Here is a 53,544-nt window from a genome sequence, read left to right on the forward strand (position 1 = left end):
GGTTTTGGTGGTTGTCGTCCTTATGGTGGCTGTGTCGTCCTCTGAATAGATGGTGTCGGGGGTGGAGGCTGGGTTCCTGGCCTCCATGGCGTCCATCCGGGTCGCCAGTCTATCAATCGTCTTCGCTATGCTGTCCAGTAGCTTTGTTTCGGCGCTTGCGGTGGGCGGCGTTGGCGACGCCGGCCTAGTCGTTGGGACTACCTGTGGTTCTCTTGGCTTGGTGAGTCGTTCTGCAATGGTTTCAGCGTGTTCGGTGACTGTGCTCGTGTACTCAGCGTGGATGGACATCTCCTTCAGTAACTCTGCTGCACGTCCTAGCGCCTCCTCTAGGAGTATCATTTTGCGCATGTTTTCGTCTCCCTTGTTCTTGTTCGGGCTGAACAGGTCTTCGATGTCCTCATTCATTCTCATGTCTGTGTTCTTTCTGGACGGCTTTGGGGTCGGCGACTCCATACTCGCCTTGTCTACCTCCGTCTCGTTTTCCTCACAATTTTCGGACTCGTAGGTCTGTTCTATGCCTATCATGGCAGCTGTTGGTGGTTTAGGGGATCTTCTGATGGACTTAGCAAGCTTGTCGAGGACTGTGCGTCCTCGACTCGGCGTCGTCGGTATTAGCGCCGGGATCTCGGGCTTCCCTCGCGTTTTCCCCTCGACCTGGTGGCCTTGGCTCTTTGGATCTCCCTCGTGCGTACGTGTAGGATAGGGCTGGTGCCTATGGTCTCCACCGACCCCCTCGTGGGTCTCTTTAGCTCTACTCATCTACCGTTTTTTCTCTATTTTCCGAGCGTGGGAAAATTCGAGATGGTTGTGGTATGGGGAAGAGGAGCGTCCCGCGACATGGCTGGGGACAAGCACCCTTGACAAGAAGTACTGCATTGGCTGTGATCGTGGCTGACACTTTGCAGTGCAAGAGCCAGCGGATCGAACGACCAGAGTCAACTGCGGTTGTCAATTTCAGATCCGTGTCTTTGATGACAGTCGACCATCGACTATTGGCCGAACCCACAGAGAGCAGATACCCTGTTTGTTTAGGATCAGTGTTTCGGGGCCAAGATCGCATTTGACAACGTACGCATTCAGGAAGCCAAGCGCCTTGGAAGTTTGACGGACCTCATATGGTACCCGTTGGCACAATCGACCACAGCTTTCGAGCCGAGAATGGTCCGTTCGTGAGACAGGAGAGATTCATAAAGGACAACCACTGCTGAGTACAGGCGACGCAAACAAAATCGTAGACTCCAGTCGTTCAACTCCAGGCAATTTGCTTGTGCACTCGGGACGTCGAGCTCGGGAGTGTCGTGTTACTTGTTATCTGAGGATCTGCTGCACTGGCGAGCCGAGCCATCGGTGGCAGCGTCCGAAGGCCGCCGCATCCACCTGGGCAATCACGCTGTACGCAGCGTCTGCACGATCACCGGACGAGCCTTCTCACGAGAACGCATGTACAATGGTCTCAAAGGTCGTGAAGGTAACCATGTTGACAGGAATAGCCCTATGAAGACCAGCACCACCCATTCGAGGGTGCGTCAATTATAAGTAGCTCGTCTCAGAATAACCAGGCTGGCGCACGGACCTGATCAGCGTCGGCGCGAGCCCGCGGAAGAACACCGGGAAACCCTCCGTGCGGTAGGATGCGACGATCGTGGTCCGCATATTCCGGTAGGGGTTTTCGGCTGATCTGCTGAAAGTGCTTTGCACGCGCGTCTTGACGACGTCGAACGGGAAGGTGACGACCCAGCCTGCGATGCCCGCCAGACCACCTGCCGCGAGAGTTGCTAGCCATGGAGTCACGTTGGATGCCCGCTGTGAGGGCGATCGTGGCCAGTAGCGGACGGTAGCTTCGTAGGCGTAGAAGTAGGTGCCGTAGCCGATGTCGCGCAGCGCTGTCGAGGTGATACCGCGATACAGACCTTTGACACCGTGCTGCTTGAAGATACGTTGGGTAACGTCATACGCGCTGAGAGAGCCGGCGGGCGACGTGGCGTTAGCTGCTGCGGCCTGCATAAGTTGTTGCTGGGTCTTGATCAACTCTGCGGGCGAGGTGACGAGCCTTCGGATGGGTATGCAGATAACAGAGTTAGTGAGCGAAGGTCATAGACATGTCGGCATGACGAGATGACACAACGTACGAGCATATAATACCAGTGCCTGCGCCAGCAAGAGTGACTTGGGTGAGCGTGGGGATGGATCGCTCGGTCTCAAGCTGAACCTTCGTGAGCCAGCCATACGAAGAGAAGACTAGGCCATTCAGAGGCGCAGCACCAATCTAAACACTGTCAAAGCTTATCAATCCACAAGCGTAGAAGTGTACTCACGATGGGAGCGAAAACACCTCGGTAAAGTCCACTCAAGCGCTCTTCTCGTAGGATAGTAAGGAGCGCGTGGAAAGTCGAGCGGTAAGCCCGGTTAGCAACGGCGGCCTGGAATCGTACTTTGACTGTGGGCCATCAATGCTATGAACTGCAATCGCTCGACATCATGGTTCACCTGTGTCGAACGGGAAACCAACGACAACCGCGGCCACACCTGCAGGGCAGTCGGTTGAGCCCTTTTCGTGATGATCATCAAAACGATCCTGCTCACCAGCTACGGTTCCAGCCAGGAAGTTGAGTTTAGGGTTGATTGTAGCTATAAGCATACAGTCAGTACAGATCTCAAAGGCCGCGACGAAGGCCCACCTTGTCCATCGGCGACTCGGATGTCTTTGTCCATTCCATGCGAGTTGGTTCTATGATAACAATAGACTGATGCCTCAGGAAATGCCTTGGGCGTCGTATAGACGAGTCTCGTCCACGAGTATTCCCCGAGCAAGCACAGTGAGAGAAGGGAGAGCGAACATCGGCGCGGTGTATTCGGAGGTGGCTGTCGGGCGTAGCGCCGGGTGAAGTCACCGAGATGAGCGTGGGAACTCCTCGACCGTGCCCGCGTCCCCGTCATCGCCGCCCGCAGCGCACAACGACCAGTCCAAAGCGCGCGCGTCCCGCACTGTGCATCTTCCAATCTGCTCTCCTCTTGAATAACACTATTGCTCGCTAGGCTAGGAGAGACGTTACCACATGTCGCACCAGGTAAACCTGTCAGGTAGAGACTTGGCACAGGCGTACCAGGACGTGGTGAACGGGAATGGTATCGACTGGGCCATCTTCAGCTACGACAAAGGCACAAACGATCTGAAAGTCCAGGCGACCGGGGATGGCGGTCTTGAGGAACTCCAGGAAGAGTTCTCTGACGGAAGGTGCGTGATCATCCTAGGTACACTGGGTATGTTGTGCATGTAACAGACCGTATCCAGGATGCAGTACGCGCTCGCGCGCGTCAAGGATCCCAACGTACGCTCTCATCCGTGTTGCTATATTTCGTAGACTGATAGACAAGCTATAGAGCAACCTACCGAAGGTCGTCCAAATCAACTGGTGTGGTGATGGCGTGCCCGTAGCTAGGAAGGGCCTCTTCCATACCCACTCAAGTGCGGTCGCCAACTTCCTCCGCGGCACCCACGTCGTGGTCAACGCTCGCAACGAGGTATGCCAGACTCTATGCGTGCTGCTCTACCCTAACATTCGCGACGAAGTCCGACGTCACTCCGTCCCTGATCATGTCTCGCGTTGAAGCCGCCTCCGGCGCGAAGTACTCCTCCCAAAGGAGGCACCACGTAGATTCGATCCCATCGCACCCGTAGGCACAAACTATACCCCCATTGGCAAGCCAGATATCGCAGGAATGAGGGCATCGGCTGCACCCAGTGCGCCCAAGCCCAGCATGCCCAGTGCACCACGACCGGTACCCGTGGCGCCAAGTCCCGCTGCGGGCATGGGTAGGGCACCCGTCACGAGCAGGGCGCCCGCCGACGCGTGGCCGGAAGAAAGCGCACCTGCACCGCCTCCTGCACTTCCGTCTGCGAGTCGGCCGCCTGTCTGGGGAAGCGCCGCGGCGCATGCAGCTCCTGTACGTACGAACTACTGTAAACCATGTCAGCCTTGGACTCACGATGGGTAGGCCGCACCAAGGGCTGTTCCGCCTGCCCCGGCTCCAGCTCCAGCACCTGCCGCGTCTAAGCCGGTTGAGGATGACAAATCGGCCCGTGGGCACAGCGTACACACCGATCAAGCTGCAGCCTAAGAGACTTGTCAACCCTTTCGCGGCGAGAGAAGCCCAGACGCAAGCGGAGCCCGCCAGCTCAAGCGCAGCCCACGGCGGGCAAGAAGTTGACCTGGAGTGAGCGTCAAGCCCTTGCGAACAGCAAAAGGAAGAGGAGGAACGCGGAGTCGGCCGCGTCGTATCAGCGCCGCCTGCTGCTGCTAAGTCCGCATGGAAGCCACCTGCGGTTGCCGCACCCCCCTCCCTGAGCCTGAAGAAGAGGATTGGGAGGTGAGTATGCGAGATGTAATTTCGAGCGGGATGTTGATCGTTCGGAAGGCACCTGCACCCCCGCCCCGCCGCCAGCTGCGACGCGTCCACCGGTCCCAGCGGCTGGTGTCGACACCTCCCCCTCCACCGCCGCCACCACCGGCTCCGGAGCTGAGTACGAAGAGCCTGCTGCAGAAGAAGCTGCACCCCTCCGCCCGTACGCATCTGTCCCGTCAATCTGCTTCCTCGTTAGCTTAAACATGTTTCCAGCCCCCTCCTCCCCCTCCGCCGCCTCCCCGGTCGTGCAGGCCGCGCCAGAGCCAGAGCCAGTGGCTGCACCGGCGCACTCGCAGGGCGCGGGCTCTGCGCGTCGTGCATTCGACTACGACGCGCAGGAGGACAATGAGATGAACCTCGTTGAAGGCGAGCTCATCGAGGAGATCGAGCAGCTCGACGAGGGCTGGTGGGCCGGCGTGGGCGACGGCGGCACCAAACGAGGACTCTTCCCGGTGAGTGTCCTCGTCTGCATCCGCGGCTGGTCCGTGATCGGAGGATCAGATCTCGCTTCATTTTGCTTCCTTCTCGTTGCTTCCTTGAATCTTCTCATCTTACCTGGTCCGGAATGAATGGAAGAAGGCTGACGAGTTTTGACGATGACGCTTCTTAGCAAACTACGTAGAATTAGTTGAGCTGCAGGAGGTGGAGGCTGCTGAGCCCCCGCCCCCCTCGCCGCCGCCACCACCGCCGCCACCACCACCGCCGGTAAGTCTCATGTAGCCGCGATATGGGAGAGTTGTGGTAGAAGGCTGACTTGTGTCATGCAGCCCCCTGCTGCGGCTCCTGTTGCGGCCGAGCCGGAACCTGAGCCCGAGCCACAGGGCGTTACGGCGGTCGCGCTATATGAGTACGTACACTGGATCCCCATCAGCAAATTGACAGCGGGTATTGATGACGTGGTGTGCAGTTACGACGCTGCCGAGGACAACGAGCTGTCGTTCAGAGAAGGGGACAGGATTGTGGAGATCGAGGCCGCCTCGGAGGACTGGTGGCAAGGGCAGGACCAGCACGGCAATGTGGGGCTGTTCCCTGGTGAGTCGAGACTGCGTGTGATGGTGGCTCGTTATCAGGAAGCTTACTTGGCGGCAGCAAACTATGTTGAAGTACAGGAATAGGTTCGGCGGCAGGAGGGAGGCTAACAGCGCGGTTAAGGATTTGAACGGCGTCTGTCGCCCGAGGCATAGCGGGATGAGGGTGAAAAGAGTAGGCCGACGCTGTGCACTTGTAACGTTGTCAGCCTTTTGTCGCGTGTCGAAACATGGGATGTGATGTCTGGAAGACCATAAGGCGGCTGCCAAAGGCCGCACACGGCTGGCTCAAGTCGGGGACACACGCCGGCCTGGTAAAAGATAGGACATTACGTAATTTCATTTAATGGTAGTGGAACGCCTATTTATAGGGGCCGGGGGGCGATACTAATACGGCGCTTGTGTTTGATTTCGCGTCCTTCCTTTCGCCTCCATTGCCTCTCCCTTCACTGCGGCCATGAAGCTCTTCAACGCCGCCCTCGTCGCAGTCGCGGCCCTCCCCTTCGCCGCCTCCCTCCCCACCATCGCTCGCAAGGGTTCCTTCCTCTTCGACTCCTCGACCGGCGACCGCTTCTACCTCAAGGGTCTCGCGTATGCGGGTGAGAGCTTTTCCCAGGCCGCGCGAAGCCTGCACGCCTCTGACGTGTTTGTCGCGCGCAGCGAACTATGGATCCGGCCAGACACCGCCCTCTGGCCAAGTCAGCGAGGTCGACCCCCTCGCCAACGGCCCTGGCTGCGCCCGTGACATCCCGTACTTCAAGCAGCTCGATGTCAACATTCTTCGCGTCTACCAGGTCAACTCCAGTCTCGACCACAGCAGCTGCATGAGCGCGCTCGAGTCGGCCGGCATCTACGTCCTCGTTGACCTTGCGACGCAGGTCGAGGCGATCTCAGGCTCCTCGCCTGCGTGGAACCTCGAGCTGCTCACGCAGTACATCAACACGATTGAGGTGTTCGGGCAGTACTCCAACGTGTTTGGCTTTAACATTGGTAACGAAGTTGTACGTCGGAATCTATCCTCTGCGCAGTAGGCGTGTCTCACGGCTCACCGCCCGACAGATTAGCTCCCTTGCGGACGACCAGGCTGCTCCATACATCAAGTCTGCCGTGCGCGACGTCAAGGCTTTCATGTCTGCGCACAACTACAGTCAGCTCGTCGGTTACACTGGTACGGATTCGCCCAACTCCCGGGCGACTCTTCCCTACTACCTCGCATGCGGAGAGGACAGCTCGTCCATCTTTGACTACTGGGGTCTTAACATCTACGAGTGGTGCGGCAACAGCGACTTCCAGACTTCTGGATATTCGGCTCGCACGCAGGAGTTGGCCAATCTTGGCATTCCCGCTTTCTTCTCCGAGTATGGCTGCAACGCCGTCGAGCCCCGCGCTTTCCAGGACGTGCCTGTCCTGTACAGCTCGGACATGTCTAACGTCTGGTCGGGAGGTATCATCTACGAGTACATTGAGCAGTCCAACGCCTACGGTCTCGTCAACATCTCGTCGGACGGCTCGTCTGTCTCTACGCTTACAGACTTTAACAACCTGAAGTCGCAGTACGCGACCGCAACTGGCTCCTCGCTCGCGTCGGCGTCGTACTCCCCCTCGATCTCCCTCCCGGATTCATGCCCCATGAGCAATGCCAGCTGGCCCGTGGCCACTTCCCTGCCGCCCACGCCGAACAGCGGTCTTTGCGACTGTATCGCGAGCCAGCTGTCGTGTATCTCGACCTACTCTCTTGACGATGCCGGCCAGATTGGTACGGCCATCGGCACGATCTGCGGTACTTCGTCGCAGGCTTGCAGCGCCATTACCGGCAACGGCACGTCGGGCTCATATGGCGATCTGTCCATGTGCAACCCTCTGCAGCAGCTCAACATCGCGATGGAGATATACTACAACGAGCAGAGCCGCACGTCGTCTGCTTGCCAGTGGGCTTTCGCCACGCTCGCTTCGAGCGCCAGCATCAGCGGAACCGCCCAGTTCTCTAGCGCTACCAGCAGCTGTGTCGCGGCTGACGCGTTTGCGAGCAGCACTGGTATCCCCACCGCGACCACGACGCTCGCTGGTGTCTCGACCCACCCGTTGGTCTCGGCGCGGCGGCCTCTGGCTCGAAGAGCGCAAGCGGGGGCGGCGCTGTCCGGCTGATCGCCTCTGATGCGCCCGCGAGCGCTCTGTTCGCGACCGTGATCCTCGGCGTCGTCGGGGCTTCATGGCCGTCTTCGTATAAACGCCCGTGCGCGCCCTCCCCTTTACGGTTACGATACCTGCCCGGGACTGCTCTATGCTGAGCAGTCCCGTCTGACGTTTCTTACTCACGGCTTGCGCCAGTAAACTTAACCTGTTGTACACTGTCGCAAAATGCATCGGCCTGGAAGGGCCTGGACGATGCGGACGGACTGTTATCAGCCTCAGTGCCTCGCTCGATTTGATGACCCTACTACCCCCACACCACCTACCTATCCCCGACGTACAGAAGGAACCTCCACGGTGTCTCGTCTGGCACGACCTAATCTCCTGACTACACATGCCCGCGCTTGCTGCCTGCGCGCCTGGGACTAGTCACACGGACTTCCCCTCTCGACGGACCACTACCACTCGTATCTGACCCATGTTGCACAAATATACGTCTTGACCGCGCACATACTTTGCTTACTTTATATCTGTCTTTCACAGTCTATCTTTATCCAAACGGAGCCTGTCCTTTTTTCGCACCTGTCGTCCTCTGGTCTGCGATGCGCACAAGATACGCCCGGTAGGCTGGCGCGGCTGTGGTAGGTCTGATTGACTGACGTCGACGGTCGACAGGAACGCATGGCTCGACGGTCTACCGCCAAACTCTGGCGGCCCATGTCAGACTAACGCAGAGTCCGACTCTTGGCCCGGCTCCACACTCGATCACCAGCTTAAGTGCTTGAGGCGGTGCCGTTTGTGCGGACAGGATCAACCCTGCGCGCCCTTCCGTGCATGCAGGTCTTGGGGTGCCCCGAGGTTAGTGCGCAGAACTCTTGCAACAGGCAGCCCGACAGTAGATGGCGGCAATCGACTAGTAAAGGTGAGGTCATTGCTTGGAAGTTCGGTTTCTGATTCCTCGAAGCTGTCAGCTTGGAAGGGTGGACGAACAAGGTCCCGAAACAACATGTTCGTCATACACGTTCCCTTCGATGCGTCCAACTTATCACTGTTGCATGTACCTGAAACTGGTGCGCTCTGTTCCCAATCCCACAGCGCTTGCACTGCTGCGTCGGGGCATGTTGTCTTCCCACCGGATGAAAGTGGACTTAGGGGACACGACGAGGCCGCACCAACTCCAGGACCACTCTGTGCTGCACGCTGCTAGCGCGGACGCTCTCCTTACTTGCACGGCCGCCGATGTTCATCGGCTTGAAGCTCGTTGTGCGGCTACCAGCAGCTGGCGAGCGTCATCGCGTTCGCCAACGCTACGTCCGCTTCCCTCCAGTACGTCGATTGTGAGCCTTCTCGTTCGCCGGGGACTATTCCTCGAGTCTGCGCAGCAAGGTTTAAGCTCCGGGCTTCGTACACGGTACGTCTTGCGGTGCGTCATTTCCCATCGAAACAGGCGTCGCATTGTAGTGTGCCCGGAAGCATGTTACTTCGTCTTCATTTCCGGAGCGGGTCCCGGATCTGCGCCTCGAGGGCCGTCGCATGTGCCCAAGGAAGTCCCGAGATATGTGCGCACGTAGTGGATGAGCGTTGTGGTGGGAATCGAAGGAGGGTGGTAACGTGGCAGGACACTCTGTTTGGGTTCGACCCTTCGTGGCGGACCTGGTATACTGTACACCCAAGCTGCGATGACCGTTCCCGAGGGAAAGTACGACCTATCGCTCGATGTCCAAGATCGGCTCATCAGGGCTGCGTTTGAAGGTAACATACCTATCTGGCTACGTCATGTGTGACGACGAGCTTTCTGATGCGCGCGATCTGACCTCTACTCGGAGTAGGGAGAGACCACGCCTACAGCAGCCCAGGACACCCGCCTTTCCGAGTCGGCGCAGCCTTGCTCACAGCAGACAACCTCGTCATCAAGGGCGCGAGTGTGGATTCCGTGACCTCTGGCGAGTGCCCGTAGATGTCCCGTCGGCGATGTGGTACTGACTGATGCACGACACGGCGAGTCGGTACAGGTGCCATCTGCGCTGAACGAACAGCTATAGTGAAAGCTGTGGTGAGTTGTCGCCTGTACGCGCCAGCCCTCTGACCTCACCTACGCCAGAGCGACGGCTATTCCTCGTTTCTTGCCATCGCCATTGTCAGGCGCGCTCGTTAATTTCTTACCGTATCACCTCCAAGCGGTTGACGATGCCTCACCATTCAAGCGATGTCCCCGTACCCATCTCGCCGTGCGGACTGTGCCGTCAGGTCCTAAAGAGTTCTGCGCGGCGGATATGCCGGTCCTGATGGTACCCGCGGATTACGATGCTCGTCGAGGAAGGGGCGAGGAAGAGGGGGGAGTGAAGCGAGGGACGCTGGGTGAGCTCTGTCCGCTGAGCTCGTTCCCCAGTGCTTGTCCAGAGGTCGTCATCTGAGCTGGCCGATGTATCCCTCAGTTGGCCTCACGATCAGGCATGATGATTTGTCTCTCGAGGGTATCGCGATGACGCGTTGATTTCCTGACGAGGTTATATACTTCTCTGTATCCGAGCCGTGGTCAGTGGTCTACATTGTGGCGCGAAACCGCAGTTTGATGTGAGTGACAGCTTGGTGACAGCGTGCAGAGGGAGGGCCTGGGAGAACACGCTTCTGCGTCTTGTTCGCATCAAAGACTGGTCTGTGAGCTGCCGGCAAGACGTTGAGACTGGAAATGGACAAAGACGGCCCACGCAAATGTGACCAAGACACGCAGTATTATTGTAACACGGCGACACTGATACTACACTTGTGAACACCCAAGTACTCACCTGCACCCACCTCTCCCCGTCTGCTTGCGCGCGACGAACGAAGTGGTGCCGCGGTTATCGTCGTCGCTGCGGCCGACGGCTTCGGTCCCACTACCACGCGGCCATCAGCGAGCCCCCCGAAGGGACAAACCAGACCAAGCCTTTAAAAAAGTTTCCCCCGGCTGCGCCGTTGCCATGCTCTCCTCCCGTCATCCGTGAGCGTGTCGTCCGGTGTTCGTCAACCCCCGCGAAGGTCGTGTGCATGCCGCGACGCCGGCCATGGCTCTCGATCAACATACGATCGTCATCCTGTGAGTGCGCCCCTGGCATGCCTTAATGAGGGTCGCCGCTCATATCGACATCTGATGCCCGCACATAGAGCTGGCCCGAAGGTGCGCAACGTCATCCAGGAACTTGCCGTGCATGTACTGAACGCACGGCGGCTAGCTTCTCGGTTACTTCTTCAATTGGTGCCTCCTCGGCGTGCTTGGGCTCCAAACTTGTACGTCCCCCCTTCCCGGGCGTCCGTCCGATCGAACTCACTCAAGTCCCGGAAGATGTCTATCACGTTAACTTTCCTGACGACCCGCCATTCTTTCAATGCCTAGGTAAAGTCACCGACCCGCGCAGTGCCCTTCAAACGCACGCTCATCCCGCCGTACAGTGTACTTTATATTGGTCTTCGAGATCGTCCAGACGGGACTCGTCACCGGGGTCGCCTTCGAGACCTTCGTCTACAACTACGGCGACCCCATGTCCCTAACGCGCATCTATTATGCGTGGTTCTTCGTCGCCGTAATGTGTGCCATCGTCTCCGTCTCCGTGCAGGCGTTTTTTGCCTGGCGCATCTGGGTGCTCGCGAAGAAACCTTGGAGAGGCTGGATCGCCGGTGGAATTGGTGCTGTGCGTGACACTTTTCAGATTCTGAGCTCGCGCTTGGTGCTTACGAAATTGACCATTGCCCTCACAGTTATCCCTGCTGCAAGGATGTGCGGGAGTAATTCTCGGAGCGTTAGTGCGTTCATGTTCTCGCTAATTTCGCAGCCCTAGTCATTTATAAATACACTTCGATAGCTCCGCGACACGGACTCCACGGCCCATGTTACGACTTCGCACGCCGTTGTAATTGTTCTGAACGTAAGCACTCTTCCTCGAGACTGAAATTCATCCGCCCTCCCACCGAACAGCTTGCTAACACCTGCTGCTGAAGTATGGGTCATCGGTAGCGCCGTGGTAGACGTGCTCATCGCGGTCACCATGACCACACTGGTGCGTGGCATCAATCCAGCCTCTTTCGCTCGCCCGCCGAGCGTACAGGGATAGATGCTCGGGCTGCGTCGCCGGACGTCACATCACCAGACTGAACGGATGATCAATAAGGTCATCCGGATGGTCGTCGAGACCGGGTCGTTGACAGGTACGAACGTCCGCGATCACCCTCGCTCTGCGCGTGCATATGACAGTCGTGGCTTTTCGCAGCGAGCATCGCCGTTACGACACTGGTGTTATGCCTGAGGCTCCCCGGGACACAGTACTACGAGACGACGTACGTACCATTCTGACTTTTCCGAACATTCTTCCCGCACTGAAACACCGTCTCTTCTCGTGGCACACGCAGGATCTACGTCCTCACCAAACTCTACGCCAACACCTTCCTCGCCAATCTCATCTCCCGCGCCTTCTTCGACCCCGCGCGCCGCCGAGGCCGCGGCCGCAGCGGAACCACAGAAGAGACGGACGAAACGGACGACACCGAGTCGGGCGCGGGGCCAGGCAGAGTCACGACGATCGCGCTGAGCACGTACGTGAGCGGCGTACCGGTGTGGACCAATGGCGAGGTGCAAAATAGCACGGTGACCGGACTGAGAACGCCTGGGAGTACTGTGCGGGAGGAGACGGGGAGCGAGAAGGGAACTCTACTGGACGGGGAACATCATGAGGTGAGTATGTGTTTGTTGGGGAGGCTGATGGTCTTACGTCCGACTCGACAGAATGTGGTATCTTGAATAATCAAGGCGGTTTGCTTCGAGATCCCCGTACGACACGTGGGGTGACGCGCGCAGGGTAGGCAGGCTGGGCGCAGCCTTGTCCTACCTGTGCATGGGAACATCGGCCGCCGTCGGCGCGAGGTTCGCTGCAGTCTGCACCTAGCTATGGTACGATGACTCCTAAGCTAGCCTGCGTTTCGCCTTGAGCGACTGGGATGCCGGCAGAGCGAAGGACGATATACTGTATCACCTATGGGCTTGCTCAACGCCTTGCCTTCGCATGCAAGGTCCGCTGTCCACGGGGAGACTCGGGCGTCTTGGATGTGTCACTGCGTGTATCCAACCACGGAATGGGCTCATGCTCCGTTTGACGTTCATTTGCGCTCTTTGTAATGAGTAGCTGGCAGCGGATGAATGTGCATTCCAAGGTATGCACGTACAGGTTGATCATTGCTATCAGTCCATGTCATACCCCGACTGAGACAACGTCACAAACGTCGGATAGTATCCATTTGCACAAGTAATGGGTGACCAAATACTGATAAGTAGGTCATCCGAATGGGATGCGTACAACTGCATAGCCACTCCGGCTGACATGTGTTCCAGTCATCGTCTTAATCAGTGCTTGATATATGTAGCAGGTCCATCACCTCCGAGTGGATGCTCCTCAAGATGCCGTGGGCTTCTGCTTTGTGGCGTCTGCCCAATCGACCCAAACTCAATCAGGCGATTTGAACCCCAGGTGCGCAGGACAATACCCATGATGGCTTCACCGTGCACGCATTAAGCTCTTTTGAGTAGTAGAGGGCGACCATGGATGCCTTTGCATCAGGCTGCTTACTGTGGCCGCGGGCTGTCAATGCGTACAAATAGCGTCTGATCAGGGGAAGAACGGGCGGATCCATCATGGGCATCGGTGCGTCGTACCTCTAGCCTGGACCGGTTGCAGCTATGCCAGTACTGCCGGTAGCAAGTAGATGCTGGTGGCAGGTAGACGGGCTCTCAGGATCTCACAGCGTTAACACCGTGCAGAGAGGCGGTTCTCAGCGGTTCTCACGGTGTACCGGGGTTAGCAAGTTGGCGTTTCCGGAGCCATTAATGACTATTTACAGTTCGTGGTTCTAGCAATGTAGTACCCCAGCATCACTGCCGGGAACCTCCGCGGAGTGCATTTTATTCCAACGCTGGTCGTTGGAATCATGTCCCCTTCTGTCCTCCTATGATAACTACGTTGCAGGAACTATCATCAGGGGCTCTCCACAATCGTAACTAGCGAGCGACTCACTTGCCCTGTCCTCTGTGACGCTCAAGCAGGCAGGTGAAATGGCCCTCAACCAGGAGAAGGTCGTCATTTTGTAGGTCTCACCGCCGACCCGTTATGACGCCTGGGCTTGCTAACAGTCCACGCTGTTTTACAGGGCAGGGCCTAAGGTACCGACCTATCGTCTATACACACGCTCGTCGTTATATGAAGCTCGTTTCAGCTGCTCGGATACTTCTTTAACTGGGCCCTACTTGGCGTACTAACGATTCAAACCTGTAAGGTCTTTGCTCACTCCAATGACCAGCGCCGCATCCATCATGTTCACGGCTTCTACCAGATCTCTACCATGTAAATTTCCCCCACGATCCGCTCGTTCTCCAATGCCTGGGTGAGTACTATTCACCAGATCGTCTGGTATCTCAATGGCCGGCTCATCTCCATGCAAGTGTACGGCATGCTCGCATTCGAATTGGTCCAAACTGGGCTCGTAACCGGCGTAGCATTCGAGATATTCGTCTACAACTACGGAGACACGAACAGCTTGACGAAGATCTACTACGCGTGGTTCTTCGTCGCGGTCATGTGTGCGATCGTGTCTGTCACCGTGCAGCTGTTCTTCGCGTGGCGGATCTACGTACTCGCTAGATCTCGCATTGTCGCAGGGGTCATAGCCCTGGTATGTCGCATGCTCCTGCTCCGCTGGGCCTCCTCAAATCTCCCCTAGCTTTCTCTGCTACAAGCATGCGCCGGCATATCTCTAGGAGTCTTGGTACAAGCATCCATCTTGTCCCATTTTCCATGTCCTGACAGACTCGTAGCTCAAAGACACACCTTCGACGGCGGACGTGACGGCATCTCATCAAGTCGTCATCGTGTTGAACGTGGGTACAAACCGTTCAGGTGTCGTTCTTGTATACTGATATACTGCAGTTATGGGTCGTCGGTAGCGCGGTGGTCGACGCACTGATTGCCGTGACAATGACAATACTGGTGAACGTATTCCACGACTGCGGCTGTTCGTAAGTGTGCTGACTCTGGCTGGGCCGTATATCCAGATGTTGAGACTGCGTCGCGGCACTACGTATAAGCATACAGAGAGAATGATCAACAAGGTCATACGATTAGTGGTAGAAACAGGCACACTCACGGGTACGTGCATTTGACGTGCGGATCGGACGAGTGTACTGAATCGCACAAAGCTGGAGTGGCTATTGTAACGCTGGTTCTGTGCCTACGACTGCCGGTATGTCTTTCGCTCCGTGTTTCCACAACGAGCGTTCCATTCTTTCGACGTTAATACAGGGAACACAATACTATGAGACAACGTCAGTCAATATTCTACCCGAAAACCTCTACACTAACCGCTACGTCCAGCATCTATGTCCTCACAAAGCTGTGAGTCGTTCGCTTTCCCGCTCGCCTTCACGACGTCTAAATGGATGGCAGGTACGCAAACACGTTCCTGGCCAACCTGGTCAGCCGTGCATTCCTCGAATCGCCCGACGCGGGAAGCGTGGCGACCAGGCCCATAAGCTTCGCCTTCCCAGCCGCAAGAGACACCGAAAGCTCAGGAAACATCACGACACTGGAAGCGGGCGCGGGCGATGGTCCGGGAGATCGCTTGCCGGATGCGATGAAAGACCACGAGAAGAAGACCATGCCTGTAGCCTTGGTAAACATGCTCAACCCCTCTCTGCGTGGTACCTCCGGGACTGATTCGGTATGCATGGTAGATTGATACGGAGTCATAGCTCGAGTACGGTGAACGGCTCTCGCTGCGTCTCGACAACCAGTCATGGACGTAGATGTACTACCTCACGGATTGTATAAGTAGGGAGGATACTTATTCTGCGATGTTCTTGCGTCGTCATGCGAGGCATGGCTGCTAATGCTCCAACACTGTACAGTTATCTCCGAAATACGAAGTTGTTTGGTCATAGCTGCGTGATACATCGCACCGCATGTGGTCAACTACACAAGTCGTCCTAGACTTTACGTCGAACACACCTTCGTCACACGCGCACTCGGCAACATATGCGACTGATACAACGTCACCATCACCGCTGTGCGTTCTCCAAACCAACAAGCACGTCACCCGTGCTCGCCACCGCGCCGAAGATGCCTCCCTCGATCTGCACCATGTCCACCGCAGCCCTCTTCAGCCCCTCGTCCACCGACCCCGTCGCGTCCTCAACCAACACACACTCATACGCACGGTCGTCCCCTCCCGCATCGTCGAGTGCACGCACACGTCCGTCGTCACCCCCAGATGACGAGCTTCGTGACCCCCTAACTTCAGCAGGAGCTCGAAATCCGTGTACGCGAACGCGGAGCGGCCCGGCTTGTCGACGACGGGCTCGGCGGGGAGGGGGTAGAGCTCCGGGATGATGTCGTGCCCGGCTCGCCCGGATGAGCAGCCGGCCGAGGGGCCTTGGTCCCGATGCCCAGCCCGGAGGCGTTGTTGCGCGAGCGGAAGTGCTCGCGCGCGGAGAGCGTGGACAGGTCGCGGCGGTGGCCTTCGCGGGTGTGGTAGACGGGGTAGCCGTGCTTCCGGAACGCCTCCAAGAGCTTCGCGATGTTGGGGATGGCGGCGCGCGTGCCGTCGACGGGGTACCCCAGATGAGCGATGTACCCCTTCTCCGAGCAGACTGGAAGAGCAAACGGTGGGCTTCAGTGAGCGTCCGTGCTGATCACGATGATCGCTCGCCGTCTCGCTGGCGAACGGAAGCAAAACAAGGAAGGGACTTGCAGTCATTCTGCATGTCTATGACCACAAGGGCAGTCGTAGCCGGTGACAAGGCTCCGTCATGTGGCCAATCGTACGGCCGAGCAGAGATCGTAGACGGCTTGTTAGGGATCGAATGGTTCGCCATGTCTCGTCCTTGTGTCGAGGTGGTCAGTGTTGGTCAGAGATAGCAGCTGCCCAGGGCCGGACCCAATTCCTGCAGATGCTTGCTCCGTACGCTCCGTCTTCGAGTCCGCCCAAAGGTCCACATGGCCGTCCGGCCTTCCGCATCCCACACTTCTGACATCGTGCTCAGGCCCTGGACCAGAACCGAAGACTCGAAGCACCCGGTCCACATTGGCGCAGAACGTTAACGCAGATAAGCCGTTCAGTCCGTTCATTACTCATGGAATTACGAACGGCGCGACACGTTCGTCCGACCGCAGACATTCCACAGTCAGCAGCATCACCTAAGCGTCGTGCTTCCCTAGGAGACTTGAGCCTGTTTGATATTGACCGGAATCTACGCCCTCCTGTCGGGTCCAGTCAATAACATACACTTGCCGGCGAACGTACCGCTTAGAGTTCTTCGTAGTATACGGCGCGCCGCAAGTCGCTTGCCAGATTGTACTAGTACTGCTGTGCTAACGGTGAGTAACGAGCAAACCAAGTTAGACCGTAGGACTTCCGCACAGGGGAACACCGTCATGATAAGTTTTAGACTTGAACGACACACTCACCGGACAACCCTCACCACGACCAATCACAACAATCAGCTGCCCTCCGAGATGCTCCCCTCCCGCCAGGCAGCCGGCCCCGCCCTTCCATCCCGCTCGAGCTCCGCGCTCGAGACCCCCTCCGAGACCGCGACGCGATCCCGACCGAACGAGACGCCTCCGCGACCCAACTGCGCACGATTTGGCAATTACCTGTCATTACGGCCTGATGGCTATCGATACAGTGCGTGGTCTAGAACTAGCAAGTAGATGCGGTCGGTGTATGCTATGCGGGGTGCATGATGAGCGACGAAAGATGTGCAATGCAAGGGGAGGATGCGGAGGGCGGTCTGCGCAAGGACGAGCCCGGCTCGCGCGCACGTTCGTGTGCGTCGGGTCTGGTAGTAGTGTACAGAGGAGACGGCCATGCAGAACGAGGCGGGTGGTATGTGCGTGCGGAGCAAGGGAGAGCGGTGCGACGACAGAGCAGAGCCGAGAATTGGGTTAGTACGATGCGCTGTGTGCCCGAGATACGCCACGAAAGGCCCAGAGAAAAATAAACATAACGTAGATAAGATGAGACCCGTGAACCCAAGCAAGGAGATAGATTTTGCATGTCGGAGTGGAGGCGGCGATGGTGACAGTGGTAGCAGGACGATGCCGCCGCGAGTCGTAGAGGCTTTCGGGAGTACGCAGCGTCGAGCACAGCCGCTCAGCACAACTCCATAGCGTTCGGGTCCGTGTCTCCGTCTGCATCCCCATCGACCATGAACTCGTCGCCGGCCTCCGCCTGCGCCCTCGAATACAGCTCCTCGCGCTTATTCTCGTCCGGCGTCAGGTTCGCCAGCGTGAACAGCGCCTCCGCCAACAACGGCCGCACGTCCTCCGCCTCCTCTCCCTGCTCGCCCTCCGCACCAGGCGCACCCCCCTTCGCGCGCTCAAAGAAGGCCACCGCCATCGCGAGGCCCTCGCGCGCCTCACTCGCCTCCGCGCCGTCGAGCACGTCCGGCGCCCCGCCTCCAGCGCGGCCTCGAGCTCCTCCGAGTGCGCGGAGCCCATGATCAGCCAGCACCGCCCGCGCGCGGCGGTCAGCGGCGCGCGCCACGCGTCGTGCGCGGCCTCCATCCGCATCTGCGTGAACACGCTGTCCGCCCAGCTCGCCCAGTACGCGCGCTGCGCGCTGTCCGGCAGCCGCTCCGCGACGCCGAGCACCTCGCTCGCGATCGTGAACAGCTCGCGCGGGCGCGAAAAGTGGCCGTGCGCGTCGTGCGTGTTCGCCGGCTGCGGCGGGGAGTGCTGCCGCGCGAGGTCGGCGACGCGGGCGGGTGGACGTGGCTCGCGGTGTTGTGCGAGGGGAGGGAGGTGGCGTGCGGCATGTGGAAGATGCCCCGGCTGAACTGGTCCATCGCGAGGACCATCACGTCGTGCGCGGTCGCGCTGTAGAGCGTGACGCGGCGCGAGACGGGCGGGCGGCAGGCGGCGATGGACGCGAACGGGGAGTCCTTGGGCCATTTCGGCTCTGAGAGGTCGAACGGAGAGGCGGAGGGCAGGACGCAGAAGTCGCCCGTCGCGCGCTCCTTTGCGAGACGCAGCGAGTGCGTCAGCTTCTCATCGGCGAGGCAGACGAGTGTACGTCCCCAGATGACGGCCATCCGCCAATCTTCGGTGAGATCAGCGAAGCCAGACGAGTGGGAGGGGGCGCCGGTGAGCGCGGGGAGGTTTTCGCCCGTCTGGAAGACGTCGAGAGCGGCGAGCCAGTAATCGGATGCGAGTTTAGGCTCGTCGGGCAGGGGAACCGACGCGTCTTGGGCGACGAGGTTGCCAAAGTGGAACAGTGCGCTGCCGAAGAGCGCGTGAAAGGCGGCGGGCCGTTCGGTGGGTCTGTACGAGGTGAGTAGAAGTAAATGCGAGAAGACAATGGACGCACCTTGGGTGGCACTGTAGCGCAGCGGACACGTCGTGGGCCCAGACGTCGGTGGGGGTTACTGTGCCCGGTGACGATCGCGGCGGAGGGCTTGGATCGGCGTAGACGACGGAGGGATCTGGGTGGACAGTGAGAAAGCGGTGGCATTCGCGGGTGACGGCGCGGAGGAGGGCGAGGGCTTGTGGGACGTCGTCGGCTGGAGAAGGCAAGGATGAGCACCACGCGATCGGGGAAATCGCGGATGGCGGGAAGAGGCGGCTCACCATCGTAACGATCTATGGCGCGGGCATACAGCTCCTTGAGATTCTCCCAGTCCTCGTAGTCGGCGGTGGAGGGCTGCTTGCCCTTGCGGTGGGCGGAAGAGAGGGGATCGGGCATGGAGCGGACGACGGCTAGGCGGGAGAGGGTTGGGAGGCGGGGATGGGTGGCATGGTACGGGAGGTCGGCTAATAGGGGCGGGACGGAAGCGGGCCGGGGACGGGGGGAAGGCGGGCGAGAGTCGGTCGAGGCGTCGAATGCGCCGGAACAGCGGCGACGCTTGGAGGAGGCGGAGGAGGCGGAGTAGCGGTCGTCGTCGTCGTAGGCGGTGTCGTCGTCGTCTGCGAGGGTGGTGGAGGAGGAGGAAGGGCGGGGAGAAGACTGGGCCGAGCGGGGTGCGTGGGAGGCGGCGGCCGTATCGGGCGAGTCGCGGCGACCCTTCCAGAGGCCGCGGGGGCGCTTGTGGGACGGCGCGAAGGGTGCGGGCGGGGGCGTCGGCGTCGGGGGGAGCTTGGAGGACGACGCGCGGGGGTAGGGGAGCGGGATACAGGCGAGCATGGCAGGCTGGACGACGGGGGGAGTGGACGGGCGATCTGAGGCGGCATGTCTTTTGAGGAGGGGACGTGCCTAGGCAGCCAATCGCCCGCGTCCAGCCTTCGCAGCGCCGCCCCGGTCGAGGCTCCCCCGCATCCCACACTCCAACCAGCCAATCAGCGTGTCCGCAGGCAAGCCCAGCCGCGCCCGACCTCGATCTCCTCAGCCCCGTATGGAAGGCTGCCTGCCATATCCGGCACCCGCGATCGAGGCCTCTGTGATCGCGTCGTCTCTGGGCCGCGCAGACGATCGTCACTGGTCGCCGTCCAACCTCGCGGCCGTGTCCTCTGCGCCGTGCGGACGGTGAGCGACGGTGGCGGAGGTCCCGGGCACCGGCCAATCGCGAGAGCCGGCCAATGGGAGACGTGGACGGGCCTCGACGCCACCCGCATCGGCGGCCTGGGCGGGTCTGTCATGCAGTGCTCCTTCCCTGTCCCCGGCGCCGACGTTCTCTTCGTCCCACAGACCGTGTCCGTCGCTGGCCCACATGCGTCCAGACATTCCGTAATTCATTGACGACCCATTCCAGCCGCGTATTATGTCAGGCGCCCAATCCACTTCAGGCGTCCCTGCATGCGTCCATTTTCTGCCGGCTCACTTGTTCAGCGCGGGCGACGTCTATTTGCATAACTCTGTTCCGGCTGACAGCGGCGGACGCCCGGCCGTGGCACAGACAACACCCCTTCTGGCCTCCTTCCCGCTCCCTCCGGGGGCTCGCGGACTTGCTTTTGAGTTCGTTTGATCCCGTCGCCTCTTCCGCCACTTCTTGTGGGTGCGTGGGTTGCTCAGTATGGATGGTCGTCCTACCTCTCTCCATGCTCGTGATGATGTTGTGCGTTGACCTATAATCAAACTGTCTGCCAGACGTGCCGAAGCAGAAAACGCTCCCGGGAAATGCAAGTGCGCGGAACAACCAATTCAAACGTGACTGTCAGCAGGCCGTGGATACGCCTATGTACCATCTGCCTACTGTCATATTCGTGCGTCGCCTGCCCTCGGAGCTCGCCCCTCGCTGAGGCATTCCTCCAGCGCCGGAGCAGGTTGGGTACGTTCGCGAACCTTCCCTGTGCCCGAGGCAGGGCCATCTCCATCGCGCTGGTCCTCGCTGGCGCCGACTGCAAATGTGTACGTACCGCACAACCTACAGATCGCGCCCTCAGATACCCCTCTCCCGCTCGTCGCCCTCGTCGATGCCAGCGTACCGCGAGATGTACGGACCCCGGAGCCCGAGTTTGGCGCTGCGAACCAGACGCGGAAGCTGCGAACGTCGTCCTCGCCGTGTCCAGGCGCAACGATTAGCGTTGCAGCCGGCTAAGTCCAGCGTCGATGCGTCTCCGAGGCTGCCGGAACGTTCTCTTCGTCTGCGCCTTCCTTGCCATCCGCGGAGCGTGTCTCGCCACCGACAGCGCACTCGGTCTGCGCATCTTCAAGTGTCCAGATCACATGTGGCTGTCTGCCATCGCCCGCGCATATATGTCATCGCAATGTCATCGCGTGCGCATCCCCCTTCTCCAACGCTCGGCCCACTGCGCTCGTGCCCCTTCTTGCCTAATCCAGCACAGATCGTCTCCTCCCTCCAGCCCACCCAAGTCAGCCTCCTCATGAGGAACCGCGCAACTCGGCACTCCTCGCCAGGCCGGCATTTGTGCGTCCACGCTCTGCGGTCCGTGCGCGGCTCGCTCGTTACGGGGATCTGCCTCTATCACCTGCCAGACGACCGTGCTCGCGTCTGGAAGTCGGCGCCGTCTAACGTCTGCTATTTGCAAAACTCTATTCCTGCTGACGGCGTCTCCCGTCCCACAGCGCGCCCACGCCCATTCAGTGACAGAAGCCACACACAACATCCCCCGGGAGCTCGCGGACGAGAGCGAGGTCGTCTTCTGCCGCCCCCGTTGCATTCTGACAGGTTCCGCGGCTTCTTGCGGGGTGCGTCGGATGCTATCTCCGTCTCACTTGCTCTGACTGACACCGGCGACTCTCCGTGCAGTTACGTACCACAGGCCCTACCCCTCTCCATGCTCGTGACAATGCGTAGTACGACATGCTGTTGCGGGCCTCGCCGGCGGAACTCAAACTCTGTAGCATGCGCGCATGCCGAGTCAGAGTCGGCGTTTAGTAACAGCCTGAGCAATGAAAATGCAGGTGCGTGTTTCATGATAGACACCGCGTGATCAACGTACAGTCCAAGTCCATCAACAAAGAGCGCGCGGTGGAGGGACGGCGGGACGGCGGAGGCCAAAGGGTCGAGCGTGATGTTCTATTGCAAGTTAGAAGTACATTGACGACATTAGAACAAAGGGGGGGCCGTATCGTACATTGAGTCGACTCTTTTGGATGGGAACCCGTAGACAGATTGACTACGAAAGCGCATACTTATTCGAACACAACAAAATACAAAAGCGAAACCAGACGACGAATGAACGCTGGTCTCCCGCCGACGCGATGCCGCTTGCCTTTGATTCTGTTGTTGTCTATCATATTTTCATCGCTCTAGTTGGCGAACTTGAACAGGTCGATAGCTTCGCACAAATCCTTAAATACTGAACACAAGGAAGGAGTAAGTTCAGTTGTCTCGGAGGGCTAGTACGACCTCTGGCTCACGATATGGCAATTTTGTTGGTGCTATATTGCCCGTTCGAGATGATCCAGGCCTTTCGGATCCGTAGAATCTCGATGAAGAGACGGGTGCGGTCGGGGATGCGTTCGTGAGCTGCTGGTGCGATTGAGAACTGTTAGTGAATACGGTCGGAAGCCAGGCGGCCCACGCATCAATCCATCGTATAGTCCTCTGCTGCTCCGAGTTGTTTGTTATTGTCGTCAAGTCGAGAACAAAATGGCCACAACGAGAGCAGACGACGATTGAGCTTTGAGGAGGCCGCGGCAGGCAAACGCGAACGACTCGTCACACGTGCCTACTATTGCCTTTCTCAGAATGCCCGAGCCATGGCCGCTTATACTGAACGCTCCGCATGATCGTGCTCGATCGTGGACCTGAAGTCAATATACATCTTATTCACACAAGTACACATATTTTTCGACTCCACATAGCTCGACTATTCTTCATCGGGAGCAAAAGTATAATCACCAGCAGGGCAGAATGGAATACTAGGGAATGGACACCTGAGTCTCCACTGGGACAATGGTTCAACTCGATTATCCATAGCACGAGTAATGGAAAAGCGACGACAGCAAGAGAAAACAGAAAGCTATAGAGACGGATACAAACTCGAGAACCCCCTCTTTCGGGCACAGATCACAGAGCCCGTGCCAAAGCGGAGGCGATAGTGCGAGACTCGAGTCCTACGTCTCAGGCCAGTTGTCTGGACCTTCGACAAATACAATCATATGAGTACAGTAGCTTATGTTTTCAATCATGAATACTCACCGCTGAGTATGTGCAGAATTTCAACTAACCACGATGGGTATAGGGACAACGCCTCGCGCAGTCGCATCTACCATGCAATGCATTAACATTGAACGACTCGAAGACATCACAACCCGAGCAATGACTTACCCTGCGTCTCCACGCACGGCGCACGCTCCGAGAATACGGATGATGGCGAGGCGAAGGTGTAGAGCTCAACGCCAGGACTTTCGGCATCTGATCACGGTGACTAGAACTGTATGTTGATGGGTGTCGAGTCGTCGCTTTCTCGTTCTGCGAAATCGTCATTTCCGGCGGACATCTTGTACTCGACAGGTTACGGTGGAGTGTCGTAAGTGCATCTTCTAGAGCTGCGTGAGGCAGCCACGAGGCTGAATCTCTTTGCTCTTCTGCGCCGTAATTCGCATCCGTGGATCCTTACATGTAAGGGTACGGCAGTAAACTATCGAAGGAAGGCTTCGAGGGACAATACTCACCGGCTATAGCCGTCGTTTTGGGCGCGGCATGCGAAGAGACATTTGAATATCTGTACGAATAGGCAAACTTGGACTACCGTCACGGCGGCAGCCGAGAGCTTCTGCACCACAGGAACCACTTACAAAGGCAATCGCCTGTGATGCACACCGTGCAGAGCCGCAATACATTGAATGGCCGCAGTTGTTCGCCATGCCTAGAAAATGGTGAGTGTGATTGCCGACACATGCTACACGGAAGGTTAGAGGGGCCGGCTTTCGTCGTCTCGGCCAGATGTTTCCGGCCCAAGGGACGACACCACTGTGACGTGAGAACGCCAACCATTGGCTTAGCAGGCGCAATCGCCCGCTGGAAGGAACATTGCGGACCCCTGAATCCGAGTCATACGCAAATGAGATTGTCAGTAAGATCAGGACGAGTAATACAATTATACTTACAAGTTTACCCCATGTAGATCATGCACGCGCTGGATCGACTCGGACTGCCAAATAATTCCAAAGCTGTCAGTGTAGTTCGCTAGCCTTATCTTTAGGTCATGAGAGGAATGGCACAGGATCTGTCATATATGATGTAAAAAGCATAGGTTCTTCTCGGCTGACCACTGTGGTTGTGACCACCACATGCTCGCCTAGGGTGGCATGCATGCCTCGAGGCAAGTCAACTCCGAGGGGCTCAACAGTTATACTGACCTCACTGCTCCCTTGAAGGCGCATCAATCTCGCACCACTCCATCACATGTGTCCGCTAATACCGTCCGAAGTTGTTGCTGCAGCCTCACTGGTATTGTCAGTGCTATTTCGTACTGAGCCTTAGCAGCGAACACACACTTACAACACATCTCTCATCTCCAGAATCAAATTGGAAGGCGGCGCAGAGCATGTACGCAGCCTCGAGTTCGACAGCAGGGAGGCTCTTCGGCAATTGACATGCCGGCATCTTTCGAGACCCAAGTCCGCCGCTGCCGCCAGAAAATCGAGACGCGATTTGCCTCTGATATCGCCCCGGATTCTTTTCACGGAGAACCAGATTAGCGCAGCCATTTTCCAAAGATTCTTACGTCCCATTGACGCACCGTTCATTCTATGGTCTGTCTGAGCATCCCCCACTAGGTCTTGTACAACACCGCTTACCTTTACGACACCTGATTGCGTGCTTTTGCCCCTGTTGTTGGAGGGTTCTATACACATGCATATTTCTGCCGGCCATGTCCGTACCGGCATGGTCGCACAATCGCGATGGTCGCACGGCCACCTTACGCGAACGCTAAGCAGAACGCGACGCGCAGCGAAGAAGTCGAAAGGCTCGTACTGCGCCGGATAGTTGTTGACTATAGATTGCTTGATTCGGACTCAGCACTTCGGACATGCATCTGCATCCTCCCCGTTTGATAGTGTGTAAGTCCGGATTAGAATAGACATGCAGCGGGACTCACCTAGCACAGATCGGATTGAGCGAGTAAGCAACCGACAGCAATCGGTTGCTTCATTACTTCTTCGGTCGTCCCGAAGGACGGGTCCACCGGTCAGTTCGGATCTGTAGGACCTCGTCTTCGCGGCACCTCACGAAAATGTACAGTGTGACGAGACAATGAGTCTCGTAGGCTGGCTCGTAGATACAGTGCCCTCGCTGAACGTCAGCCCACCACGCATCTGTACAGCACCTTCAATTCCACTCGTCATCGCAGGCCAGCCTATCACTCACCAGCCTCCCCATGCTGGGTGCGACCGTCGGCTTGGGCGTGTTTACATCAAAGCCCAGATGCAGGGACACGTCTCTTGGGGTTGAGACAGTCGAGCGCCATCTCGAGGACCCTCCCAATGCACCACTGGTTGACCTCGTGCACAGAGAACGTGTGTTTCCAGCCCGCGTCAACGTCACACAGGCGAATGCAGACGAAGCGATGCGTCTGGACGAGCGGGCGCGCACCCAGCTGGACTTGGAAACATTGGAGCCGAGTGTAGACTCCGCCGTTTGTCGGTACGCAACATCGCGCGGGGAATGTGCCGTTTATGCAGTCAATTGAATTTCGTAAAGGATTGTTCATCTCAGATCAGGCTTCGCAGCGATGTGAAGTCGGCATATATGCAAACAGCAAATAGGAATGCTACTGACCCAGCGTTCTCGAGAGTGCGCATGACCTGGATACAAAAACAGCTCAGCTGGAATACGTGATCTGCTTCGAAATCCACCTACCTAGGGATGTGATCGCCGTCGAGGGTAAAGATAGCTACCTGCTTCGTGTGACCCTTCGCGACAGCTTCGCAAATACGAGAGGCGAGGCCCGGGTTCCTCGTCTTGCGGATGAAAGGACAGCTAAGCTGGTCCATTTCCTCGAACTGGACCCTCCAGTCGAGCTTGGCGAGCTGCTTGGGGAGGCTGGCTTCGACGAGACGATGTATTGAATGGGTATCGATACCATGAATTCGTTCGGGTAGGCTGACAGGCACTCGTCGGTTGCAGACAACTGTCGGAGGAAGCGTGCTGGAGAAGCGCCGTCAGCTTGAAAGAACGTGCTGTTCGAAGACGAAGGCAGGATTATCTTAAGGGGAACGTTAAACACCCTGGCTAACACGTACAGAGTGGTACTGGCAGCCGACCAGCGCACGTTCAGGGCACGATATACCTGACCACCTCTGCGTGGCGAGGGTTCTCAGACGTCAGATGCGTCGATTGCACATATGGGGATATAATTGTGATTACCTGGAGTCTAATGAGCCGTCCAAAGATCTAAACCACAACCGAGGAAGCAGGGAAATTAAGGGGCGGTACTTGCCGGCGGGCCTGTGCATCATGCCCCCAAACGTTGATTTGACGGCGAGAGGGCGGTAGCGTGAGCGACAGGACAAAGGGCAAGGTGGCGAGAACGGGCCAGCAGCGGGGGACCACAATTCTATTGTTCGTCGTACGTGTCACCTGGCGTAGAAAGTAATGAGACAGTTATTATTGCGTACCTCTGTACATGTCCCGTCGAGACAATCTCCTCGCCTTTTCATTCATCTCGCCTTTCCTCCCCGCCTCGTCGCCTCTCGGCGACTGTCTGTGGCCGTTCTTCAGGTATTCCTGTCACGCCGGATCGTGCGTCGTGCGAGCTCATGCTGGTATGTAGTGGAGACGGCGAGAGAGAGGTAGGGACAGGGAGGTGGCTGATGACGGGAGGTGCTGACGCGAGATGGTTTCGATCATGGCGTCCCGATAAGGAAGGCGGGTCGGCCGGACGAACGCCGCCAATCTCAAGCTTTAACTCATTGCATCCTCCGTCGAACGCATACTTATTCTCTATTCCCACCTATCTCTTCGCCCTACGTGCGATACGCCCTGAGGACACGCTGACTCGCCGCGATGAGCAGCACCCTTCCATTCCAGCCATCTCTCATAGCATCTTCAGTAAGCGTCGTTCTCGGAGCGCAATGGGGCGACGAGGGGAAGGGCAAGCTCGTTGACATCCTCGCCGCCGACGCCGATATCTGCGCCCGTTGCGCAGGAGGGAACAACGCCGGTCATACCATCTTCGTGCCCATGGGCGCGGAGAAGGCATCCACGCACTTTGCTTTCCATCTCCTGTCAAGCGGTGCGTCTCTTTCTTCCTTGGATACAGCCCACGTAGAACAACCACCGGAAGGGCTGGTCAATCCAAATTGCACGGGTGTGATTGGGTTCGGAGTCGTCGTGCATCTGCCGTCATTCTTCGAGGAGCTCGATGCGCTACGGCTCAAGGTGTGCATCGTCGTCCTGCCTGTCCGATGCACTATGTTCAGTGGTGATGCATAGGATTGGATTGCACTGGACGGTCATTGTCTCCGATCGCGCACACCTCGTCTTCGACTTTCACAAGATCGTTAACGAGTTGAAGGAGGTCGAACTGGGAGGCATGAGGTGAGCACGCGCCCGATTCGTTGAGTTCACAGACGAGAGCTTCTGACTGCTTGCTAGCATCGGAATCACTAAGAGGGCATCGGTCCGGCCTATTCCGGCAAGGCATCGCGTTCCGGTCTGCGTGTGCACCACCTCTTCGACCACGAAACTTCGCCATCAAGTTCCGCAAGGTCGTTGGAGGCCGATTCAAGCGCTATGGGCACTTCATGTACGACACGGAGGGCGCGATCGTTCGCTATAAGGTGCGCTGTCTGCCAGCTTTCGTCGTCATGACTCGCGCTCATCCACATTACGTTGAAGGCCCTCGCCGAGCGGTTGCGGCCGTACGTTATCGACGGCGTGACCTACATCCACTGTGCGCTTGCTGAAGGGAAGAGAGTCCTCGTCCAAGGGGCCAATGCGCGACCTCGACTTAGGTACCTACCCGTACGTAACGTCTTCTGCGACCGCCGTCGGTGGCGTGTGCACTGGCCTCGGCATTCCGCCCAAGAAGATGGGCACCGTCATCGGCGTCATGAAGGCATACACGACTCGCGTCAGAGGAGGGCTGTTCCCGACCGAGCAGCTGAACGTGCGTCTCGTTTCGATCATGTCCATGTTGAGCTTACGTACGGTGCATCTAGGATATCGACGTCCACCTGCAAGAAGTCGGTCGCGAGTTTGGCGTGACGACCGGCCGTCGGCGGCGTTGTGGATGGCTCGATCTAGTCGTCATGAAGCATTCCTACTTGATCAACGGGTACGACAGCCTTAACCTGACCAAGCTCGATATCCTGGACGACCTCGAAGAGATCAAGGTGGCCGTCAAGTACGTTGTAGATAGAAAGGAACTCGAGGGCTTCCCAGGTACTTTCACGATCCATACTGTTTGCTTTCATCGCTTACACATAGTACGTGCATGATGTTAGGCAATTCCGCCCCGCGTACTTCTCATACGCGGGGTTGTAACTCGGCAAAGGACCTCTGTCGCGCTTGTAGCAGGTACACATCTAGCTCCACGAACTCTCCGAATACCCGTGAGGCACTTCCTCTTCTCCCTCCACGCCGCAGGTCCTCGCTCGCGCCAAACGTGAACTCAGTTGTATATGCAGTACCTACTGCTCGCATCACAGATCTACCCGTCTCCCACTCGTTCCAGCACCCTCGTCCTCGCCGATGGCGTACGTGCTGCTACTCTCGTCTCGAGGCAGGGCACCACGGGGGTGGGTGGTGTACCGCGAGACCTACAGACTCCGGAGCCGGAGCTTGGCTCTTCGTGGCCGGGTTCGGGCCCCTTGTGCCGCAGCACTTTGGGGTCGAGTACGCCCAAATGATGGAAGCAACCATTGGCGTGCTACGGACGTCATCGGGTCGCTGTTTGTCGACATCGCCCGTATTGTGGGCACTCTACGATTTTGACGGTACTCGACTCTCGAGTTTGCTGGGCCAGCGTGCATGATTGACCAGCCCGTCGTGCCTCGCCTGCTGAGTGCGATTACAGGTTCTTCTGAAGGATAACCGCCTGTATCGTCCGTGGGCTCACATGGCAGGTCGGGACTGGGATGGTAGCGGGTGCGTCCTCATCTACAGCCCATCATACAACATCCACCGGGACTCACGCGTCATTCGTGAACGGCCCGCTCTTTCCCAGTTCAAGTTATCAGAAGACCTGGCTCTCGCTGGCGTCGCACGGGGCATGATTCGAACTCTCTGGATTCTAAACGGTCGGCGTGGAAAGTGCATCGGGCTTGCAGCTTCGCGACCCGTTGTGTTAGAGCTGTTCTGGCAACCTCGCGGCGAAGAATGTACTCCATCCATTGGCAATGGGACATCCCGATGGTCGAACTTACCTTACCTCCTTCGACATGTTCTTCACGGTGCGTACCATAATATATCGAGGTACACTCATTTGCGTGCCACGAGGCTGATGCGATTTCAGATGCTCTGCGAAGGTTGTTTGTTCGCCGCGGCCAAGACCCTATGGCAGAGTGTAGTCTCCAGGCCGCGGAAGTAATTGACCGGTCGTCTAGGTCGTGGCCGACTCGCTAGTTATCGACAACGGCAGTGTGATGTGCGTCGCTGGTCTGCTGGCGGAGACAGCCTGGATCGTCCGCGAGGTCATACATAGATCCAGGGCGGTCTAAGCTCCTAGGTCGCTTATCTGCCCGACTCCGCGCAGAGTCTCTCGTGTCTCGTGTCGACGGGTGTGGCATCCTCCGTGGTTCAAGCTCGCCGGACTGTAGGCGGTCGATGTGGGGTCTGACTAGGCTTATCGAACGCCAATTTCGTAGCGAAGGATATAGGGTTGTTGAACGGGAATGGGTCATCCCGCTGGACGGTCATTACATCACTCAGCGTGCGTGTTGACACAATGAGTGTCAAGGGACTCACTTCACTATATGCAGGCGTTTTGTCCTCCACAATGACGGTGTCTTCTGTTGTGCGAATGTGGTGCCAATTCCCGTGCTCATGACAACAATTGGAGAAGGCACGATCCAAACATAACCGTATGCCTTTGCAGTCTTTGTCCGCCTCTCACGGAAAATGTATGCCTGCATCATGATCCCGTGCTGAGTAGCGGGGCGAAAATATCACGACTGTGAATCGGTCGTGAATGTACGTTCACCGGTTCAATGAAAGCGTTGTTTGACTCCGAATATGTATGCGTTCCTCCATTGCTTACCTCAACTATGCAAGATGCAAGCGTGTTCCTCAGCAAGCTGTGGCCTTTTATGCATACCGGTAGCAGTCTACCGACGTCTAAGCCGCATGTGCTGATACGTCTGCAGACACTAGAAAGGGCTGAGAAGTATTCATCTATTGCCAGCATGTTTCTTCGGCCGAGACGGTTGTATCGTCCGTAGACTGCCCCGCTGAAAGCCATGACTGGCCACTTTGCTCCGAGTGGTCCGGTAACCCCGTTCGCCGGGCACCACCTTTAAACTCACCGCGATTCCATACAGGATCCCCGATGTGTATTTGTTGCTTTTCACAGGATACGCAACGGGCGCTGGCGTGGACGAAACGGGGTTAGCGGTGCGAAGCGGCGTATATCGCACTTTGGAATCTACTTTCAAAGACAACTCGATCGTTTGGTGGTCATTCACCCACTGCGATTGACGGCGGGTCTTTTCTCTGGGGATGTATGAATATGGACTCCTATTTTTTTCGAAAGAGACGGTCGAGGGAATCTCGTCGGTTCTAGTTCGGTTCTTCGGAATGTGTCCACGTCCGATAGTCCGGCAGATACGGGAAGAGGCAGAATGACAGTGGTTGAGATGCTCTGATAGTCGCGCGTGCGGTGTGCCCTGACTAGACGATTTCATGAGTCCGGCGAGTTATTTCATAAATAGCTGCGTACTATCTGCCAGGGATCCTTGAAAGCCACGGTACCACTGGTATTTTCATATATGGGTAGCTTGGTCCGATGTTGGACGCACAGTGCTAAGGGATGTAAGCACGTATGAGGTTCAATGGATGGGCGCAGCGTCCTAAATTGTCGAGCGCGTCGCGAACGGGCATTCGACTGCTGCGACTCGGATCGGGACGGCACAGAAGACAGAAGTGTACAAGTTTCTCTTGCACGCCGGGTGTTGGGATTTAGTCCATGACGACTTTCCAATTTTCCCAGCAGGTACGAGTCGTCGTTTGTGATCCGCGGGAACCTGGCGTGAGGCGTCAACAGACACAGATGATCTAACTTGAAGTCCTACTCACCGAGAGAGACTCAGGAATCGTAGGCATCGGCCGATTATAGTCATTCTATATCGCGTACACCATGTAGGAGTATGTACACTCCGTCTGACTGGTATACAGATAATACTCCTACGCACGTCGTACATGAGACAGGGTCCGTGAGTGCGGGTCGATGTAACGTTCTGGTGATGAGGGTCACAACTTACATGCTGTGCGACGCCTACTGGGCCGGGCAGGGTCGTATACCATGCACTAGTACCTGTATACTATAGATGCAATTCAGCAAATTCGTTTGTCACACGTACATACCACGATAGAAGAGATGAGGGTTGTGGACGCGACGCGGCAAGCGCTTAGTCATGGCGCGTCTGTGGCTGTCTGTGCTTTCTGTGGGCGAGGACGAATTTTAGCGCCGCCACATTGCTCTCCGCCATCCATCCGCGCGTCCCCTTTCCCTGGGCCTCCATCCTTGCCCGCCTCACGCACTCCCGTCTTTTCCCGGAATACAGGGACCCCCAGGATGGCGAACAAAAAGACCAAGCAGAAGAAGAAACAGCAGGCCAAGGCCGCTGCCGCCGTCAATGGCGGCAACCCTAGTGAAAGGTCCGACGATTGGTTTTCAATGTCCATGTGAGGCCACCGATAACTCACCGTTGTTTCGTAACAGGTCGGACAGCCCTACAAGCATGGGCGACGCAGAGGAAGCGACCTCGCCTCAAGCGGAGAGCCCTCCAACACCTCCGGCCCCTCCGGAAGAGGTCGATGCAATCAAACTCGCGGAGAAGGCGAAGGAGGAGGGGAACGCGGCCTTCAAGGCGCAACGATTCAATGATGCTCTCGAATCGTACACACACGCAATCGGTGAGTACCCATAGTTCCCATTCGTGCGTATGCGAGCGTAGCAACATATGTGGATGCCGATGGTGCACTTGGCGATCCAAGTAACTGGGCAAGGGTCACTGCAGCAGGTATGAAGGTTTTAGGACGGTGACTTCGTGAGCTCGTCGCGTTCGTATCCTGCAAGCCAGATCGGCAATGTCAACGTACCTAGCAACGCATGCTCGTGGTTGTCTAGTTGATACTATTGCATGTACGCTCACGGCGGCGGATGTCCCATTTTCCACTTTGAGTGGACAACGTGCCTCCCTCAGCTGTTGCCTCGCTTGTGGCCCGGCCATTGCAAAGGCTACTGTGTTTTGCACCCTATGAACGGACTAAGCATTCTGCGCAATGCGTGCTCATGTTTTTTCGCACCATACAGTATTGAATCCGTCTGAGCCGACTTACTTGACCAATCGCGCTGCTGCGTACATGGCACTCAAGCGATTCAAGCCCGCACTCGCAGACTGCCAACAAGCCGCACCCTTCAATCCGACTCGCCCTCCCCCAAAACGCTCATCCGCCTCGCCCGTTGCCAACTATCAACAGGCTCGACAGCTCCCGCACTCTCCACACTCCGTACCGTCCTCGCGATCGACGCGGCCAACTCATCGGCCCTCCAGCTGCAAAAGAAGGTCCTCGAGCTCGAGGCGCACCTGCGGCACTTTGAGGATGCGAAAGAGAGGAAAGACTGGGCAATGGCGAGGCTGGCGTTGGGCAAGTGTGTGCAGACGATCGAGGCGGAGGGCGGAGATATTCCGACTCAGTGGCGGCTATCGCGAATCCAGCTCGAGCTCGCTAGGGGCAACTGGGACGCCGCGGGCATCGCAGCCAGGTGCGTGGCTTTATTCTATTTCGTATCATCCAATGCTCACTCGGATGACGTTTCTCGCAGCGAGGCTCTTCGGTTAGAACCCAACTCACCAGATGCACTTACATGGCGGGGCCTTGTGCTTTTCTTGTCCGCGAAGACGGCGCAAGCGCTTCAGCACGTACAGTCGGCTCTGCGCTTAGATCCAGGGCACGAATCTGCTCAGCGGTTGCGGAAGCGTATCAAGGACGTCGAACGGTTAAAGGAGGAAGGCAACACTGCATTCAAGGCGGGTCGTTTGCAAGAGGCGGCAGATAAGTACGGGGCGGCGTTGGAGGTGTGTACATTTGTTTTGACTAGCGACGGGCCTTGCTCACCAAGGCGCAGCGCATTGGCGATAGTCCCGACGAAGGAAAGGGTGGTCAGATTCGTGCCATCCTCCTTTCAAATCGAGCTACAGCTCTCGTCAAGGTGCGTTCAGCCATTGTAACTGCATATGACCTCCGACGTCAACTCACACCTCCAGCTCGAGCGGCACGAGGACGCTCTGGAGGATACCGAGGAGTCCCTGCGACTATATCCTGCTTCATTCAAGGCCCTCCGGACCCGCGCCCGGATTTACTCGCACCTCGAAAAGTATGAGGCTTCGATCGCAGACTTCAACTCTGCCATAGAGCAGGCAGAGTATGACGGCAATGCCGCGGACGTGAAAGCGTTGAAGGGCGAGCTGAAGAAGGCCGAGATTGCGTTGAAGCGGAGTAAGACCAAGGATTACTACAAGATCTTGGGTGCGCATATATCCTATGCTGGCATACGGGATCCCACTCATAGGTTGCACAGGTGTCCAGAAGGAATGCACCGAAGTGGACATCAAGAAGGCGTACCGGCGGGAGTCACTCAAGCATCATCCTGACAAGGTTCGTCTTGAATCATTAGCTTGCATTCGTCACTCACGATAGATTCTCAGGGCGGTGACGAAGAGAAGTTCAAGCTGGTCGTGGAAGCTCACTCGATCCTGTCTGATCCCATCAAGCGACGACGGTACGATATGGGTGAGGACGATGAGGACGTGATGGGTATGGGAGGTATGGGGGGAGGCATGGGGGGCATGGACATCAATGATCTCTTCGCGCATCTCAATCGGAATGGCGGCGGCTTCGGGGGAGGCGGCTTCGGAGGAGCAGGCTTCGGAGGAGGCGGCTTCGGGGGAGGAGGCTATGGAGGCGGCGGCGGATTCTCCTCATTCGGGGCGGGAGGACGAGATTTCGATTTCTAATTGTCTACTAGCTGTCCTACCATCGTACACTGCATGCTTACCTGTTGTGCTCTTGTTTTCTTGCACTGTTCTCTCTATTTCTGTGTGGGACGGTAGGAACGTGCGGTCGGATGCGGCGCTTATTGCGGAGCGCGAAAGGCATAGACGCCGAGCCGGACGACCTCGCAGGAACGGCGACGTCCCTCGCCGCCCTCATCGCTGTCCTCGACGTCCACGCCTCTGTCGCCGTAGCCGCTCCCGGCGATGTATGCACAGGCGACGCCCCCCTCTTCCTCGCCGTATCTGCCGCACCCAGTACCACAGCAGCCGTATGCGGGCTACGACCGCTTCGACGCCCTCCCACGTCCGTCCTCTCGTCCCTCCGGCTCCCCCTCTCGCCCACCACGCGGCTCGCCACGGCCGCCAGGCCCCTCAGAGCAAGCCTACGACGACTATGCATACGATAATGGCTCACCGACACCCCCTGACCCGGACGGCGATGACTTCTACGCTTCCCAAGCAGACTTCCGCGACCAGCAGCAGTATGCCGCTCCGTCCGTCGCCACTCAGTCCGTCCGAGCACCGTCTCCGCCGCCTGGTCCCATTCTCGACCACTCTCATCTTCGGCCAGGAAATCAGGCTGCCCTCCTCTCTCATGAACGCACGCTCGAGCTCTACCGCGCGAACGCGAAGAAGACCCAGGACCCTGACCTCCAGTTCGAATTTGCAGTCTTCATGATCGATGCTTCCAAGACAATGCCCATGCCAGTGCCTACGCTTGGTAACGTCATGGAGATCGAGAAGGCTGAGCAGAAGCGGGAGGACCTCATCCGCGAGGCGATGGCCTTACTCAAACGACTCGCCGACCGGGGACACATGCCATCACAGTACTTCCTCGCCGACTGCTATGCAAACGGTATCGGCACGCACAAGAACCGACAGGACTTCGACCACGCGTTCCCTCTCTTCGTGCTCGCCGCGAAGCATGGGCACCCCGACGCCGCATACCGTGCAGGGACGTGTTGCGAGAACGGCTGGGGGTGCCGCCGCGAGTCCGCCAAGGCGGTGCAGTTCTACAAGAAGAGTGCCGCCGCGGGTCACCCGGGCGCGCTGTACCGGTTAGGCATTGCCTACCTCAACGGCGAGCTTGGGCTGTCGAAGAGCCCGCGCGAGGGCGTCTCGTTCCTCAAGCGGTCCGCAGAGCATGCGACGGCGGAGTTCCCGCACGCGCTGCACGAGCTGGCTCTGCTACACGAGCGTGGTATCGACAACGTTTTGTTCGTCGACTACGAATACTCGGCGGAACTACTTGCGCAAGCGGCAGAGCTAGGCTATGCACCGAGCGCGTACCGGCTAGGGGAATGCTACGAGTATGGCAAGATGGGCTGTCCGCAGGACCCAGCGTTGTCAATACATTACTATGTGAGTCGTCATTAACCTCTCTGTCCCCTCTCTCACTACTTGCCTCTAGAACATCGCCGCGCAACAGAATCACCGCGACGCATGCTTCGCGCTAACGGCGTGGTATCTTGTCGGCTCACCCGGTGTACTCCCTCAGTCGGACACTGAGGCGTTCTTATGGGCCAAGAAGGCGGGCGAAGCGGGGCTCGTGAAGGCGATGTACGCGGTAGGGTACTTCCTCGAGGTCGGCATCGGAACAGAGCCCAGTATGGCCGAGTGCGTCCATCCCTTCCTCATCTTTGTGCTGCCCAGTCGAACCTTCCCACAGAGCAACGACGTGGTACAAAAAGGCCGCCGAGCATGGCGACAAGCGTGCGACTGCTCGTCTCAAGGGCCACGGTCCAATATCGGCCCCCGGTGGCGCAGGCTCTGTCCTACACCGCAACTCGGGCGACGACGCGTCCACCAACTCAGGTAAGGGTGGAAAGGACAAGGATTGCGTCATCATGTAGAGAAGTGCGTAGCAAGACCGGCGGGGTGGCATTCGTGCGTATGGAGTATATATCGATACGGACTTCAGTTTGGACTGCTACTGTATGACTACTACCATTATTCTACGCCAGTGCCGACGAACAATGATTTGGGTAGAACATTGGTGTGCTACATGCTTTCCAGCCACTCGAGCACGCTGCAGCCGTTCACGGCGACGCCAAGAGCAGAGGCGCGATATTCGTAGCATCCGTCGATCTCAAACGCACTGGCCTGCTCGCATGTATTTCCCCAGGGAGCACCCGGGGTCGGGTGCCGTGGAAGCAACTACACGGCCGTCGAAAGCGGAGCGTTCAGACCACATTTCGACTCGTGAGAGGCCACGTAACGGGCCAGTGATCGCCCCGCGAGCTGGCTTGGAAGCCGAGTGAGTTTGTGCCCCTCCTCCTCCACCTACCGTTCCCACACTTAGTCACTAATTAGTAATGTAGTCTCGGTGGTTACATCAATACTAATTTATAGGGGATTTTCGACCAATATTCGGGGTCTATGGTGTTCGTTTTGATTCAAAAATCAAATCACCCGCTTTTTCTGAACACCGCACAAATATCGATCGGCGCGAGCGCGTCAGCAAAATCACGTTGCGCACGCGAACAATTCACCGCGCGCGCGATTTTCTTCGTCCGCGCGATTTTTTTTCTGTCCGCGCGATTTTTTTTGGATGTTCGTAGTACCTATGGAATGTCAGTACAGCATGTACGCTTACTCCGTCGAGCGAGTAAGCAATGTGATGATGCTCTGTGGCTTACTCGCACCGAGAACCGCCGTATGATGCGTGGGAACTTCAGCCACATCCTGCCAAACTCGGCATATGCCCGCCTATGGCTGGTAGGAAAGTGGATGGGGGAACCCACTGTAAGCCATGGAACCGTCGGGAATGCACTGTGGGCATGCAAACACAGTGTATTCCCGATGGTTTGTGTAGTTTGAACGCATGGTGGGCTCAGGACAGGGGGAGTGCACTGGGACCGGGCGTGGGAAAGTCAGCCACTTGGGCCGAACCTCGCCTGCCCGGGCCAGGAATTACATGGGGGAGCCCACTGTAAGCCACAGAATGAATGGGGAATCGTTTGAATACATAGGAAACGGTGATTATAGGGGATTTTCGACCAATGTTCGGGGTCAGGGCGGGGTCAGGGCGAGGTTTTCACAAAAAACTGGACCTCTGCACATGAGGAACACCCAACAATTTCCTGTTTCCTTACCCGCACTCGCGCTACATGCGCCATTGCGGGTAAACGACCACTGTCCGAGACCGTTACCCACACTCGCGCTACAGCGCAGATGCGGGTGAATAGAGGGATCGTTACTCTACACAACACACTAACACAGTACAGTAATAATATAGCTACGTCAATGATTCATGCGTCACTCATACACTTACTACCGAATACCCATTTTGTAGGGGTATTTTACCCCCTTTCGCGCTGCCGGCACGAGTGCGGGTAAAGAAGCTTACGAATCAGTCATTTACCCGCACTCGCGCCGACGGCGCCAATGCGGGTAACGACACACTAATTATGTGACACGTTACCCGCACTCGCGTCGCCAGCGCGAGTGCGGGTAAATAACGATAGAATTACATGAACAGTACCCGCACTCGCGCCGGCGACGCGAGTGCAGGTAGTTGTAGTACAATTTGATGTACCGTTACCCGCACTCGCGTCGCCGGCGCGAGTGCGGATAAATAACGATAGACCGGTAGCATTGAGAGACCGGATCCATTGATCTTAATCGGTATCTTTACCCGCACTCGCGCTGGCTGCGCGAGTGCGGGTAATGTCACACGATCATGTGCTTCGGACGTATCCGTAGCCATGCGTTCGGGGCACACTTACCTTGTTAAACATACGCCCACAGATCGATCGCGCGTTCGCGCACATCTCTACGCTCTTCATCTCACTCTGCTTGTCATCTGTGCTGTGCCATGTCTGACCGTGGCTCGTCTCGGTCGCCTGGGCCTTCGGATCAGTCGCTGCAGTATGAAGATGTACGTACCGTTATCAAATCAGTGGCCGATCGACACTGACAGTTGTCAATGTAGATTCAACCGGACTTGGACGTGATCGGGGGGATCCCAATGCCCATGACGGCCGGTCAGGGCGCTGAACAGGATCGGGAGGCTGAGCTTCTCGCAGAGGCGGCGGAAGCATGCCTCGGCTTCACGCTCGTGCCGGCATCGCCCTGGCTTATGAGAGCAATGCAGGTCGACTACTTGTACCAACGTTGGAACCCGCGCCCGCTCGATGCTCACCACCGCGAGGGTATCGTGAAAGACCTGAAGCACGAGCCTCGCAACGTACTCAAGGAGAACGCGCTTCTGCTCGCCGTACCGGGTGGATCGGTCAGCCCCGAGTCGTTCATCGTGTCAGGTCACAAGGGCTCGAAGACGCCAAAGCTGCAGCTTGCAGCCCAGGCGATTGAGGACGAGAAATCGAAGGTCGTGCTTGACGTGATCGCCGGGCAGCATCGCCTGCACGCGTCTGCCGACTGGCACCAGGACGGTGAGAATGCGATCGTGCGCACGGAGAAGCGCGTGGACGATTGGAAGGCCTCGTTCAAGACATCGGAGGCGTGGAGGGCCGAACTCAAGCAACGTGAACAGGACGTGGAGAATGCGCATGCGTACATGCACGAGCGGGCGTGGTGGTTGGCGGAGGTCTTCGATAGCGGTGCGTTCATATGTTCTCACAAATCTCGCACGATCACTCATACCATCCTTAGATAAACTCTCACCTGCGGCGATCAACACGCTCGCGCGAAACCGCGACGCACGGAAGAAGGTGGAGGGGGATCAAGAGAAGTTTACGATGGAGATGAAGTCGCTGTGTGAGATCAAACCGTCGCAACTCGTCCAAGTCCTGCGCGATAAGCAGGAGACCCACAAGGAGGCTCAGCAGGCGGAACGACAGGTCAAGGGCGGGCACCACGCGAACACGATGTTCTCGCGCATCGTGCACTGTCTTCCGCTCGCACGATTCTGCATCGCACTCACGTCGCTCGGGTCCCACTTTGAGAATACCGGCATCATGCGGTGGCGAGAACTCGAGCAGGAAGCGACGACGACGTTTGGAGTGAGTATCAGGTTAATCCATTTTGATTGTGGCTAACTATCTACGTCATACAGGCGGTCATCTACCCCGTCCTCGACTTGCACCGGACGATGGGCCTGATCGGCTCGAAGCAGGATTTCCCGCTGTCGGACGACAAGGTTACGCAAGCATGTACGGACTGGGACGCGTTCGTACACGCACACCATGCGAAGGAGGGCGAGAAGATATACGGTGCGGACGGCCAGGAGAGTGCCGCGCTGGACACCATCAAGGAGTACGGTACGATGAACCGGCTTCGGTCAGCGTTCCTGCGTGCGGTGCCCGACTACTCTATGTACACTCCGGAAGTCTTCGAGGCTCTGGAGATCTTGCACCAGAAGCACATCGTCGAGGACGATCCGCGCCTGCTGTATCTGTGGACGACTGACGCGTGCAAGCAGATGCGTGCGTACGGTGATGCGTTGCATGCTGCCATGGCTGACCTCCTGCCATGCGACACGGATGCGGAGATTGCGCATCGTGCAGCGGTCCTCGCGCGTATCCGGTTCGTGTACCATCCGTGGAGTGTGGAGGCGCAGGGCGCCGCGGTTGTCACGGCCGCACCGCTGATCACGCACGGCTTGATTTCGTGCCTGTTGGTTGACCGTGCGACGCACGAGTTGGGATGGATCTGGGTAAGTACATCGCTCCGTGCTCTGGTGATTGTTACTCACCGGTGTCAGCTCGCGTTCGTGCTCGAGCCGATGTCACTGTTTGCTTGTGCGGTCGGCAACGACCTGCGCTACAAGTCGGCCGGTGCCTTGGTGGGCGCGTTGACTGCGCTTGAGCTGATGGGCGGTCTGAAGAAGCACATTGGGCCAGTGAGCGAGAGCCTGGCTGCGAAGGTCAGTGGTACAACATACAGATCGGAGACTGTGCTCACCGGATGATGTCAGATCGTGATGTTGTCGTGGGCAAAACGGACGCGGTTCATGCCGTTGCTGGCCTACTGTTACGGGAGGCTGACCGCTCAGCAGATCGAGTTCGACACCGAGTACAAGCACATACGTACCGGGATGGACAAGCCGATTATAGGGGATTTTCGACCAATATTCGGGGTCAGGGAGGGGTCAGGGGCAGATTTTCACAAAAAACTGGACCTCTGCGCATGGAGAACACCCATCAATTTCCCATTTCCCTACCCGCACTCGCGCTACGTGCGCCATTGCGGGTAAACGACCACTGTCCGAGACAGTTACCCGCACTCGCGCTACAGCGCAGGTGGGGGTTAATGCGTGAGTCATCACAGTACATACTGGTTCATAGACACTACCTGAATATATACACACACAAAGGAAACCCATACATTCTGTGTCAATGGCACACAATGTCTTGTTTTATGCACATGCGTTACCCCCTTTCGCGCTGGCGGGGCGAGTGCGGGTAAGGAACCCTACGACACAGCAATTTACCCACATCCGCGCTGTCGGCGCCAATGCGGGTAGTGTTGTGTCAAATATGCTACACGTTACCCGCATCGGCGCAGGCAGCGCGGATGCGGGTAGATCGTTATAGAAATGTACACGCGTTACCCGCACTCGCGCCGACAGCACGGATGCGGGTAGTGTGGTTGATATCTCAGACGCATGCTGAGATGCCTCCGATATCTACATGTCACTGAACGATGCTCCCAGCTCTACAAGATCCATCTCCAATGAATGTCTCTCGCATGTTGTGCCTGCCGTCAATGATCGAGTACTGTCAGCGTGGCGAACTGGAGCGTGGCGATCCGCCGCAGTGCAACATTCTCGTGACCGCCGACAAGTTCGAGAAGATAGGACAGCAGATGCCGACGGTGTCCATGTTTGCGATCTGGTATAGAGGCAGAGTGGCTGTCCATGACGACATGGTAGCCCCAGTGCTTGCAGATGACGAGCAACACATCTGGGACAACGCGGCCCATATCGCCATGCTCTTTGTTCGTCTGCAATATCTTGCTTCATCCGAAGCAGACGGCAAGAACGACAAGTTGATCAAGGATGCGCGATGCTGTCTCACGGAGTACAAGGGTGCGTTATCCGTGAAACGGCATACAATGTACGACACTGAGGATCGAGCATGTACCAGATGCACTCGGGAGCTTGCTGTTCAAATGGCAGGCTAGATCGACTTTGGATGGAGAGTCATCGACACTGAATGCAGGCACTGTGAAGGCACTGCTATCCATATGTGACGTCGCCATCACTCGCTCACCGGAGCCTCCACGAGGTGTTAGTGCGTTGCCGCAAGACGTACGCAGGCTTATCAGATCTCTGTATGCAACGAGTCGTCTCACTGCTCTCATTCTTGTTTTTATAGGAACACACTGGGGACGTCACCACAGACCTACCGTACACTGCACGCCTGCGCACCCGTCCATCTACCGCTCAGCATACCGGACCAGCAGTACGCGCGCAATCCAGCAGCCGTGGGAGAACTCGTGGTAGCATTCATCGTGGCGCTTGATCAACATATTAGGTTGGCCAGTCTGCTCGTCTGATTGCTCTCTGGTGCGTTCGCTGTGAATTGTGTTAATGTCATTTATTGTCTTGTTTCGTATGTGCCGTATGTCACGCTCGCCGACATGTGTTGTGAGTTGACGAGCGTCGCCAACCCGTGGCTTCGCCACGGGTTGACGGGGCGGTTCTTTCATTCACTGCTTCATGTCGCCCATAAGATTACAATGTTAATGCATGCCAGACCTGGGCTTCGCCACAGGTCTGGCAGTGGTTCTTTCATTCTGTGCTCCATGTTACTCCTACAATTACATGCTTGAGCCTGCCAGACCTGGGCTTCGCCACAGGTCTGGCAGCAATCTTTCATTCACTGCTTCATGTTACTCTTAAGATTACATGCTTGGGCCATGCCAGCCCATATCTGATTCATTCAATGCTGTGTGTTGCTCTTGTGGTTACATTTTTATTCAATATTTCCCGGTGTTTTCCCAGCACTGAGATTTCCTGTTTTCCTGGGATTGATATCTCATTTCCCTGGTCTAATTTCTACTGTTTTCCCAACACTGAGGTGTGTTTTCCTGGTACTTACTCCCATTATTGCCAGTGAAATGTGCCTTCCCATTATTTCCCGTTACTGAGGTGTCCTGTTTTCCCAATATTGATTTTTTCTCATATTTAATTTCTACTTCCCAGGAGGAACCTATATACTGTTCTCTCTGTGCTAATCCACACTATTTTCCCTGGGACTGAGATGCCCTGTTCAAGTTTTCCCAGTACTGAGTCCTGACATTGCTCAATTTTCCCGTTACTCATGCTTGCCATTAACATTGATTTTAGGCACACATTTCCCTACTCAATCTTTCCCATTGCATTTCCTTTGTGGTCTTTCAGTGCTAATTTCCCGGCACTGAGATGACCTATTTCCCAGCACTGAGTTGTGATTTTTCTTCCCATCACTCCGGCTTCCCATTTATGCACCTATGTGTACACTGTATGTATTTTTTTCTACTCATTTTTCCCGGCACTTCGTGAAATTCCACCTCGGGGACACCTCGGGCTGGCTCGCGCAGGCGCCCGCGGGCGGCAGACGCCGGGAGCTTATGGGAGGAGGGTGCGCCACATGAGGCCACGCGGCGAACGTGGACGCCATGTGCTTTCCACGCGCGTTACGCGCGCCACATCGACACCGCCGTCGCCCTCCTTATAGATCGGGTCTCTGCTCAGTACTGCACGTCACTGACACTGTATAGCAACCACATGGTGTCTGTACTCGTAACACCTCGGTGAGTTTATTGTTCCGTTTCATCACACTCACAATCAAGTGACTTACTTCTGATGATTATCAGCAGTCTCGTCTGAACACGGACTGCGATGTGTGTCGCTGATATCCTTACGCTCTCCATATTTGTACAATGTATCTCCTTGACGACATGATATACAATGGCGTGCATGATTGACCGTGTGTGTCTGCACCGCAACAGACCGTACACACGATGATCATGTTGCGATTCATATAAATTGTAACCGGACACTATGATATACAGTCATTTACCCGCACTCGCGCCGACAGCGCCAATGCGGGTAACGACACACTAATTATGTGACACACTACCCGCACTCGCGCCGGCGGCGCGAGTGCGGGTAAACATCGATAGAATTACACAAACACTACCCGCACTCGCGTCGCCAGCGCGAGTGCGGGTAAATAACAATAGAATTACACGAACAGTACCCGCACTCGCGCCGGCGACGCGAGTGCGGGTAGTTGTAGTACGATTTGATGTACCGTTACCCGCACTCGCGTCGCCGGCGCGAGTGCGGGTAAATAATGAAAGACCGGTAGCATTGAGAGACCGGATCCATTGATCTTAATCGGTATCTTTACCCGCACTCGCGCTGGCTGCGCGAGTGCGGGTAATGTCACACGATCATGTGCTTCGGACGTATCCGTAGCCATGCGTTCGGGGCACACTTACCTTGTTAAACATACGCCCACAGATCGATCGCGCGTTCGCGCACATCTCTACGCTCTTCATCTCACTCTGCTTGTCATCTGTGCTGTGCCATGTCTGACCGTGGCTCGTCTCGGTCGCCTGGGCCTTCCGATCAGTCGCTGCAGTATGAAGAGGTACGTACCGTTATCAAATCAGTGGCCGATCGACACTGACAGTTGTCAATGTAGATTCAACCGGACTTGGACGTGATCGGGGGGATCCCAATGCCCATGACGGCCGGTCAGGGCGCTGAACAGGATCGGGAGGCTGAGCTTCTCGCAGAGGCGGCGGAAGCATGCCTCGGCTTCACGCTCGTGCCGGCATCGCCCTGGCTTATGAGAGCAATGCAGGTCGACTATTTGTACCAACGTTGGAACCCGCGCCCGCTCAATGCTCACCACCGCGAGGGTATCGTGAAAGACCTGAAGCACGAGCCTCGCAACGTACTCAAGGAGAACGCGCTTCTGCTCGCCGTACCGGGTGGATCAGTCAGCCCCGAGTCGTTCATCGTGTCAGGTCACAAGGGCTCGAAGACGCCGAAGCTGCAGCTTGCAGCCCAGGCGATTGAGGACGAGAAATCGAAGGTCGTGCTTGACGTGATCGCCGGGCAGCATCGCCTGCACGCGTCTGCCGACTGGCACCAGGACGGTGAGAATGCGATCGTGCGCACGGAGAAGCGCGTGGACGATTGGAAGGCCTCGTTCAAGACATCGGAGGCGTGGAGGGCCGAACTCAAGCAACGTGAACAGGACGTGGAGAATGCGCATGCGTACATGCACGAGCGGGCGTGGTGGTTGGCGGAGGTCTTCGATAGCGGTGCGTTCATATTGTTCTCACAAATCTCGCACGATCACTCATACCATCCTTAGATAAACTCTCACCTGCGGCGATCAACACGCTCGCGCGAAACCGCGACGCACGGAAGAAGGTGGAGGGGGATCAAGAGAAGTTTACGATGGAGATGAAGTCGCTGTGTGAGATCAAACCGTCGCAACTCGTCCAAGTCCTGCGCGATAAGCAGGAGACCCACAAGGAGGCTCAGCAGGCGGAACGACAGGTCAAGGGCGGGCACCACGCGAACACGATGTTCTCGCGCATCGTGCACTGTCTTCCGCTCGCACGATTCTGCATCGCACTCACGTCGCTCGGGTCCCACTTTGAGAATACCGGCATCATGCGGTGGCGAGAACTCGAGCAGGAAGCGACGACGACGTTTGGAGTGAGTATCAGGTTAATCCATTTTGATTGTGGCTAACTATCTACGTCATACAGGCGGTCATCTACCCCGTCCTCGACTTGCACCGGACGATGGGCCTGATCGGCTCGAAGCAGGATTTCCCGCTGTCGGACGACAAGGTTACGCAAGCATGTACGGACTGGGACGCGTTCGTACACGCACACCATGCGAAGGAGGGCGAGAAGATATACGGTGCGGACGGCCAGGAGAGTGCCGCGCTGGACACCATCAAGGAGTACGGTACGATGAACCGGCTTCGGTCAGCGTTCCTGCGTGCGGTGCCCGACTACTCTATGTACACTCCGGAAGTCTTCGAGGCTCTGGAGATCTTGCACCAGAAGCACATCGTCGAGGACGATCCGCGCCTGCTGTACCTGCGGACGACTGACGCTTGCAAGCAGATGCGTGCGTACGGTGATGCGTTGCATGCTGCCATGGCTGACCTCCTGCCATGCGACACGGATGCGGAGATTGCGCATCGTGCAGCGGTCCTCGCGCGGATCCGGTTCGTGTACCATCCATGGAGTGTGGAGGCGCAGGGCGCCGCGGTTGTCACGGCCGCACCGCTGATCACGCACGGCTTGATTTCGTGCCTGTTGGTTGACCGTGCGACGCACGAGTTGGGATGGATCTGGGTAAGTACATCGCTCCGTGCTCTGGTGATTGTTACTCACCGGTGTCAGCTCGCGTTCGTGCTCGAGCCAATGTCACTGTTTGCTTGTGCGGTCGGCAACGACCTGCGCTACAAGTCGGCCGGTGCCTTGGTGGGCGCGTTGACTGCGCTTGAGCTGATGGGCGGTCTGAAGAAGCACATTGGGCCAGTGAGCGAGAGCCTGGCTGCGAAGGTCAGTGGTACAACATACAGATCGGAGACTGTGCTCACCGGATGATGTCAGATCGTGATGTTGTCGTGGGCAAAACGGACGCGGTTCATGCCGTTGCTGGCCTACTGTTACGGGAGGCTGACCGCTCAGCAGATCGAGTTCGACACCGAGTACAAGCACATACGTACCGGGATGGACAAGCCGATTGCGGCCGGTGTCACGGACATCGCCCCAGGTAGTGCGCGCGGTTCTGCTAACAAGGAACGTAAGCCGGCGGACATGGAGAAAGAGGCGGAGGACATGATCCGCCAGCTCTTTCCTTCGCTGAAGCAGGCGTTCCCGAAGGAGCCCAGCTTCCTGACGTGGGTGGTCCATCTCTGTGGCCACCGCAACGTGCTCGGTGGTCCACGGGCATCGGTCACTGCGGAAACTCCGCCTGTTGTGCTTGCCCCGAAGCCTGGACGCACGGCGGCGAAGAACAAGCCGAAGCCTGCGGCACAAGCTCCGGTAGCGCAGGCAGGCCCGTCGCGCCCGCCGATCCGTTTACCTGACTTGACATGGGACATACCGGGCGCGTTAGCGTTTGCTCGGACGGGCGTTCCGCTGCCAAAGGAGAAAGGTTGGACGCGGAACTATGTTCCGGTCGCGCTTGCGTGCATCGCTGCGTGGGCTCACAAGACGATCATGGCCCGCGAATCGTTCTTGCTTCCGCCGATCGTCACGTACCTAAAGGACCTCACGACGCTGATGAAACAGTTCCAGACCATACCAACGCACGACGCCATCTTCTGGCCTCGCTGGTCGCTCGTCGTGAAGCAGCCGGCGAACCCGGAAAACTGGCCGGAATGGTATGCGAAGGGCCGGTTGTCGGACATTGGGCGATTTCGCGGGTTGCTCACGCACCCAGCGATACGGCGACTGACGGGCTTCGGATCTGGGAAGGGACCGGTGAGTGCGGACGGGACACCGCTTGAAGGGGGCGAGCAGGAGTCGGCAGCGCAGGCGGGCAAGAAAGGGAAGAAGCGAAAGGGGAAAGGTAAGGCGGCGATCAAGGCAGAGGAGGCGAGGTACAAGACGGAGGCACTTGACTACATGGAACAGCGATCCATGCTGGGGATCAGCATGTTCTTCCCTGGAGCCGCGACGAAGCAGCCAGCCGCGAGTACGTCGGCGATCACGGTCAACAAGAAGGGCAAGCAGCCCGCGCACGCATCAAAATCCGTGCCCATCGACGTTGACGCGTTTGATGACCTGCCCGTCGCGAGCGGATCGTCGACACAGGTGGCGAGGACGAAAGAGGACGAAACCGAGGGCAATCCGGACGGCAAAACTCCGAATCCGACTGCTGTCGCGACGGCAGCGTTCCGGAAGCACGTCAAGAATGAATTCGTACCTCTGCAGAACATGCGCGCGGACATTCTGTCGATCGTGCAGCAGGTCATGACGGTGCCGCAGATGTACGGGCTGACGGTGACGGAGAACGAGCGGTACATCCTGCAGCACAGGACGCTCGATGCGCACATCATGTCGTCAGCCGTGCACCTTGCAAACGTACGTCAGAATCGTCCATCAGTGGTTATGAGACTGACCTGTGTTTGCAGACGATGATGTACAAGGCTGCACAAATGATGTACCGTGTGGAGGCCGGAGATGCTGACGCGGTATACGAGCCGAACGACGAGCTGTACACGTTCGAACGGATCACGCTTGAGGATGTCCTGGGCGCGTGGCCTCGCAAGCTCGACGGTTTCGTCGACTCTCCAGACGAGGAGCTGTCGGGCTTGCCGAACTGGATGTTCGTCGACAGTCCGCACTCGTTCTTCATCGAGAAGGCGAGGGGTACGGCCGAGAGGATCCCAAGCGTCGCTCGCGCAGACCCTTGGGCTGAGGGCGTCTCGAAGAAGACGGGTCATTTGCTTCCGTCTCCAAGCCAGATTGCTTGGTTGGAGCGACGGTTCAGCGAGGACGAGCCCAGCTCGGCCGGCGATGCTGAACTCGTCTCCAAGGTTGTGCGTCCTGCCAGCCGGACGGACGATGCGATGGATACCGGCAACGAGGCGGAGCCTGAGCCAGATGCTGCGGACGCGGATGTCGAGCACCTCCGCACACAGTTCGACCAGACACGCGTGGCGGGCGGCGCGCCAGCCGACACGACGGCCGAGACGACTGGCCAGTCCGAGGACGATGCTATGGCCGGGGCCCCGGCACCGCTGCCTTCTCAGGAAGCCGGCCCTGCTACGCCTCCCGTCGGTGTCGCTGCACCGAACACGCCTGTACCGGCCGACCCGGATGTGACCATGGACGACGCGACTGCCGCCGCGAAGACCTCCAAGCGTCCTATAACTAGTATTCCGACGCTGGAGGGTCACCATACCTTTGGCCCATACAGATGTTTTGACCAGTGCACCCCATGTCGCGGAGAATCTCATTACATTCTCCATCCTTTGAGGCACATTACGTAATATTTCCATTATTTATCATCACTAAGTTCAGCCACAATTCAATGTACAACCAGAAGGTGCCCAGAACTTCAAAGAATATTACACAGGGGTTCACAGACATCCACACCCCCTAGTCTCATCTATTTCAGAAAATGGGATATATATGGTAGATCATATGTGGAAAGTATGGGGGCATTATATCACAAAGTTCTCCCAGTAGTTGAATAAGAGTACTTGGGCCCAGCCCAGTACAGCCCAGAATATTCAGATATTCATCCACAGTGCCAGGAACATCCACACCCGATGGTCTCATCCAATTCAGAAAATGGGATATATATGGTAGATCATATGTGAAAAGTATGGGGGCATTATATCACAAAGTTCTCCCAGTAGTTGAATAAGAGTACTTGGGCCCAGCCCAGTACAGCCCAGAATATTCAGATATTCACCCACAGTGCCAGGAACATCCACACCCGATGGTCTCATCCAACTTAGAAAATGGGATATATATGGTAGATCATATGTGGAAAGTATGGGGGCATTATATCACAAAGTTCTCCCAGTAGTTGAATAAGAGTACTTGGGCCCAGCCAAGTACAGCCCAGAATATTCAGATATTCATCCACAGTGCCAGGAACATCCACACCCGATGGTCTCATCCAATTCAGAAAATGGGATATATATGGTAGATCATATGTGGAAAGTATGGGGGCATTATATCACAAAGTCCTCCCAGTAGTTGAATAAGAGTACTTGGGCCCAGCCAAGTACAGCCCAGAATATTCAGATATTCACCCACAGTGCCAGGAACATCCACACCCGATGGTCTCATCCAACTCAGAAAATGGGATATATATGGTAGATCATATGTGGAAAGTATGGGGGCATTATATCACAAAGTTCTCCCAGTAGTTGAATAAGAGTACTTGGGCCCAGCCAAGTACAGCCCAGAATATTCAGATATTCATCCACAGTGCCAGGAACATCCACACCCGATGGTCTCATCCAATTCAGAAAATGGGATATATATGGTAGATCATATGTGGAAAGTATGGGGGCATTATATCACAAAGTCCTCCCAGTAGTTGAATAAGAGTACTTGGGCCCAGCCAAGTACAGCCCAGAATATTCAGATATTCACCCACAGTGCCAGGAACATCCACACCCGATGGTCTCATCCAACTCAGAAAATGGGATATATATGGTAGATCATATGTGGAAAGTATGGGGGCATTATATCACAAAGTTCTCCCAGTAGTTGAATAAGAGTACTTGGGCCCAGCCAAGTACAGCCCAGAATATTCAGATATTCATCCACAGTGCCAGGAACATCCACACCCGATGGTCTCATCCAATTCAGAAAATGGGATATATATGGTAGATCATATGTGGAAAGTATGGGGGCATTATATCACAAAGTTCTCCCAGTAGTTGAATAAGAGTACTTGGGCCCAGCCAAGTACAGCCCAGAATATTCAGATATTCACCCACAGTGCCAGGAACATCCACACCCGATGGTCTCATCCAACTCAGAAAATGGGATATATATGGTAGATCATATGTGGAAAGTATGGGGGCATTATATCACAAAGTTCTCCCAGTAGTTGAATAAGAGTACTTGGGCCCAGCCAAGTACAGCCCAGAATATTCAGATATTCATCCACAGTGCCAGGAACATCCACACCCGATGGTCTAATCCAATTCAGAAAATGGGATATATATGGTAGATCATATGTGGAAAGTATGGGGGCATTATATCACAAAGTTCTCCCAGTAGTTGAATAAGAGTACTTGGGCCCAGCCCAGTACAGCCCAGAATATTCAGATATTCACCCACAGTGCCAGGAACATCCACACCCGATGGTCTCATCCAACTCAGAAAATGGGATATATATGGTAGATCATATGTGGAAAGTATGGGGGCATTATATCACAAAGTTCTCCCAGTAGTTGAATAAGAGTACTTGGGCCCAGCCAAGTACAGCCCAGAATATTCAGATATTCATCCACAGTGCCAGGAACATCCACACCCGATGGTCTCATCCAGCTCAGAAAATGGGATATATATGGTAGATCATATGTGGAAAGTATGGGGGCATTATATCACAAAGTTCTCCCAGTAGTTGAATAAGAGTACTTGGGCCCAGCCAAGTACAGCCCAGAATATTCAGATATTCATCCACAGTGCCAGGAACATCCACACCCGATGGTCTCATCCAGCTCAGAAAATGGGATATATATGGTAGATCATATGTGGAAAGTATGGGGGCATTATATCACAAAGTTCTCCCAGTAGTTGAATAAGAGTACTTGGGCCCAGCCAAGTACAGCCCAGAATATTCAGATATTCATCCACAGTGCCAGGAACATCCACACCCGATGGTCTCATCCAGCTCAGAAAATGGGATATATATGGTAGATCATATGTGGAAAGTATGGGGGCATTATATCTCAAAGTTCTCCCAGTAGTTGAATAAGAGTACTTGGGCCCAGCCAAGTACAGCCCAGAATATTCAGATATTCATCCACAGTGCCAGGAACATCCACACCCGATGGTCTCATCCAATTCAGAAAATGGGATATATATGGTAGATCATATGTGGAAAGTATGGGGGCATTATATCACAAAGTTCTCCCAGTAGTTGAATAAGAGTACTTGGGCCCAGCCAAGTACAGCCCAGAATATTCAGATATTCATCCACAGTGCCAGGAACATCCACACCCGATGGTCTCATCCAATTCAGAAAATGGGATATATATGGTAGATCATATGTGGAAAATATGGGGGCATTATATCACAAAGTTCTCCCAGTAGTTGAATAAGAGTACTTGGGCCCAGCCCAGTACAGCCCAGAATATTCAGATATTCACCCACAGTGCCAGGAACATCCACACCCGATGGTCTCATCCAACTCAGAAAATGGGATATATATGGTAGATCATATGTGGAAAGTATGGGGGCATTATATCACAAAGTTCTCCCAGTAGTTGAATAAGAGTACTTGGGCCCAGCCAAGTACAGCCCAGAATATTCAGATATTCATCCACAGTGCCAGGAACATCCACACCCGATGGTCTCATCCAACTCAGAAAATGGGATATATATGGTAGATCATATGTGGAAAATATGGGGGCATTATATCACAAAGTTCTCCCAGTAGTTGAATAAGAGTACTTGGGCCCAGCCAAGTACAGCCCAGTATACTGCAGGATTGCTCTCCCTCCCTACTCTTCTTTCCAGTCAAAAATTAGACATATGTAGTAGATTAATTGTATAGAATATGGGGTCATCTCATCCGCTTGTTTTCCCTCCAGTTGAATAGCACAATGCCTACAGGGTCAGTCTTTATCCCATTATATTTTATTCTACTTGTCTAAGCTTGTGAACCGATAATTCTTTCTCTCTATGCTGTTAGACAACGTTGTCCTTCCATATGGTTCCTTTGTCATTATCTATGGGAATATTCTACGATGTTGTGTACGATCTGTTTGAATAGCTGTACCAGGGGCTGCTAAATAATACGATTGATCAGCACGGATTATCGCCCTAGAACTGGTTTACTCGCCTTTCTACTTGTTTGTTCCCTGTCATTACCCCGAATATATTTCCCTCCGCCATATTTCCGCCTGCCGTGACATGGAATTCCGGACTTTGAGGCTATCTACGCGTTGGGGACTGCCCGGCTTGTGTGGTGGCTGCCCGGTTTGGGCATGTGGCTGAGACCACGTGCGCGCATACTAAATCGGGCAGGAGAGCCAAACAGCGCCACAGTGTTCGACTCGCGTCGTGCTCTCTCCACTCGCTCTTCCTTCCTCCTCGTCGCCCGTCTCGTCGTGCTCTTCGACCCCTCCGCCGTGCTCGCCGTCTCCTCCGCCGCGCTCGCCGCCTCCGCCGCGCTCGCCGCCTCCCTCGTGCTCGCCGCCTCCCTCGTGCTCGCCGCCTCCCTCGTGCTCGCCGCCTCCCTCGTGCTCGCCGTCTCCTCCGCCGCGCTCGCCGCCTCCCTCGTGCTCGCCGCCTCCCTCGTCGTCGCCGCCATCACCCTCTCCGTTGGGTGCCGATGCCGTGATAGCTGCATTCGCAGGTAAGTTGCTACGCTACGCAATCGAGCAACGGCTCACTCGTATCTGTAGGTCGTTGGTCGCCGCGTCTCCCTCATTCCCTCTCCATCGCTCGCCGCCCGTCTCCTCGTCGCCCCCGCGCTTCTCCGCACACGCTGCGGTCGCCGACGCTGGTTGGAGTTGGTTAGGGGTTTAGCGATGGGTTGAAAGCTGCGGTACGTCCCCTCTCTCTATTTCCTACATGTCCCATGTCGTGGCCGGTGAGGGCTGGACTCGTCCGCCCTGACCGGTAGAGGCCCATCGCCCGTTCTCGAACGGCAACGATGCCTCTCCTCTGCGTTCGCCTTCGGGCGCGCAGTTGCACGGCCGCTGGGGCCTAAGCTAACTACTCTTTAACCCCCTGGCCCGCCTCGTCGCCCCGGACCCGCACCCCGCACCCTGGAACTGGACCTGGCCACCCCTGGACCTGGACCTTACGGCGGACCTGGACACGCACCCCCTTCCCCATCCCTCCCTCATCGTATTCCCACTCGTTGTATGCGCGCGCAGCTAGTTTGCTGCTCCGTCTCCGTTACTTATCCATAATTACACGCTGTCGTTTCAGTAGCCGTAGCCGTAGATACCATGTAACGATCGGACCCTTCGCATTTCGTGTATCACGCGCGTCGTCCACATTCGACCAAAAATATATTCGTCTAGAGACCTGGCTCGCCGCTCGGACCTTATGTCCCTGGTCTTCACGGCCCGAGGGATGTATATGCGTCTGTTGCCGCTGTATGCGCACACGCATCTCCCCATTCTACGCGGAAGCACAGAAAATGACGTCGACACCGTCGTGCCCCGCCGTTCGGCTGTTCATATGCGTCTCTCCGCTCCAAAGAAACTCGACGCGAGTCGACCATTTCGTCCCCCGTCATCGACACGCGCGTTCCACGTCCCTATTGATCTGCGCGCGTGCCTGAGCAGATGCCGACTCTTCCATCTCACGGAAGCCTGCCAGCCCTCCGCCTTCTCCCCCTCCGTCCGTCAACAATCTGCCCTTTTCGGGACACGCCCTGTTGTGCAGCCGCCGACACCTTGTCTTTCATGTCGCCTCCGAGCTCCCTGTCGATCAGCGCTGCGCCGTTTCCCCAATGCGTCATTCCCCGGCTACGCTGACCGATGCATGCGTGCTCGCCCACCGACGCCGTCCACGCAAACTCCACGTCAATTCGTTCTACGTGTACCGACCTTGTTCAAGCCCAGTTCCGGTTCGCTTTACCACTGCCAAAGTGATTCCCGGACGCGCGTTCTGGACCTCCCTTCACCTCCCTGCCCGGCCGCCGCCGGTTCATATTACAACGTCGCACATGGGCCGTATCCCT

The 53,544-nt window shown here is 56.7% G+C and overlaps 17 protein-coding genes across 17 annotated transcripts; 11 read left to right on the forward strand and 6 right to left on the reverse strand.

The window, feature by feature from the left end:
* Nucleotides 1–85: 85 nt before the first annotated feature.
* B0H18DRAFT_1056917 (uncharacterized protein) lies at nucleotides 86–505 on the forward strand (the record flags this gene model as incomplete). The annotated part of the gene is made up of 1 exon (XM_048031056.1): nucleotides 86–505. One exon carries the CDS (start codon nucleotides 86–88, stop codon nucleotides 503–505), a length of 420 nt encoding a protein of 139 aa, XP_047885239.1.
* Nucleotides 506–1,428: 923 nt separating this feature from the next.
* B0H18DRAFT_961490 (mitochondrial carrier) lies at nucleotides 1,429–2,638 on the reverse strand (the record flags this gene model as incomplete). Its single annotated transcript, XM_048043060.1, has 6 exons — nucleotides 1,429–1,492; nucleotides 1,574–2,050; nucleotides 2,130–2,266; nucleotides 2,316–2,437; nucleotides 2,488–2,526; nucleotides 2,584–2,638. 6 exons carry the CDS (start codon nucleotides 2,636–2,638, stop codon nucleotides 1,429–1,431), a joined length of 894 nt encoding a protein of 297 aa, XP_047885240.1.
* Nucleotides 2,639–3,056: 418 nt separating this feature from the next.
* Nucleotides 3,057–5,519, forward strand: B0H18DRAFT_1088727 (uncharacterized protein; the record flags this gene model as incomplete). The annotated part of the gene is made up of 14 exons (XM_048032246.1): nucleotides 3,057–3,235; nucleotides 3,293–3,329; nucleotides 3,382–3,577; nucleotides 3,629–3,945; nucleotides 3,997–4,092; nucleotides 4,115–4,204; nucleotides 4,241–4,324; nucleotides 4,348–4,368; nucleotides 4,417–4,522; nucleotides 4,543–4,579; nucleotides 4,601–4,856; nucleotides 5,044–5,109; nucleotides 5,202–5,436; nucleotides 5,494–5,519. 14 exons carry the CDS (start codon nucleotides 3,057–3,059, stop codon nucleotides 5,517–5,519), a joined length of 1,746 nt encoding a protein of 581 aa, XP_047885241.1.
* A 370-nt stretch (nucleotides 5,520–5,889) lies between these two features.
* B0H18DRAFT_891130 (Glucanosyltransferase-domain-containing protein) lies at nucleotides 5,890–7,577 on the forward strand (the record flags this gene model as incomplete). Its single annotated transcript, XM_048041322.1, has 3 exons — nucleotides 5,890–6,031; nucleotides 6,093–6,433; nucleotides 6,492–7,577. The coding sequence occupies 3 exons, from the start codon at nucleotides 5,890–5,892 to the stop codon at nucleotides 7,575–7,577; spliced, it is 1,569 nt and encodes a 522-aa protein (XP_047885242.1).
* Nucleotides 7,578–9,241: 1,664 nt separating this feature from the next.
* On the forward strand, nucleotides 9,242–9,519 carry B0H18DRAFT_1127763 (uncharacterized protein; the record flags this gene model as incomplete). The annotated part of the gene is made up of 2 exons (XM_048035299.1): nucleotides 9,242–9,314; nucleotides 9,392–9,519. 2 exons carry the CDS (start codon nucleotides 9,242–9,244, stop codon nucleotides 9,517–9,519), a joined length of 201 nt encoding a protein of 66 aa, XP_047885243.1.
* Nucleotides 9,520–10,606: 1,087 nt separating this feature from the next.
* On the forward strand, nucleotides 10,607–12,333 carry B0H18DRAFT_961493 (uncharacterized protein; the record flags this gene model as incomplete). Its single annotated transcript, XM_048043061.1, has 10 exons — nucleotides 10,607–10,638; nucleotides 10,707–10,719; nucleotides 10,775–10,829; nucleotides 10,992–11,342; nucleotides 11,402–11,464; nucleotides 11,538–11,596; nucleotides 11,687–11,744; nucleotides 11,807–11,873; nucleotides 11,946–12,267; nucleotides 12,319–12,333. 10 exons carry the CDS (start codon nucleotides 10,607–10,609, stop codon nucleotides 12,331–12,333), a joined length of 1,035 nt encoding a protein of 344 aa, XP_047885244.1.
* A 1,160-nt stretch (nucleotides 12,334–13,493) lies between these two features.
* Nucleotides 13,494–15,504, forward strand: B0H18DRAFT_286318 (uncharacterized protein). Its single transcript, XM_048037417.1, has 14 exons — nucleotides 13,494–13,670; nucleotides 13,734–13,746; nucleotides 13,800–13,854; nucleotides 13,917–13,967; nucleotides 14,026–14,255; nucleotides 14,304–14,348; nucleotides 14,398–14,460; nucleotides 14,510–14,569; nucleotides 14,635–14,728; nucleotides 14,779–14,822; nucleotides 14,882–14,904; nucleotides 14,954–14,974; nucleotides 15,026–15,251; nucleotides 15,313–15,504. Exons 1-14 carry the CDS (start codon nucleotides 13,639–13,641, stop codon nucleotides 15,328–15,330), a joined length of 975 nt encoding a protein of 324 aa, XP_047885245.1. The 5' UTR covers nucleotides 13,494–13,638; the 3' UTR covers nucleotides 15,331–15,504.
* Nucleotides 15,505–15,636: 132 nt separating this feature from the next.
* On the reverse strand, nucleotides 15,637–16,452 carry B0H18DRAFT_1127765 (uncharacterized protein; the record flags this gene model as incomplete). Its single annotated transcript, XM_048035300.1, has 3 exons — nucleotides 15,637–15,868; nucleotides 15,930–16,227; nucleotides 16,314–16,452. 3 exons carry the CDS (start codon nucleotides 16,450–16,452, stop codon nucleotides 15,637–15,639), a joined length of 669 nt encoding a protein of 222 aa, XP_047885246.1.
* A 1,217-nt stretch (nucleotides 16,453–17,669) lies between these two features.
* On the reverse strand, nucleotides 17,670–19,771 carry B0H18DRAFT_1056967 (uncharacterized protein). Its single transcript, XM_048031057.1, has 5 exons — nucleotides 19,208–19,771; nucleotides 18,948–19,140; nucleotides 18,352–18,901; nucleotides 18,024–18,316; nucleotides 17,670–18,000 (listed from the first exon to the last, which is right to left on the reverse strand). Exons 1-5 carry the CDS (start codon nucleotides 19,758–19,760, stop codon nucleotides 17,733–17,735), a joined length of 1,857 nt encoding a protein of 618 aa, XP_047885247.1. The 5' UTR covers nucleotides 19,761–19,771; the 3' UTR covers nucleotides 17,670–17,732.
* An 830-nt stretch (nucleotides 19,772–20,601) lies between these two features.
* On the forward strand, nucleotides 20,602–22,048 carry B0H18DRAFT_286638 (uncharacterized protein). Its single transcript, XM_048037418.1, has one exon. The coding sequence runs from the start codon at nucleotides 20,918–20,920 to the stop codon at nucleotides 21,965–21,967; it is 1,050 nt and encodes a 349-aa protein (XP_047885248.1). The 5' UTR covers nucleotides 20,602–20,917; the 3' UTR covers nucleotides 21,968–22,048.
* Nucleotides 22,049–23,052: 1,004 nt separating this feature from the next.
* Nucleotides 23,053–24,985, reverse strand: B0H18DRAFT_286743 (uncharacterized protein). The gene is made up of 8 exons (XM_048037419.1): nucleotides 24,786–24,985; nucleotides 24,487–24,735; nucleotides 24,407–24,432; nucleotides 23,781–23,851; nucleotides 23,658–23,724; nucleotides 23,311–23,597; nucleotides 23,182–23,248; nucleotides 23,053–23,122 (listed from the first exon to the last, which is right to left on the reverse strand). Exons 2-8 carry the CDS (start codon nucleotides 24,732–24,734, stop codon nucleotides 23,097–23,099), a joined length of 792 nt encoding a protein of 263 aa, XP_047885249.1. The 5' UTR covers nucleotide 24,735; nucleotides 24,786–24,985; the 3' UTR covers nucleotides 23,053–23,096.
* A 596-nt stretch (nucleotides 24,986–25,581) lies between these two features.
* B0H18DRAFT_1056986 (uncharacterized protein) lies at nucleotides 25,582–26,704 on the reverse strand. The gene is made up of 8 exons (XM_048031058.1): nucleotides 26,641–26,704; nucleotides 26,542–26,568; nucleotides 26,312–26,362; nucleotides 26,228–26,288; nucleotides 26,072–26,168; nucleotides 25,845–26,031; nucleotides 25,772–25,793; nucleotides 25,582–25,676 (listed from the first exon to the last, which is right to left on the reverse strand). The coding sequence occupies exons 1-6, from the start codon at nucleotides 26,650–26,652 to the stop codon at nucleotides 25,845–25,847; spliced, it is 435 nt and encodes a 144-aa protein (XP_047885250.1). The 5' UTR covers nucleotides 26,653–26,704; the 3' UTR covers nucleotides 25,582–25,676; nucleotides 25,772–25,793.
* Nucleotides 26,705–26,994: 290 nt separating this feature from the next.
* B0H18DRAFT_1088731 (P-loop containing nucleoside triphosphate hydrolase protein) lies at nucleotides 26,995–28,841 on the forward strand (the record flags this gene model as incomplete). Its single annotated transcript, XM_048032247.1, has 12 exons — nucleotides 26,995–27,001; nucleotides 27,041–27,223; nucleotides 27,260–27,371; nucleotides 27,424–27,528; nucleotides 27,586–27,610; nucleotides 27,631–27,651; nucleotides 27,690–27,770; nucleotides 27,829–27,883; nucleotides 27,945–28,099; nucleotides 28,152–28,374; nucleotides 28,437–28,509; nucleotides 28,715–28,841. The coding sequence occupies 12 exons, from the start codon at nucleotides 26,995–26,997 to the stop codon at nucleotides 28,839–28,841; spliced, it is 1,167 nt and encodes a 388-aa protein (XP_047885251.1).
* A 1,484-nt stretch (nucleotides 28,842–30,325) lies between these two features.
* B0H18DRAFT_286857 (uncharacterized protein) lies at nucleotides 30,326–31,548 on the reverse strand. Its single transcript, XM_048037420.1, has 4 exons — nucleotides 31,225–31,548; nucleotides 30,869–31,172; nucleotides 30,579–30,815; nucleotides 30,326–30,517 (listed from the first exon to the last, which is right to left on the reverse strand). The coding sequence occupies exons 1-4, from the start codon at nucleotides 31,347–31,349 to the stop codon at nucleotides 30,497–30,499; spliced, it is 687 nt and encodes a 228-aa protein (XP_047885252.1). The 5' UTR covers nucleotides 31,350–31,548; the 3' UTR covers nucleotides 30,326–30,496.
* A 64-nt stretch (nucleotides 31,549–31,612) lies between these two features.
* Nucleotides 31,613–34,240, forward strand: B0H18DRAFT_1057006 (uncharacterized protein). The gene is made up of 9 exons (XM_048031059.1): nucleotides 31,613–31,806; nucleotides 31,871–32,064; nucleotides 32,465–32,510; nucleotides 32,561–32,917; nucleotides 32,978–33,230; nucleotides 33,281–33,364; nucleotides 33,420–33,681; nucleotides 33,734–33,810; nucleotides 33,861–34,240. The coding sequence occupies exons 1-9, from the start codon at nucleotides 31,724–31,726 to the stop codon at nucleotides 34,167–34,169; spliced, it is 1,665 nt and encodes a 554-aa protein (XP_047885253.1). The 5' UTR covers nucleotides 31,613–31,723; the 3' UTR covers nucleotides 34,170–34,240.
* Nucleotides 34,241–34,323: 83 nt separating this feature from the next.
* Nucleotides 34,324–36,465, forward strand: B0H18DRAFT_1057007 (HCP-like protein). Its single transcript, XM_048031060.1, has 3 exons — nucleotides 34,324–35,570; nucleotides 35,620–35,825; nucleotides 35,878–36,465. Exons 1-3 carry the CDS (start codon nucleotides 34,413–34,415, stop codon nucleotides 36,059–36,061), a joined length of 1,548 nt encoding a protein of 515 aa, XP_047885254.1. The 5' UTR covers nucleotides 34,324–34,412; the 3' UTR covers nucleotides 36,062–36,465.
* A 4,379-nt stretch (nucleotides 36,466–40,844) lies between these two features.
* On the forward strand, nucleotides 40,845–41,616 carry B0H18DRAFT_1127772 (uncharacterized protein; the record flags this gene model as incomplete). Its single annotated transcript, XM_048035301.1, has 4 exons — nucleotides 40,845–41,199; nucleotides 41,258–41,421; nucleotides 41,489–41,520; nucleotides 41,574–41,616. The coding sequence occupies 4 exons, from the start codon at nucleotides 40,845–40,847 to the stop codon at nucleotides 41,614–41,616; spliced, it is 594 nt and encodes a 197-aa protein (XP_047885255.1).
* Nucleotides 41,617–53,544: the final 11,928 nt, after the last annotated feature.

This window comes from Fomitopsis serialis, assembly GCF_022376445.1.
Source record: "Fomitopsis serialis strain Sig1Antser10 chromosome Unknown B0H18scaffold_271, whole genome shotgun sequence".
NCBI lineage: Eukaryota > Fungi > Basidiomycota > Agaricomycetes > Polyporales > Fomitopsidaceae > Fomitopsis > Fomitopsis serialis.

Excerpts from the sequence above, each read along its gene's own strand:
- B0H18DRAFT_286318 (XM_048037417.1), top strand. The coding sequence starts at position 13,639 with ATGGCCCTCAACCAGGAGAAGGTCGTCATTTT. Across the intron at positions 14,256-14,303 it reads TCGCAGGGGTCATAGCCCTG|CTTTCTCTGCTACAAGCATG; the intron begins GTATGTCGCATG and ends AATCTCCCCTAG. Across the intron at positions 14,349-14,397 it reads GCATATCTCTAGGAGTCTTG|CTCAAAGACACACCTTCGAC; the intron begins GTACAAGCATCC and ends ACAGACTCGTAG.
- B0H18DRAFT_1056967 (XM_048031057.1), bottom strand. The coding sequence starts at position 19,760 with ATGCTCGCCTGTATCCCGCTCCCCTACCCCCGCGCGTCGTCCTCCAAG. Across the intron at positions 19,141-19,207 it reads CGCCATAGATCGTTACGATG|CCGACGACGTCCCACAAGCC; the intron begins GTGAGCCGCCTC and ends TGCCTTCTCCAG. Across the intron at positions 18,902-18,947 it reads GCGCTACAGTGCCACCCAAG|ACCCACCGAACGGCCCGCCG; the intron begins GTGCGTCCATTG and ends CACCTCGTACAG.
- B0H18DRAFT_286638 (XM_048037418.1), top strand. The coding sequence starts at position 20,918 with ATGTGTACGTACCGCACAACCTACAGATCGCGCCCTCAGATACCCCTC.
- B0H18DRAFT_286743 (XM_048037419.1), bottom strand. The coding sequence starts at position 24,734 with ATGAACGGTGCGTCAATGGGACGTAAGAATCTTTGGAAAATGGCTGCG. Across the intron at positions 24,433-24,486 it reads CTGGAGATGAGAGATGTGTT|TGAGGCTGCAGCAACAACTT; the intron begins GTAAGTGTGTGT and ends TGACAATACCAG. Across the intron at positions 23,725-23,780 it reads CATCACAGGCGATTGCCTTT|TTTGCCTATTCGTACAGATA; the intron begins GTAAGTGGTTCC and ends CGGTAGTCCAAG.
- B0H18DRAFT_1056986 (XM_048031058.1), bottom strand. Across the intron at positions 26,363-26,541 it reads GTACGACGAACAATAGAATT|ACTCCAGGTAATCACAATTA; the intron begins GTGGTCCCCCGC and ends ACGGCTCATTAG. Across the intron at positions 26,032-26,071 it reads CCTACCCGAACGAATTCATG|CCTCCCCAAGCAGCTCGCCA; the intron begins GTATCGATACCC and ends CGTCGAAGCCAG.
- B0H18DRAFT_286857 (XM_048037420.1), bottom strand. The coding sequence starts at position 31,349 with ATGTACGACGTGCGTAGGAGTATTATCTGTATACCAGTCAGACGGAGT. Across the intron at positions 30,816-30,868 it reads TCAAGGATCCCTGGCAGATA|GGCACACCGCACGCGCGACT; the intron begins GTACGCAGCTAT and ends TCGTCTAGTCAG. Across the intron at positions 30,518-30,578 it reads CGATCGAGTTGTCTTTGAAA|CGCCCGTTGCGTATCCTGTG; the intron begins GTAGATTCCAAA and ends CGTCCACGCCAG.
- B0H18DRAFT_1057006 (XM_048031059.1), top strand. The coding sequence starts at position 31,724 with ATGGCGAACAAAAAGACCAAGCAGAAGAAGAAACAGCAGGCCAAGGCC. Across the intron at positions 32,918-32,977 it reads GCCGCGGGCATCGCAGCCAG|CGAGGCTCTTCGGTTAGAAC; the intron begins GTGCGTGGCTTT and ends CGTTTCTCGCAG. Across the intron at positions 33,365-33,419 it reads GAGCTACAGCTCTCGTCAAG|CTCGAGCGGCACGAGGACGC; the intron begins GTGCGTTCAGCC and ends TCACACCTCCAG.
- B0H18DRAFT_1057007 (XM_048031060.1), top strand. The coding sequence starts at position 34,413 with ATGTATGCACAGGCGACGCCCCCCTCTTCCTCGCCGTATCTGCCGCAC. Across the intron at positions 35,571-35,619 it reads CGTTGTCAATACATTACTAT|AACATCGCCGCGCAACAGAA; the intron begins GTGAGTCGTCAT and ends ACTTGCCTCTAG. Across the intron at positions 35,826-35,877 it reads ACAGAGCCCAGTATGGCCGA|AGCAACGACGTGGTACAAAA; the intron begins GTGCGTCCATCC and ends ACCTTCCCACAG.